Consider the following 61,775-nt stretch of genomic DNA (forward strand, 5'->3'; position numbering starts at 1 on the left):
GAGAGGGAGCTGGGTGTGGGGAGAGGGGAGCTGGGTGTGGGGAGAGGGGAGAGAGAGCTGGGTGTGGGGAGAGCTCGGTGTGGGGAGAGGGGAGGGGAGACCTGGGTGTGGGGAGAGAGAGCTCGGTGTGGGGAGAGGGGAGAGCTCCGTGTGGGGAGCGGGGAGAGAAGAGAGCTCCGTGTGGGGATTGCTCCGGGCGGGGAGGGCACGGACCGAGCCCCGGGCACCGGGACAGCCCTCCCAGCCGGGCTCTGCACGTCCGAACACTGTCCTCAACTGCCCCTCTTGTTTCACGGTCACAAAATCAGTGAGGTCGGAAAAGACCTCGTTGAGGCCAACCTGAGCAGACGCCGCGCTGAGCACCGTGCCCAGTCTCGAAGCACCTCCGGGGACGGTGACTCCACCACCTCCCTGGGCAGCGCATTCCAATGTATAATCACCCCTTCTGTGAGGAAATTCCTGCTGATGTCCAACGCAAACCACCCCTGGCACAGCTTGAGGCCATGTCCTCTCCTCCTGTCACTTGTTGCCTGGGAGAAGAGCCTGACTTTCAGCTGGCTACACCCTCCTTCAGGGAATTGTAGAGTGATAAAGTCAACCCTGAGCCTCCTCCAGGCTGAGCCCCCCCAGCTCCCACAGGATTTGTGCTCCAGACCCTTCCCCAGCTCTGTTCCCTTCTCTGGACCAGCTGCAGCCCCTCAATGCCCCTCCTGACCTGAGGGGCTCAGAACTGGGCTCAGCACTCAAGGTGTGGCCTCACCAGTGCCCAGCACAGGGGGACCGTCCCTGCCCTGGTGCTGCTGCCACAGGCCAGGGTGGCATTGGCCTCCTTGGCCACCTGGGCACACGCTGGTTAATGCCCACCAACAGCCCCAGGTCCTTCTCCCCCAGGCAGCTTTCCAGCTGCTCTGCCCTCAGCCTGTGGAGCTGCATGGGGTTGTTGGGGCCAAAGTTTAGGACTCAGCACTTGGTCTTGTTGAAGCTTCTTCAGAGACATGTTGCTAAGTAGTTATAAATAGCATTGGTACCCATCTGCTCCCTTTCCATGCTTTGCTGCCCTGCGGGGATCTGAGGCACCCGTTGCTGTGCTGGGCTCATAGTGACTCACAAAGTACCAGCCCCGAGGCCCCAGCTGGGCATCACTTTTAGCAGGCAAATAAAAAGCCAGGTTGTGTTTAATTAGAGGTCTGTTTCTTAATGCCTGGCTAGGAGAGCACTCCTGAGCCTTTCCCCAGGTGTAGCCTCTTGGTCATTAGCCCCTTGGTAGGCAGGGGCAGCTGGAAGGCTCTAAAATCTGTGGCAGGTGGGTGGCTGAGGATCATGGAATGGGGTCTTTGCAAGAGCAGGAAACAAAAAACCAGTTTCTTGACTTCTGTCTGGGTACACTCAGGTTGTACTTTGTAGAAGGTCCTCCCTGAGCAAGAGGTGAGTAAAGCTGAGCCTTGAGGAGTCTCCTGAGAACAGATTGCTGGCCTGGCATGTGAAGGAGAGTAGAAAAGGCCCTTTGAAATGATTCATAGGCTTGTGGTGTAGAAATTTCAGTAGGTCCCTTTGCCAAAGGAGAACAGATCTGAGTGCTTGAAGGCTTTTACCCTCATTGTCTGTTGGGCTGCTCTTCATCTTTGGTTCTTTGACGTAGCTTGTGGTTGTAGTGGCTGGGTGGAGAAGTGCAGTCTGATGGTGGTTTCTGCTCCTTCTTAGGCAGGTGTTTATGGGGCCCAAAATTCCATCAATGTGTTTATTCAGCCTGCAATAATCTGAGTCAGTAGATGATGGTAATATCTGCCTCTGGTTTTGTGGGTGTGGCAGCAGTCAAGAGCTTCAAAGGGAAGCAGAGACTAGTTCTGGAAGGAGAAAAATAGTGCCAAGGCAGAGAATGGCCACTGGAAAGAGACCTGTGGACTGTAATTATTAGTCTGGTTCAGAGATGTGCAGAAAGAAAGAAATCCTCATAAGGAGAGGCATGTTTTTTGGTGTTTTTGGAGGCTGTGTGTACAGCGTTTGGGAATTGCATGGTTTAACGTATGTGGCTAAAACAAATAATGCCTCATATTTTGGTTTATCTGTATATTACTCTACTTGGCTTCATCCTTTATTATGGTAATACTAAATTCAGCTAAGCTAAGAAAGGTCTGGCATGGCTACCTGTCTTGATTATTTTGGGTTGTGCTCACTTACAGATTGATATATTTGTAGAAAAGATGGGGTTTATGCATTTTTATTATACAGGATTTTCTTTTTAGTGGGCAGTCAGGTAGGAAGAAAAGGCAGGAATGTGTGAAGGAGCACTCCCTTGTGCCCTCCAGGGCAGACTTGCAATTTCAGGAGTTAAGCAGGACCGGCAGGACTGATAGAGGCAATATTTAACATACTATAGGATAGCACTTATACGTTTCTTTCCACCTCTAGGAAGGTGAGTTTGCTCAAGCCAGTGGTGTGCCATTCTTACCTGTGCCTGTAGTTCACCAAGCACGATGCAGTGCAGCCTTACCTGTCCTGTGAGCCCAGTGGCCACTGATGCCCCTTGGCACCCTGAGGCCATGCTGGCAGCAGGCCCTGAGCCAGCAGGGACGGGTGCAGGGCTGAGGGGTGAGCTCGGTGTGGCAGCTGAGCACAGCCCAGGAGCCGGTCTGGCAGCACTGCTGGCACATGTCCCTCTGCCCTGCCTAACAGCTGTGCTGCTACACGCCTGGTTTATCCCTTGCACGATCAAACCATGTCAAAAATAATAAGAGAACATCTCAGGGATGAAACTTTACATTTCATTTTCAAGTGGAGCTAGGGGATCACAGGCTTGGATGATTACCTTTGGATTAAATTAAAATGTAGATGAAGAACAAGGTGAAGTTTCCTCTTCCTGCATTACTGCTTTTACCACTGCAAGTTGTACTGACAGAACACGTTAGGCTCACAGCTGAAATGTTGTGTCCTCCCCCACCTTTTTTTGGTAACACTTGCACATTGTCTTTATTTTGTTTGTATGTCTGTTTCTTTTCTTTTTTAAAAAATTATTTTACTCTATTTCCAGATAAGAGTTCATTCATTTAGTTTCTAATGTTATTATTATCACACAATGTGATGCAAAGCAGTTGCTATAGGAAGGTTTGTTTGTTTGTTTCTACAGAGACTGTGCCATTCTCAGCTCTTTGAGGTATCGTTTTGGCCTTACACAGGCACCAGAAGGTACCATTCAAATTTGATTATTTTTTCAGACCTTTTATTTCATTCTTTTGGTGAAAAAAAATTTTTTTTTTAGATTAAGCATTTTATAGTGCTTCATTAGAAATTAAATAGTATTGGTTATGTTTATGCCTAGAAAATTAGAAAGAGGTGAGTTTCATGTAACTACAAATGAAATAAACCTCCTTCAGGTTCATTTTATGTGTTCAACATGTTTTTAACATGAAAATATGACCCGGCATCACCAACCCCTGCTTTAATATTATACAATCAAACTTAAATTTAAAAAAGTATTCTATTTAAATACTGCTGAAGAAGTTGGTTAGATTGGAAAAAACAAAAAGAAATTGAAACTGGTATATTGCTTTGAAACCTTTTTTTGGTATCAGCTTTCATCAGATAAAACAATTGGTGTATTGTACACGCTCTGATTTCTAGAGCTTTTCAGCTAAGTAAAGAAAGCAAACCAATAAAGAACAAAGAAAAAACCTGAAACTTGTAGGGAATTTTAGGACTCCCAACTGCAGAACCTGTTGGCAAGTGTAGGCAGCTGTGGGGGGCACAGCAACCAGGCCTGGAGTGCCAGCCAGTTGTTCCCTTGCTGGGAGTGCCCTGCCTGCCTCTCCCTGAGTTCTGACCAGGGAAGCAGGTTCCAGTTTTTGATACAGTCAGAACAACAGGTTTGGTTTATTGTCCTGCCAAGGCGTGGTGATGAAACCCAGGGCTGCCTGACAGGTCCCTCTGTGCAGGTCATGTGTGCAATGACTTGTAACCCTCATTCCTTTGGCCCTTTCCTGGCCCTTGTTTTTGCTGTCCTTACACCTCTGTTTTTCCATCTCATTCTCCTCCCAAATAAACAACCCGCCCCTAGTTGCTTGTTCCCCATTGGCCCTGGTTTTGCTCCATCTGCACTCAGATTTGGGTTACTCAGATAATCTCAGCCTTATCTGCTATTACTGACATTGTTACTGAGGTGCTGGTGGCCTTACGTGACTTTACTCCCTGGAAGGTCCCCAATAGTTCCATTTCTCTCCATCTGCCATTTTCTCTTCTGACTCCTCCTTAAGCACTCAAAGCAGAATAAAAAGGACATTTTCATGTCCCATAAACATAAAGATACTGTTACTATACCTTTAGGTCTGTTTACATCTTTCCTGAATGTGTTGCAGCTGTTACAAGCAGAGCAGGCCCTCTCAATGCAGGTGTGAGAGGGGCAGCAGGATGGTGCTGAACAGACCGTGCAAAGGTTTAAGCCAGAATGAAAGAAACCACTGGAGAAGGTAACTAGGGATAAACAGCAGTTGTTTAATGTTTACTTAAGAATGATTTTTTCCCTGAAGCAGTCTGGCTTCTTGAGATAATAAGCTGCCACTGAAGGTGTTCATCTGTAGCAGTGCATTCCTTAATTGAAGAAAGGAGGCAGCAAAGGTGCATAACATTCTAAGGCATGTATAAAATGCCATGAAAGTATTCTGTGAAACAATCAGCTACTCACTCAATAACTTTTTATTCTAGAGAGTGCAAAGACTGCTGAACAAATAACGATGTTTCATCTTAAGTTATGAAGGTGTCTACATGTCCTTTCTTCTTTTATATAGCCAAAATTCTGATGTTTAAAGTGATGTGTTATTTTACTGAGAGTTCAACTGATAAAAGTTTTATGTTCAAGATAGATCTTTGTGTTTAGATAAATGCAAAGGGTTGTGACATTTGCAGCCTTCCAAAATGAACCAATTTTACAAGTTGGAGCACTATTTTCTGACCAATTCAAAAGTGCTGTTTCAGACCTGTATACTAAAGGGCACATCTATCCTTATATAGGGGTTTTTATGACTTTGTTTAACCATGCACCAATACCTATTGCATTATTTGTTTTGGTTCTAAAGGTTACTTCATAACTTCAGCTTCTGTGTTGCTCCAGTTCATCTCAGTTTTACTGTTGGTTTCACCATAAGTGCATGTCTGGAGCTTTACCCAATATCTTGTCTAAGCTTTGCCAATTTGAAATGTTTTTGAATAACAAGTTACAGTGGGAATAGTTTTATGTCTGTCCCTGAACTAATAACACGGACAGAGTATCTCAAAGTGTGAGATGTCTGCCTTTCAGCTCCCTACAAACTTTAGCCTTCAGGAATAATATGGGACTTAGTAGAGAGAAATACTATAATTGTCTTGCAGATCCTCTCTAGTACTAAAAGCAGAAATTGTTTATTCATGTATCTTTTACCTTTGTACTCTGTGAAAATGTGAAAAATAACTGTTAGCTTGTCATCATATTCCTTCATTTGAATAATGACTCATTTCTGACCTCTTATGAGAGATTTGGGAAGAGGGAAAGGTGAGAAAGTAGAATCTCTTTCTGTGTTATTTAAGGACTATTTGCAGGTTTTTTGTTGTGTTTTTTAATTTCAAAGTGTGGGAAGAAAGCCTGAAAGAACTAATGAAAGGGTTTTTGAGAAACAGTAATACTTCAGATACTCAGACTTACAGTCCCCAGAGATGACACTCACAATTTAGACACAGGGTTTACACAGAAAATTGGGGGATTTAAGATCATCTAATCAAACTTCCCCCAAAGGGAAGGCTGGTTTCCCTCACTCTCATCTAAGACTATTTGCAGTATTAAACTGTTTTTCTAAAGAATTTGCCCCAATTATGCATTTTGGTTAGCGGTTTGATAGAGCACAGTAGCTTTCCCTTTCATGAGGTAACTGCAGTGTCACTGGTTAAAATGTGGTTTGCAAATTAAATGGGAAAGGGGAGGAGTCAAAAAAAGGGGGACTTCCAAGGGCATCTAAGTCTTATGTGTGCAATTTTCCTGTCTGTTAAATAATATGTATTATGTTGGACAAGCAACTTAATGTATCAGCCAGGAGCCAGGAAATGGAGATTTCTTTTTTTTTAATATATTTTTCTCCTTTCTTATCTCATCTTTATAAGGAATAAGGGAATTTGGCATCTGATCCCTGTGGAAAAAAATGCCAAATGCAACTACAGAAATGCTTAGCTCCACTTTATCTCTGCAAATGGGCAACCATTGCAATCCCCTGCGAGTTTCCACCTACATCCCACTGGTTTCCTGTGGCACTGCTGTGTCCAGGCAAGTGCCTGCAGCCAGGCTGTTTGTGTCCCAGCCCTGTGGAGCTGCAAGTCACTGACAAATACCCCTTCCCTGAGAAAGGCAGACTTTTCTCAAGGCCGGGACTCTCCCTGGAATGCTTTCCAACCATCTCTGATTGAAGCTGAGAACGGTTAAGATCATGTGGCAAAGGGCCTCAGTCAGCAGGTGCTGTGCTTTGTGTTACGTCCTATGTTAGCAGCTCCCTTTATGAAGTCTGTACTAAAGGACTTAAACTCATCTCTTGTTGCTTATTTGCTTTTTTTCTGCATCTCAGAAATTTCCAAGTGCCAGTTAAGCAGAGGCAGACTGGCTCTGTGATAAGGAATGAGGATATTCTCAGTGCTATGTTGGAAGCTGAGGAAATGCTATGCTGAAAATAGTGTAGGGTGGCCGTGCTGTCTTGCTGGAGTCTTCCTGCTGTGCCTTGATGAGTCTTACAGGAAAAGAACAATTATTGTGGTTCATCTTGGATGCCTTCAGATAAACTTTTGACCCTTGAAATCTTTTCTGTCACTAAAGAAATTAGTCACCCTCAAGCAAGTTGAAATGGGCATACTTCATTTCTGAGTAAGGCTGAAGCCTGCAATTCAAAGAACATACTTGTTCCTTTCTCGGTTTTATCAGCAGATCTTGGGGGATAAAATAGGAGGACAAAAGTCTGGCATTTAAAATGTGGCACTTTTCCAAATGAAAGTAATTTTGTTGTTGTTGTTGACTCTTTTTAAAAGATACTTTGTGTGTTGTGACAGTTTGGAATGCAGCTGGCCTGAGCTGAACTCAGTTACCTCACGGTTACGAACTCTCTTATCTTCTGGGAGTTATTTTGCCCCTCTTAGTTGTTTCCTTCCATGACAGCAATGGTTGTTTCCTGTGTTTGCAGTGGCACAGGGTGGGATGGGACGGCCCATGTGTGCTGGAGCATCCTGTGCCCGCCCCGGAGCGCCGGGGCCGCCGCTGGAGGGAGCTCTGGCTCGGGAAATGGGGCTGGTCCCGCCCGTACCTGTCCCTGCCGTGCCACCCCTGAAAAACTGCTTAAAACCCCCCAAAATTCGCTCTGTCACACTCTTCATTAAAATTATTCATCTTAGATTTTCAGTTATGACAGAAGTATTAGGATTTGTTTCCATGGTAACTAGAAAATAATGCTTAGAAACACAATTTACTAAACTGACAGTAAATTAAATTCAGAATAATGTTAACAATGGGACTTTTGTGAGTTCAATAAGCTGTCATTCTCAGCAAAATCTGCTTCCTACTGCCCAGTCAGACACCTCTGGCAGTTGGTTGTATTGTATTATGCAGGAAACCAGTTTGAATACAACCCAGTGCTTCCAGTTTGGACCTGGCAACAGAAATAACAGGGAGATGAATAAGGTCATGCTTTCACAAAAGGGAAAATAATACATTTTGAAATCTACAGGTAACAGCTGAAAAAGGAGGGGAAAAGAAAGCAGAAGATGGCTTATATTTGCCACACATCTTGCAGCAGCAGGAAGGTTTAGGTGAGTGCTGTGTCCTGGAGAGTGGCAGCCACAGCTGCTTCTCTCTTTCATTTAATGTGAAGTGTAATGATCTCTCACGAACACAGCCAGGACTTGTAACACCCAACCTTATCTTTCAGTAGAGATCACAGCTTTGTGTGTTAAGCGGATTCTTCACTTCCTGATCTATCTTTTACTTCTGAGGAAACAAGGGAATAGTTCACTCCTTTGAGAAGTTTAGAGAGCATCTCCTAGGGAACAAGAAATGAAGTTATGAAGAGGCCTGTATCTCCGTGCCCTCTGTCATGTTACTGGGGTGAATTTTATGTGAAATAGTTAATCAGAAAATAATTTTGAACTTGAACAGTCAGGTTAACATTTTCTGTTTTCCTACTGACTGCATTGCTAAGAGTTAATGAAGACACAACCTAATCCTTTTTGAAAGGCTGTAAACTGTGAATAAATAGTTTGTGGAGCCTTCAGTTTAAGTCAGAAAATGGAACTAAAGAACTAAATGGAAGACAGGAAGCCTTAGCCTGGTATCCAAGAAACACAAATTTGGCAGTAATCCTGGGACTTCTGATTACAAGCTGAAAGGGAAAACTTCATTATTTAAAGTACAGAAGAGACCGAAAGAAGCTTTTTCTGTAGTATTCTTGGTTGTAGGAATGTAGTCTCATTGAACAGAGAGAAAGAATTCTGCTGACAAATCACTGGGTAGGGGAAAGCAGGAATTGTAGACTAAAATGTCTGGGGACTAAACAGGATGATGCAGATTTTTAAATTCTAGAGGTTGGGTTTTTTTTAATGGACAGATTATTGATTTCAATAATATTTTAAAATACTTTGTAGAAACCACATTGCTTGTTTCTGACCGTTAATGTCAACAGATGTTTAAGGCAGGATCCTGAGCGAGTTATGGTTATATAGTTCACTGTGTAATATACACATAGTGTTATGATACGTGATTGGCTGTGAGAATTTTTCTTTTTAGGTAGGTTAGCATCACCTCAGGTATCATTTCAAGACACTTCAGGTTCTGTGGACAGACTTTTAAAAATCTATCCTTTTAAGAGAGTCAGCTTTACTCTTTCATCATTTATAACCCATATGAAAATGAAGCTTTTTGCCTTTCCATTTTGCTATTCCAGCCCAGAACTAGTGCAGTGGTGGCTGTAGACTGGCTTCCTAACTGCACTCACTGAATCGTGGAGCAGCTTTTTGACCAGCATATGGGAACACAGGCTGTGTGTTGCTAAGTGGTTGTTACCTTATTAAGCTTTAAAGCAGTTTGGCTTTTTATACAGGGGGAAAAAATCTGAAATCTTGGGGTCTTTAATTCACTCAGTTCTGTTAGCTGAAACCAGAAGCAATCACAATTAATCAAACAAGCTGATTTGGCTCAGTTAATACAATTATAGTATGTGGCTTTGGCATGCTCACAATTAAGGGAGGAGCTGAATTACACTGAGTATATTGATAATCTCCAAGTTAAGATGCCCTGATGGGGGAAGGTCTCCAACAATGAGTGCTGTCTCCAGATGGAGAAGTGAGTAATGAGCCCAGCTGCCCTCCAGCTCACAAACACCACCTCCAGCACTGCCCTTTCCTGTCAGCTCTGGGAACATCTGGGCCAGAGCAGTCAGTGCTTCTGACAGGAAGCATCTCTGCCAATGCTGTGTGACAAAGGGGACATCCAAGCACTGCCACAACACGTCGGAGAAGGAGAGTTCAGTGCCAGTTCTGGGCTGACGGAGAGCAAGGAGCCTGGCTACAACACAACAGCAAGATGAGCTAAATCAAATAATTGTTTCCTTCTACTGCTGGCAGAACTGCACCAAAAGAAGGGTGGCATGGCTAGAGAGATCAATAGACAAGGGAGGCATCTCAGAAAATGGTTTAGATGTTCTTTGGAAACAAAATATGCTTGATTAGTCCTGAGAGATAAGTATTAGGTATTAAAATAGAAATAACTAATAACTACATAAATATTAAAAGGTATTTTTTCTGTTCTACAGGATGCATGAAGTCTTGCAGAGTTAGAGTATGCTCAGAGCATGCCTGTAGCTGATTTTTTTGTGGGTTTTTTTCCCTCCTCCCTGCTAGTTGGCCAGCAGTGCTGAGCAGAGATGAAATTCCTCAGCTGAACTGAATGTTGAGTAAGTCGGCTGCCTCTTGCTCGTGAGGTAAACCATGAGAACCTTGGCCTGGGACTAATGTATTGGCCGACTGCTCAAAGCACAGAGTGGTGAGGTGGGTTGTAGGGAGCTTTAAAAGCAACTGAATATTTAGGGGTTTCTACACATTAAGTAAACACTTCTCTCAGGTCTGTGGTGTCCTGAAGAGCTGAGAATTCATAGCAGACTGGTTTGGTTTTTTATCCCCGCTCTGAACTGGAATTTTAAACCTACTGTCTGCTGCTATCCTGAACAGTTACAGAAAGCTCCTTAGATTTGTGCACTAAGATTCCCAACACTTCTACCCAAGTAGCAAATAATTTATTTTTCAGAACAGCCACCTTCATTCTCCACTCTGAACCAATATCACCATGAGTAGTAATAGCAAGACTTACATCATGTGTATTTGTTCTGTCTTACTTTACTCCAGTTTTCCTTCCAGTAAAAATACATCTAATAATTTGAATTCTCTAACCTATACATGGCTGATATAAATTCTTGCTAGCACTGTTCAGATTAAAATTTTGCTGGAGATAATAATGGGGAAGGGAGGATTGAGCTATTTTACATTTTTACATGAAGTATGATAAGGATTCAACAGCTAAATGATACTTCCACTCTTGATTTCAAAGATGACAGCCTAGTTTCCCTCTACTAAAGCAAAATTCTAGTTTGCAGTTAAGACATTTTGTATGTACGTACCAAAAAGCAAAAATTTGCACCTAAACATCTTATTAATTGGTAAAATATTGTCGTGGCTTAGGCAATAAGTAATATTTCTTGTTTTATGCATGATAAGATACAGGAAGTCTTTGTAGGAGAAATGAACCTGGTGAGTATTTCTTGGGTTCAGTCCTGCTACTCCAAGCACTGGCCCGTGCTGTCATTTGTCCTTGCTCATAGGAATATGTACCTGTGTTGAAGTGTTCCCTCTTGGCTGCTTCAAGGAAAATGAATAAATTTGATATATGTGCTGTTTAGATTACACAAAGAGAATTGACCTGTTCCTTCCAACAGGTTCTGAATTAATCAAACCTACACTGAAAATAGTGCCTAGAACTTGCCAGTTCTTCTCAGTCTTGAGGTTGTGATGGGTATGAATTGGACTGTAAACCTAAGAAGAATTTATGCTAAAATTTTGGGGCAAGTAAAGTATCCCTAACTGCAAAATTAGGGGATCAAAAGCCAAAAAGAGGGCTGCCACCTTTTGTGGGGTTGTGTAGCTGCAGGAATCAAGGGGCGATGGCTCAGTGTCCCCAGGAAATGGTGGGGAACAGCAGGAGCAGGTGAATGACAAGGCAAGAGGCAGCTCTGGCCACCAACTGCCCCTCCTGACCTTTGCCTTTTATTGCTCTGTTGCAGGGCTGAATTTTGCCTGCACTTGTGCAAAGCACTCAGCTGGTTTGGTGCCCAGGAATTTAGTAGGTTCCATATGCAATTTGTCAGTCAAACTAGACATCCATAAAAATGAGAAAAGGAAAATCAAAAACGTGCCAGGTATTTTGCAGTATGTAATTTAGCTTCGGATAAATGTACGCATTAATGCACATCAACTTGTTTTAAAATGCACTGAAAAGGGTTTAAAAACCAGGAAACATGAGGAATAGCACAGAGAGGAAGGCAAATGTGCTGAAAATTTTAAATGAAAAATCCAAATCTGTAGAGCTACTGGTGTTGTATATTAAAACCAATAAGCAAAATATTTATAATATGCAAATGTCCCAGAAATTAGCTTGAGATTATATTATTAACTATAGATGCTTATTGGGGGAAGAAGTACCTTCATTTTTAAGAGAGATTTAAACATAGTGCCAGACTGATATAGCAGCTCTCCTTTTCTTGAAAATACTTCTGAATGTGGTGTTTGTCTAGTTTATTAGTAGACTTTAAATTCTGTGCTGAATCTTAAGCTTTGAATTATGTTTTAGCATTGAAATAAAGCTTGCTAATCTTTTAAAAGCAGAATTTTTAACAACAGATCAGGTACTGCATCAAGTGTGGTGCAGGAAAGCTGGTAATTGTCACAGTTACACAGCAAAACAGGTACAAATGTAATAAAATCTAAACATCTTCCCCTTTACATAAATCTAAGGCATAATTTTATATAATCTTTTTCTACATGTAGTACAAAACCTTGCTTGTGTCAACCCAATAATGTGTTTCATGTAGTTTAAAGTAACTCATTATCTGGTGATTCTTTGCCTTCATTTTCATGTGGTTAGTCTGAAAAATGGAAAAATGCCCAAAGTCTTAAGGTCATTTCTGGCATCTGTAGATCCTTGGTGTCTCTGGGAGGAAGATTGTTCTAGAATACTTTTTTTTTCTTTTTTTTTTTCTGTATGCAACAAAGAAATATGTGATCTGGGATTGTATGTAGAACTTCATTACGCAGAAAATTTGGATTTCACATGCAAATAAGTGTAATTGTGTACCTGTTACATGTATTATGCAAACTCCACTGAACTGACAGCTCTCCTACCCATTTTCAGCTTAGTGAGGAGGTGAATACTATAGAGATTATGATGATATTTACCCTTTTCTGAATGTCATTTTTCCTTTTAAATAGTGTGTGATAACCTTTCTTTCACTGGAGTTTGCTTTGTACATTAAAGCAAAATTGATTCCTGAGCAGGAAGTTGACGCAGGACTCCTGTGCCTCTTAAATTCTGTGTAAACTCCACCTGTGCCTGGGATTTGCACTGATATTTTGTGGAGCTGAACTTCACCTGTAAGACCTGGTTAAGGCATTGTTAACTTGGTATCAGGAGGCTACTTGTGAGGAGAGGTGCTGCTTAATAAGAGGTCACTCAAGCTTTGCTTTTTTTCATGCTGAATTTCTAGAAGCTTTCAATAATGGTTGTTTTGTATAACATTTGGGGACTTAATTAAAATTTGCAGCTTAAATTGTTAGACACTTTACTACCCACTTAGATTGATGAATATTTTGCTTTCAGTCAAACACTCTTGATGTGCTCAACTCTTGGCCTTAAGTAAGTTCCAGGGCTGAACGATCATATTTCTGATGAATATGGGTCAATTCCTGAACTGTTTAAGGAGCTTCTCAGTTTTCATGTGTCCTTCTACAGTGATGAATCAGGGCATGTGTTTCTGCTGTTGCACTTGCTTCTATTTATTAAGCTGGCAATCTTTGGTTTCATTTTTGTGTTAGTTCTTGTACTCAGGGACCAGAATTTAGGCCAACACTGTATTAGTGTTAATTCCAGTTAAAAATATTCTGGAACAAAGTCATGCTCTAGTTGACTTAAGGACTCCAAGTTGCACAATAATATCTCTTATTTTATTGTACTGTCATTATTCAGTGCAGGCCTTTAAATTTTGTATTATCCTTTAAATAGGTAGCACAAGAAATCCTACCAAGTGGAGGAATTGTAGCTGGCATGGTCTTGGAGTCTTCAAAAGCATACAAGAATTTCTTATTAATTTCTTTGTTCTGCACTCATCAACCAGTATAAACACTGGAAGAAAGGAGTGTGTTTCTTTCATCCTCCTTGTAAGCCCCAGGAAACAACAAAGAAAGGAAACTGGTGGCTAAAATGGATCGAAGGGCACTGAGATCTGGGGACGAGTGCAGAGGTAGAGCACATAGAGTAGTTTTGCAGGCAAGAAATTTAATTAAGGCTGGGTTTCAGGAGTTTAGACGTGTGCCTGTGCACATGTAAGCTCGCATGTCTCATTCTAATAAAAATTGCCTTTCATAGATTTGATAAAAGGCAAACCAGCAGTGATGATTAGTGCTTTTGTAAATTTGAACAAATGCATGAGGATTTATGAGCATTTGGAAAAATAACTGAAATGTTGGTTTCGATTATACTTTTAAAATTTAAAAAGCATTTCTCTAAGGCAGTACTGTCTGTTTTAACATTGTCTAAATTACAGTCAATCTTACAGTCTTCCTTGCTCAACAGTTTCAGGGCAAACTTATTACTGCTTTTCTGACCTTTGTCTGTGACTTGGTTCTGAGATAACATCCTGGATGACTTCAAGGCTAATACATCTTTCTGATTTAACAGGATTCCCTTGGTGTTCCAAGCTTTTTGTTTTTTTTTTTTCATTCCAAGCTATCCCAGTGACAGGTGTGTGCAACACAGCACCACATTCATTAGTGCTGAAGGTGTCCTGCTGATCTGATAGCTGAGTGACTGAAGTAAAAATTATTAAAAAGGACCAAACATCCTCTCTAACTTTCTATTAAAAACTAGCATGGAAGGTGACTCAGTGGTTGCATCTGTATCCTTTTAGGATTGTGTGGCAGCACAGAACAAGGGCTGTTTTTCTAACAAAAATTATGTTGGTGATTATAGAAATAGCTTCAGACTATAAATCAAATATATTCAGAAACCCATTAATGCTTTATTAGTCCCTATTGTCTTGACAACTTTATACGCTGAAAGGCAATTCCTGTTTGTGGAAATATTTGTGTTTTTTAATTCAAACTTGTAGAAGTGATTTCTTCAGAGGAACAGCAAGATCAGTTGTGTAGTAGAGGGCTTTTACGTTATCAGAGGTTAAAACAAGCCACTGTACTGAAAACTACTCATAGGATTGCATCATCAAAGTCTGAGATATCCATAGATAAATGCTACAATTACCTTCTCATATATTTATTTTCTGCCTCTTCCAAATCTGAGTGCATATCCCATAGGAGGAAAGGAGCTTGACCCCCAAAATGGTGATGTTTTATTTTCTGTAGTGCTGTCAGTCACTGCTACACCAGCTGGGAAAGCTGGGCCAGCAGGGTCTGCTGTGAGCTGACTCTGCAGCCCTGTCTCCTCTCGTTGCCTATTCTGAGTACCTTTCTCCAGCTGACTTGCACAGATAATGATCATATCTTTCTGCCCTGTGTGGACTTTGGCAACTGTCATGTTCTTCCTGTGTCTGTTTGAAATCTCCAAAGTGTTTTTGCCAGCATCCTATAAATTTTAGATCTACTTTAACTTGGCTGAGGCAGGGAGGGAGAGGGTACAGTTCTTGGTGATAAGCTGTTTACTGTCATGTGCTTTGTTAGTTCAGCTTTCTTTTTATTGCCTCTCTATTGTTTGTAGCTTATCTGTAAATAATGCTGACTCAAGAGAAGAAAACACAGACAAATAGCAAAAGGTCTGGTTTCATCCACTTTTGCTTTAAAACATCAGATATGTATTTTGGGGTTGCAGTGCTTAGGATATATTGTTCACAGTGCCCAACTTGCACAGATGTGATATATGGTGCTTTTCCAAAACAAAGGCTGTGATATTCAGCTATCACCTCCAAACCTTATGTTTTAAGGTTGGTTAAAGTAGCACTGAGACAGACTTGTTCTGTTAGGGTTGTCTGCAATTAAAATTTTCAAAGTAACAGTGATGGGAAATGCTCTATTATAACTATTAGAGCAGCATTGGTAACATTTGCTAGAAATGGCTTGCAGCAGTCACAGTATTTTCATTTAATAGAGTATAATCTAGAGGCATTCTTTTCACAGGAAAAAGAATGCAAACTGTGACACAAATACATGAGCAAAGCATCACTGATGCACCTCAGCAAGAAGTAGTCTCGTGGCCTCGTGCTTGGTGGTGCACGTGTGAGTAGAATGGGGCAATGTGGGCCCTGCTGTCAAGAGAAGACAGCTCTGTCCTGTGCCAGTCTTCCTTCTGCTCTCTGTAGAACCTCCTCCTGCTGGGTTCTCAAAAGCAGAAAGATGTGGGTGAGAAGTCTGTTTGGGTTTTTTGTTTGGTTGGTTTGTTTGTTTTCGTAATACACTTTTACTTCCAGGAGCCACATTATTCCATGATCCTGTGGAAAGAGACAGCAGGTTTTTAGAGCTTACTTTCCATATGGAAGTGGAGGTATCCTATAGAATGACTGCTTAGAGTCTCTAAGGCTTGAGACCCTGAAAGAGTGAAGAACCTCTGAGCAATAAAAAACCCCCAAACTCACCAGTCAGGGTCTCTGTGGAGTTCACCACATGCAGATACAGGAGGTGGCAGCTCCATTGCAGGTTTGCTGCCTCCAACAGCTGCCACAGCAGGCAACACCTTCTTTGTCCACACCTGGACCTCCTTCTTCTCTTTGGTTAGAACAAGGAGTTTTTATTAAAAAAATGAAAGTTTCATTTATCATAAATACTACTTGTTTCTACACAGTTGTTATTGATGTGACCAGATTCAAAGATTGATTGCACAAGTAACTGCTCAGCTGCGTAAGTCATGACATATCCCTTATCTCTTGTCAAGCATTCCTTTTCTGCAACTGAAAGAAACTTAATTACTGTAATTAATCCAAACTTTAATTATTACACTGTCTTGTATTTGAATGTCATATCACCAGCAACAAATGTAGAAGGGCTTGAAAATTATGTATACTAAATTTTATGTGCCTCTTAAGTTGCTCTTAAAAGAGTAACAATCCTCGAATGTTTCCAACACTAGAGCAGTTTAAAATCTGTTATATATTTAGCTTGTTCATCTGTCCTCTTGGTATTTACTTAAGAAAAACAAAAAAAATCTGTCACTGAGCCATGTTTTGAAAGAGTAGGAATTGTCTGTGGAGTTTAGTTTCTATTCTAGTCCTCTCTTCCCCTGCGAGAGCAAAAATGTGTGCGTAGCCTTTTGAGCCTGTTGTGGCTCAGGATATGCGGCAGTGGAACTTGCAGCCTTTCATCTTCTTTTCTTAATCTGCTTTCATAGCCACAGGTATAAATGAAGTATTTGTTTCCATTTTCTCTAATTTTCTGCTTAGTTTCTACCAAAGCAGACTCTTCTTGGAGGCTTTAAATAATCCATTACTAAGATGCTTTTTTCTTGCAATGTTACCAGCTTTTTTTCATCAGGGAATGGACTGTGTGTTTTGTTCAGCATTGTAACCTAAAACTTACCCTCTTGCTGGAACTGCTGCTTTTACTTTCTGCCTAAGAGATGACTTGGCATAGATTTAGAGAAGAGCTGAGCATAAGTTTAAAAACAATAGATTTTAAAAAATCAATTAATAGATCTAAGCCAGCAAAGTGAGACATTTCAGTTTAATTTCAAGTATAGTCACTACCTCTTGCTACCATTTTCTGTGGCCATTCCAACCTGTACAGAATTGTTGATTTAAATTGAATCAAAATTCCAAGTTGCTACAAAGTGGGAAATTTTGCTGACACTATAAAGAAAATAAGTTTGTTCTCTTTCCCCACCCTCTTTGTTTTTTGTTGAGTTTCTTTCTGCTTCTGAAAGACCAATGAAACAAAATTCACCAAGCTTTGTTAGCCATGTCTGCTCCAAACAGTTTTGTCACTCCTTTCTGCATCAGAACAGTTTCACCTATTTTGTGGCTCTTTTTTTCTTTCCCATTTCTGGTATCATCTGCATTCGAAGTGGGAGGAACTGTGCCCAAACCCAGATGTCACGAGTGAGCTCTTGGCCAGGGAACGGCAGTTTAAGCAGTAATTTGTTTACAGTTGTTTACTCTGGAAGAACAAGGCCTGAGCAGTGACCATCACCTGTTCACAGGCTGCCAAAAGCTGCTGTCAGCACAATCCCTGCTGCAGCAAGTGCCAGGTTCTGCCTGCACCCAAACTGAAAACACCTCTCACTAATGGACTGGCTGTATTAGCAGTTTTGTGAGGATAGTGACTTCTAATTTTTTTTAATCTAAATATAATTTACTCATTAATAAATATACTCCACCGTCTCATATTTCAGGATCTGGATAAAAGAAAAAGTAGCCAAGATGTGATACCTGCGTGGTCAGGATCCTGCCAATGTCTTCAGATACCTTAACTTTGTGGCAGAAAGTTATATTTCCTTACTTGCTGTTTTAGTTGTTTATTTTGGATGGTTTTAAATATAATTTTAAAGGTATATTGTGTTAATTACTTTACCCCTAGACCTGTCTTTTTGTTTCTTGTAGTTGTAGATTCCCAACCTGTGACTGAGACTTGTTAGAAGCACCATGCCCTGCACCATGAAGGGGGCATTGTGGTCACATTTTGTTCTGCCTCTTGTTCCTTATATGCCACAAAACAATTTTATTTTTTCAGCACAAATGAGAGCAGTGCACTTTGCCCAGAGACAGCAGGAGGTAATCCTATGTATCAAAGTGGAAGATGGTCTTTGGGGAACTTCTGTGTGCTCCTGGTTTTTATTGCCTCTCCCTCTAGCCTGGATAAAGTACTTATTCATATGTGGGTTTTTAATACTCCTCTTTCTTCATTGTTTTGAGGGTTTTTTTCCTGTGCTGGGAAAGTAGCTCTGGCAAATTGCCACAATCTTGTTTTGTGGCAAATATAACGAGGAGAATGCAGATTCCTTTCAGGGATTGTGCGTGTCTTGTTTCAGAAACACAACAGTCTGAAGCTGAAAAGCCCAAGGTGAATAGTTCAATCTGCTGTAACATTTGGAAACAAAACTGAATTTTATAGGCAACTAGCATTGGTAACACTATTGGTAATATTTGGGGCAGACAGTTCCATTTTATTACTGCATCCATTAAATTAGTAGACAAACTGGATCCCTTGATCTCAGATGACTCAACCAAGAAAACACAGTTGACAGTGGCCGAATTTGGAGGAAAGCCCATGACTGCTGAGGGAAAAGTTATTGTTCTGTCTTTTGGAACTTGACTACATCTTATCCCCATCTAATCTGCATTATTTTTTTATGATTTTAGTAGTTGTGTGCTTCAAATTCCAGCCCACATTTGCAGACAAAAGTAATCTTGAAACCGTTGCAATAGTTGATGTAGAAAGGCACAAACATAGATGCCCCTTTACTCCTGACCTTCACTAATTGATTTCTGAGCCTGCAGGTGTAATGGGTGTAGGAATTGGGTATTTGACTGATGAGACCCTCCTTCCATGGTAATGTTATGACTTAGTTTTTTCTGTCTGTTTTTTGCTTATTGGTTTTGCCCTCGGGGTGCTTTGTCTGGCCTTCATGGAGACACAGGAGCCTTTCATTTGTGTGCTTATCAGGATGTAAAGAGGGTTTTGCTCTTCCTTTAACCACTGTAAGTCGTGACAGTTCTAATGAAATAAGTGAGATATACAACTTCTGTAAATGAAATAAGTATTTATCTTGTCTCCCCACTCTGTCTTGTTAGCAAAGTGAGAAACCTGGAGACAGTAAATAACCTTTCCACAGAGATGGGAGAAATCATTAATGTAATTGTAAAGGGGGCATGGCATGCCTTTTTTCTTGCTTCATTTCTGCTTTGGCCCCCTGACTTCAAAGCCTGAAATGTGCACTAATGTAGCAATTCAGTGAACTGCTGTCTAGTGAAAGAATTTTCTAAAAGCCTCTGTTTGGTAGGGGTGTAATTGAGGCATCATTCCTTCTCCCAGAGTAAGTCAGAATTTAGAGAAATATTTTTTTTATGTTCTCTTTCTCTCTGTATGAGTTCTGTATCCAGCTTAAAGGATTTATTAAAAAACCTTTTCACTTTTTTGTGTTCGGTGGGGGTGGGGGAAGTTATTTCTTTGATGTTCCCAAAGTTTTCCACATAACTGGATTAAAACCTGAAACTATGTCAAGCAAAAGCTGTGACAGTAATGTACCCTAATTTGTTTCTCTGAAGATTGATGGGATGGGTTGTTCAAACTTTACTCTCTCTTCAGTTGTTTGAACATCCAGTTTCTAGATAGCCATACATTATTCATCTTTAATGCTGATAGCAAGCTGTTAATAAAACAAGAAATAACTAACTCCTTTGTTATATTTTCCATGGTATCCTTGTTTCCCTTCTGTACACATAATTTTTTTTTAATTTAGGTTGTCCAAGATGAAAATATACGTATTTTCAATTACATATGTGCATTCTTACAGAGCTGCTGGATGAGTGTTTAGCAGATTGTCTCCCCTATTTGCCACAGGTATTAATGGGTCAGTATTTAAAATAACTGCTCTAGGAACATAACATGGCACTTTCTTATGTTTGAGTGGGAATATGAATTATTATCTGCATGCAGAGAGCAGTAGTCACTGAGCTGTTGGTCAAGGATAGAAAGTAATGTCATAATCAGCAGCTTTAATGGATGGTAATGCTGTAGGAAAGAGCAGAGCTGGCAGGCTTTGGCAGCATGTTCAGTCCCAGGGTGCTGCTGTTATTTGAGCTCAAACTGATGTGAAACTAATGAAGATCCATTTGTTGAGAGGTGCTGTGCACGGACATTGCTGGACACATGGCCCCATCTGATGAGAAAATAGGCTTAGCTGGTTTTTTAAATGTTTGCTGCTGGAGCAGGCTAAAGAGGACAATATTCTTGAATAATCAGATTTGCTGTGCTTAAGAGGGTATTTTGCACTAGAAATGAAGAACTTGGCATTTGATCTACTTTATGCACCATCAGGATCATGAGTGATGCATCTCTGCATCACTGTTACAGCATAAAACCTTCAGTGGTGTTGGGGAAATGAGACCCGTGGATGGGTGATAAACTTCACTGGTAATAAATGAGACAAATGGTGCACTCGAAGACTGTGGTGTTTCAATAATGCTGTGGTGTTTCTGAGCTCTAGAAAAGCAAACCCATTTTCAATTTTCAGCTTTATGTTGGTGTTAGAGAGGCATGTGAGTTATGCCTTGGGTTACATACACAATTCAATTTTTCAGCCCTTTGTAGGCTGTGATTGTGTAGCATCAGTTCTAGTAATTTTGTAACTTAACCTTTCTTTCATATTTTCCTACCTAGCTTTTGCTTTCTGTAAGATCTTATGACAAAGATTTTCTTCCAAAATCCTTTGAAAAATAGCAGAAATAAGAATTAGATCAGATGTGGCATTTTGCTTATGCAGCTTTGCTGCTGAGAACAGAGAATCTGGTTTAATTTAATTTGCTATGTCGACTTTCAGTTCTTCAATTTTAGGCATTGCCCATTAATATTCATACAAAGTCTTCTTTAAAAGGAAAAGAAATCAATACCCACATCTGACCTTAATAACAAGGGTTTGCTGTTAATCAATAGAATCACTAACCTAATGAATTACCCTTCAAAATAGCACTCTAGATGTTTGGATCTGTCTTGAAGTCTTTCAACTTGAGTGTGGTTCAGTGCTGCAGAGTATTTCAGTTATGTTCAATGGAGCTGATGTCTGCTGTTCCCAGGGTGTCCAGACCCTGCTCCTTAGGAGGCTGTCAGATGTTTGGGATGTTTATTCACCCAGTCTGGTGGACTTTATATTTGACCCTGGGATTTGACTCCTGTCTGAAGGGAGTCAAAGCCATATCCTTTTTCCCCTGGATCTATTGTACTGGTATTTCTGCTAATGCTGGCCTGGGGCCCAGGGAGAGGATTGTCACTCATTTCAGGTGCTGTCCCATCAGTGCTGAAAGTGCTTCCCTGGTGAAAGGAGAGAGGGGTAGCCCATGGTTGGCATGCAGAGGGCTGGTTACTCCATCCTCAAACACACAGACAAGTTGTTCTGCTTTGAGACTGGCCTGGCTTTCTGCCACTTCCTTCAGTCGTTGTCAGTGCTCTTTGTAACTCAACAAGGCAACCAAGCAAACTGCATTTTTTTGTAGTTTTCCAGAAATAATTTTTCATTATACTGTAAATGTGAAGTGACTGTTCCTTACCTTGTAGGGTTTTTTTCAAGATTTGTTTCTGTGTAGTCCTGTGGTAAAGATAAGCCTTGACCTCCAGTTCTGAATCACATAAAACTAAATTCAATTACATGTATTTCCCTTAGTAGTTCCTTGTTTGGTCACCTTGTGTATTTTTGTTTGGTTTTAAATGATGCCTATCAGAAAATAATGTAGAAACACCTATTTTCTACTTCTTGTTAATGTTCCCCTAACCCTTGAGGGCTACTTTAGCTTGAGCTGCATGTTTAGTACTGTTGCTAAAGAACAGTTGGTAGCCTTTATTTGTGTTCCTAAGGGGCAGAGTCCTGAAAAAGAAGTGGGTTTGTGTTTTTCTCTTGCTGAGCATTAGTGTTTGGGAGCTGCAGCAATGTCACAGGTGGTGCTGAAATGTCATTAAATCCTGATTTTACACATCTGGTGACTTGTAACTTAAACTGTTCCATGAATGTATGAAATGCAGCTTTTTTGCTTTAATAAATGAAACCCAGGTATTTTATAATTAGTATGCAATATTTAAATCTACTTACTTTAGGTCTCTGTGGGCAAAAATTCCACATTTGCTTTAGAGAATGGTCTATCTTATGGTGCTAGTAATTAAAGCAAAGTTGGAACCATAATTAAAAAACAACCAGATGAAGTAACAAGCACCCAAAATGTGTGTTGGAACAATTAGTAAGTCATGGCTGGATTCTGATAGTTCAAGTAAAGGATGTCTTTTCCTTATACTAATGTCTGTTATTGTGTTTACTCTGCTGAGGAAAGTACAGTACAGTGAAGTTTTCCAGGCCTGCAGCTTTATTAGTTCTGGATCTTAAAGGCAAAGGACTTAGTTTGCCTTCATTACTATTTCTCTTGCACAGATTTGAGAGCTTGAATTCAAATCTGTCAAAACCGACAAAATGCAGAGAAGTGTCTGGGAGAATGTGATAACCTTAAGAGCCATAGAGAGCTCTAAAAATACCTACTATGTGAGATTATTTTAAGTATCTGTTCTGTTTGATTTCCTTGCTATACAATTGAGTTGTACACAGATGTTTTGTGCTGTTCTTTTATATTCCAGAACTCCATTTACTGTTAAAGGTAACACCTAATGATGACAGAAGATTAAATGGCCTGTGCAGAATCTTTTGCCTCTGGTAAGTGCAAAACAAACATCTTCACTCTACTAGAGCTCTTTGTTTTTCATTACTACAGAAAGATTAAAATTATTTGACTTGGCCTCAGGCCTTCAATTGCTCTGTTGGGTTATTAAACATACAGAGCCAGTAATGAGTGGTATTCCTTATGTACCTTGGCTGTTTGTTCCTTACAAATAGAAGATTGATTACAATGGTTAAGAGACTTGGGATTTATTGACTTGTCTTTCTAAGAATCTTTTATCTCATAATTGCTTTCAAGTGTATTTTCCGCTTTTTTCCACCTCCATTAATCACTGGATCATCTTTTCCTATCAAAATGAATAGTCACTGAGAATGTTAGCCAGTACACTCGGTACTAAGAGCTGCCTTTTCCAAATTATTAGGAGTATCAGGGTCTTTACTGGAAAGAGAGAACCTAAAATGTAGGTAGAATTGTGGGCTTTATTACCTGGAGAGCAACTTGACTGCATTGAAGGGTTAGTTACACACTATCAGAAATGTCTGGTGGTTAATATTGTATTGTTTCCTGTTTGGCACTTTAAACAAAGAATTCTTTTATTCTTAACTCATTTTCTGTCTCTGCAAACCCCTCAAGCCCTGGATTCCTGTGTTACTCACAGGTGAATGGAATAGCTATTAAAGACAAGTGTTATAAGCAAACCAGGGCGAACTAAATCCTCTCACAACACAGGCCCTTTGAACTCTGATATTACTTCCCTATAAAATACTAAATCTTGAGTTTTAGAGCATTGATGTACTCTGTTCCAGTTTAGCCACATTCATTTTAGGGCAAGGAGATAATCTTGTGAGCTTAGAGTTGTCTTTGCAGTTTCTTACTTCCCCAGTGAAAAATAAGCTGCAGTCTAGTCTCAGATTTAACATAGTGCTTAAAGTCAGAAATGCTGTGGTTGAAGCAGAAATATGCAATGTAATTACTGCTCCTAAATACATTTGGAAGGAAGACAGAAGGGAAGGAAGACAGAAGCAACTTCATGTAGGTGATAATGAACTGTGAGGCTAATATAGGATGTAATATGCATATATTTGTACATAAATTGATAAAATAGTGAAATAAATTTGAACACTTTATAAAGATGTCTCAGAAATCCATGTTTGGGATGGGAAGTATTTGTTCAGAGAGGATGGTGTGATGTGCATCTTTTAAGTGCACTGACAGCTCATACCCTTCAGATTCCAAAACAGCAAATTATTTTGAATTTTGAAGTGTGTTTGTCTCAGGTACATATTATTTGGTTTATTTCAAGACTTTATTTTTTCTTGAACACAACTTGGTATGAAGTTTTGTGTGTTTCTCCACTATGCAAGTCATTACCATAAATTATGGGATGGCAGTGGAAGGATATACAAAGGCATCAAGTTCTAACTTTGTTTCTCCTGAGGCTGGCTCTGTAAGAACAGACTTATAAAAACTAAGCTGTTTTATCTGGTATATGGTAGATTATCTTCAAGAGCAAGATAAGAAGGAACAAGTTGACTATTCAGAAATTACTGTTGTTGATCTATGAAACAGATGGAAAAAGATTTTTGTTAAGCTGATTGTGTAAAATGGAGTGTAGCAAAGGAATCCAAAAGTGGAAATAAATTTGCAGTTCCCTGGTGATACAGAACCACATATTACAGCATATTGGCATGTGATTTGTGTATTTATAGGGCAGATTTATGCTGTACAGAGATGGGTATTAGACACCACAGGAACAGAAGCCTTAAAAGATATTGGCTTTTATATTGTTAGATTGAGATACATGCTGTAAATACAAATTTTCAAAGAAGGAATTAACTCATTCAGGTTTTTCCTTTTACAATCCTTTCTCCCATGATAATTAATATTCAGTTTTAGCAGTGTGATCTCAATGTAAAATCAGCTTATCTTTCAGGAGTTAGGATTAGGAATCTTGTTTTGATAAACAGTCTACAGACCTTCTGAGAAATCATGAGGCTTATGCATAAACTCTGAAATAAGGACATGTAAAAGTAAATGGATTTGACTGAGTTTTACTGTGAACAGATATAGAGCCTGACCATACAGAAAGGTCAAACTGTAGATGTGCTTTGGTATAGCCACATGAATGAAGCTGTTCCGTTTCAAGCAGCACTTTACTCTTGGCTACCCAGGTATAGGTGCCAAGATTTTTTTTTTTACTGCTGATGCTGTTCTTAAAAAGTTTGGAAACTTCAGTGTCATGATTAATGATATGAGAACCTTATTTAAGGACTAATTTTTTTGTAAATAAGGCAAGCCTTTTTTCATGTAGCATCTTTGCTGATAATGCACAGAATTCTTTGTATGAAACAAAGAAAAGGGTATTTTAAAGGCTTAAAATTCTGTGGGGTGTTCATGTGACAAGCACCTTTTCTTGTAAATCAATGACAGTTCTTTTCACAACCTTTCTTTGTATTGATTTAGTAAAAAGGAGTAATTCTTATAATGTGGCATTGTAATTTGTATGTACTATGAGAATCATCTTGTCTATAGGAGACAAGGGAGTCTCATGCATTTGAAGTACAAAGTGGCATTTCTGTGATCACTGATGTAGTTCAGAGTCAGGACAGTGTTAAGCCTGAGTTTCCTGTACCACTGTTGTCATGGCTGTCAATGCACACACCTCCTCCCAGAGCTCCAACAGTCATGTTCACAGTCACTTTTATTCTCATGTTGGCTTTGGGTTTATTGATACAATTTTATCACAGTTCCTCTTTCACATCATAGAATCATAGAATCAAGTGGGTTGGAAAAGACCTCCAAGATCATCAAGTCCAACCCTTGGTTCAACTCCAGTCCCTTTACCAGATCATGGCACTCAGTGCCACGGCCAATCTCACTTTAAAAACCTCCAGGGATGGGGAATCCACCCCCTCTCTGGGCAGCCCATTCCAATGCCTGAGCACTCTCTCTGGAAAGAATTTTTTTCTGATTTCCAACTTCAATTTCCCCTGGCAGAGCTTGAGCCTGTGCCCCCTTGTCCTATTGCTGAGTGCCTGGGAGAAGAGACCAACCCCCACCTGGCTAGAACTTCCCTTCAGGTAGTTCTAGACAGTGCTGAGGTCACCTCTGAGCCTCCTCTTCTCTTAGCTAGCTTGCTGTCTAAGCTACTACGATAAAAGGTAAAAATTAATTATAAATACCAAAAAGTAGTTCCTTCTGTTGGTCTTTTCCTGGTCAGTATGTGTGTTGTGAGCTGGTCTTTGTTAATGAGCATTCAGTGTTAACAGAGGGATTGCAGATATGGGTACAATTGAGTGCAAAATCAGGATGCTGCTGGAAATGTATACACTTGAGATGGAGGAAAAGGAAAAAGGCTAACAGTGCTTAGATACTTCACGAATAACAACAGTGGCATTTTTCACTAATGCAAAAGAAGTTTGAAGGCCACAACATCAGCTTCAATCAGAGACTGCAAAACCAACACTAGATTCTTTTGCTGAAAGTGTCAGCTTTCTGTACTCTGAGTGATGCCAAGCAGTCCACTCAGGTTTTTTTCTGTAGTAAAGGGAATTTGATTAGAGTGGAGTAGAATTACAGTTTTGATAGTTACCCCTCATTTCTTAGAGCCCAGCTAAGTAACTGAACCCAACACTGCCACAGGTGGGTGGGCATTATGATTTTTTAAACATACTGTGCACAGGTTTTCGTTTCAGAATTTTAGGTTCAATGTTAATCTCACTTTGCACCAATACTTCATTTTCTTGCCATTACTATTTCTAGAGGCCCGGAGAAATCATTATTCCTCTGGGGTTGTGTACAGCTATTGCCACAGTAAGGGCTGGGTTTGCAGCTGCAGTAACACAGGAAAGGTCCCTCCAGGGGAGTTTTGCTGTGCTGGGAATCTGGAGCTGGTGTTACCTGGGCAGGAGTGTTGTGACTTATATCCTAAAGACAAGAAGCCGGGACAGAGAGCAGAGAAGGGGGGAAAGCAAAGCTCATGGAGCTGCACTTGGGGAGAGCGGGAGAAATGAAGCTCGAAAGACATGCCTGGCTTTGGGACCTCCCCCGTGTGCTCTGGGGTAGCCAAAAAGCACCTCTATCTGCCCATGGGGTTGGGAAGTCAGGACACACTGAAAGCCATCCAAGCACTTGGGAACTCCGTCAGCAGAGCTTTTCCCTTTTCCCCACAGACCTGGGCTCGGCAGGCTCGCTGTTGGTTTTGTGAGTACAGGTTTGCTGTTCAGAGACAACAGAACTTAGGGAAGAGTAGGGATCATGTTCTTTTTATCACATGGATAAATACTGCATATAAAGACATTTTAATGACACAAACCTAGCACTTGCAAAAGTTATATGGATAAAAATGATCTGTGTAAAACTACATACTAGTAGAAAGAATCTGGAACTAACACTTTCACAAGGAACAATTCCGGGTCTTACAGATTATGTTGAGGTATTTATTACTGAAAGTAAAGAGAACTAATGAAATATGTCTAATGTTTTAATATTCAAAACTTTTCAAGTCAAACTTTACTAGATTTTTTTAACACATCATCTGCATGAAGAGCATTTAAAAATAATGCCCATTTTCATTCCTTCAAATTGAAATACATTCTGGGACCAGCACAAAAACTGACACCAGGATACAGCCTTGCATGTCTGGTATATGAGGTTTTGATTAAGCTCTTTCTAGGCATCAGATAGGGTTAATTTTGAAATTGGGAAGTGTTGAAGAAACTCAATCCCTGCTTTTTTTTTTCCTGAAATGTCATACATTCTAAGCATTTGTAAAAAAAGAACCCAAAAATTCTTTGTCATTCTAATGAAAAATCTTTGAAGCTGTTGTTCATCTTTTAAAGAAAAGATTTTTCAATTGCTAGTTGTATACTAAGATGATTTTTTTTGTTTGTACTACAGTCAGCACAACAAACACTACACTTTGACATCTGTAAAAACAGGCTATGCCCAGCGTAAGCTGCAGATCAACTTCAGTGAGAGGTTTCTGTAAACAAAATAGTGAAATAAATTCAAACCAACCAGGGAATAAAAAGTAGGGTAATGTGGAAGTCCTGACAAGTATCCTTGGCAAACTGATGTGTGCAGCAGTGACTGTGTGTTACTCAGAGCTGCTGAGGTGGCCAATGAAACAAGCCTGCTGTGCACGTGCTGGATTTTGAGTTAATAAATAGTCTGTACAGTATCACACTATATAAAAACTTTAAAAACCACAATGAGAATATATTTTAAAAAATTTTTTATATTGTAAAAATTTTAAAATTAGGTTCAAACCACCATTAAAAAAGGTATGAAATGTGCAATTTGCAAGTGGAAACAAGGGGCACAGGAAGGGTTCCATAAGGGTTAATAGGAGTCGCTTTGTGACTTCCCTTTGATTCCAGTATCTTCACAGAGTGGTGATCACAGACCTCAGAGCAGTTCTCTTCAGGCAAGTAGGACACGAGCTAAAAGTATCATCACTGATTTCAGCAGGGAACATTGGCTGCAACAAGGAGTAAAAGGCTATTTTAAGAGACAACTGTACAGTACAGTCTATTTATGTAAATACTTGGAAAACGCAGGCACAAAATTGTTTCCTAAGTACAGAGCTGTGAAATCAGTGTGCCATATGGAGCTGTAATATATGGCAGAATATTTTAGAACCCTAAACCTTCTTGAAAGAAAACTGTTTTAAAAGTCTGCATCTAGAATAACACAACTACTCACTTGTGTTTTAACCAAAAAGCTGCAAAGATTATATACTTCCAAATGTACTAAAATATAACCCGGTATTTTTAAAAGGCAGTAACCCTTTTCACTTATTTCTCACAAAGCACAGTGAGGAACTGATTGTTAAAAGGCAATATAAATGGTAGGCAAGTGAAACAGATGGCTGTAACATAATTCTTGAGTCTCAACTGGCACTTAACACTAACTCTACTTTCAACTTGACAAATACAATAAGACACCTATGTTGACATACATGTGGTGCACTTAACTACTTTTATTTATGCAAGTGAGGTATTAAAATTGTCTTGAAAAGCAGACGTCTAAAGAAGAGAAAAATGGTATGAGAAGAGAATAGTAACCATTGTTTCCAGTGTTCAATGATTAGTAGTTGTAGGGTTTTTTCTTCCAATATCCTATCTTATAATTTCCATGCAAAGTCTCTGTCTTACTCCTCCACTAGATAGGTAGCTTGGGAAGATGGGAGGAAATCCACCATTTTTCAGCAAGAATTAGTTATGATGATGTTTGTTTGTTTGGATGAAGTATAATAAGCTAAAAGTGTGTGCATCTCACACGCTGCATATGGTACACTTTCAATATATACACTGTCATTGTACACAAGCATCTTGTCTATACACTGACACCACCTTCACCAAGAAGTCAAAAGTCAATAGATAATGAACCTTGTGCTGTGTCTTCCCTTCCTCTAACATAAATTTCACATGGAATCTCCTCCATCACCCTGTCTTCTATGACCTGCTCAGGGCAGTCATGGGCTTGTTTGAAGGTGTAAGTGCTTTTCTTGAATGTGCTGTTGAAGGTTTTCATGGGCTGGGGCTGCGCGAAGTCGTTGTGGAAGGGCAGTTCCATGGAGCTGAGGTTGGTCCTGCTCTGCTTCATGGTGGAGGCCTGGGAGCCACAGTGGTGGTCGTGAATGCACCTGGAAGCCGTCGAGGGGCGGCGCATTTTCTGGTAGTTCTCCAGTTCTTCTGATAAATCTGCCAAATCTGCAGAAATTTCTTTGTCCCTTAGTGAAAAGAGTTCATAGTGTGGAGGGTCAAATACTTCCTGGAAACCAGTTTTGTTGAAGGCAGTCTTGCAAGCCATAACCTTTTTGCGAGGTTGCTTTACTTGCACTAGAATTGAAATGATGAGAAGAACTAGAACTATCCCTGATGTGATGCCAATGATTGTCCCATGAGTTCTGGTGATTTGTTCAAACAATCCAGTTTTCTTCTTTTCTGTAAAGAAAAAAATGAGAGTCATGATGAGACTTACTATTTTCCACATTTTTGATAATGTATTTCAAGAAAGCAAACCATTGTAATTGCCATGCAAGTGCCATATTAATAAAACAAATTAATGGCACTGGAGCCTAGACCTGTATGTCAATGGGATTTGTCTAATTCCCTGTCATTAGTGGCTGCCATAAGATAATTCAGTGGCAGGTGGAACTCTGACCAGTGCATGCTGACTCAGCTGGGGGGTGACTTCCATCCTCAGCCTTTACTGATCAGTTGGTATTCCAAAATCCATGAGTTAAATAGGCTTAAACTAACCTTAGAGGTTAAATCCAGCTACAGATGATGCTTCTTTTACCATGGTTTGTTCCTGTGGGCAACATTCCCACTGATGTCAGTAGAAGGAAACCTAGATTTAAAATTAGCTAGTTCTTTGAAAGTGAAATTCTATTGTAGTGATTTCAGATACAAGAATGACTGCACTGTTTGCTTTCACATCTCTTGGAAATGTAAAGGCTGTGTCTATTGTGTAAGTCTGCCATACCCAATTCAACACAGGGAGCTTTAGCACAGATCTAGTCCAGTTTTAGGAGTCCAGAAATCAAGTCAGTTGGGGGGGGGAAAAGAAAAGGGGTAGGGGGACCAACCAAGCCAAATCATATGGCAATTTTGGCTGGTACTTCATATGAAAACACACAAGATGGCAGCATCAGAACAAGATGGTTTTCCATATTTAAAATTCTTATTTGAAGATTAAAATTTTCCAGTTGGATTTCCATTCTGTAAACGTTCTTGTCCTAGGGGACTGAAAGATTTCTACACTGAGGCTCTGCAACATCTGCTAGTGGGGGAGAAAAGCATTTAAGACTACATAGAAGCAAATGTAGTAGTCTAAATATTGCATAATACTTTCAGCTATCTCGCTCCTGGCATCTAAATGTGTGTGTTCTGTACCTGAGTCCCACACACAGTGCATGGAGAGAGTTACAGACCATCACGTGTTATTTGAAACAATCCATGCACTGAACAGACTCCCAAGGAATTGGCTAATAAGGTTGGTTTCTGCTTCAGGGCTTGGACTGTTGGAGGTGTGGACTCCAGTGCTATGGAAGTTCTCTTGTCTGCATCTAGGTTTCCTAATTCTTGGAAGATATCTTAATCAAAAAGTTGTTATGCAAAAGGTGATGTCTTCTCCAGTCCCTTAAAATAAATTGCACACAACTGACTTTGCTAACAATTTTAGTGTTACAGGGCTTAGGCATAAGTAGGTCACAATATGCTCAGATTTGTGTAGCTATTGATACACACTAAATGAGAACTCTGGGTGCCTGCAGGAACTGAGCACAATTGTGAGCAGCTTTCCTTTTAAGGCTAAATATTGCTTACTTGGTTGCATCAGTCTCCCTGGGCTGGCAATATGGGTCTAGTCTTCAGCTATCTCCAAATTATCTGCTGTAAGTATTACAGTATTGTGAATTCAACATAAAACGTGACAGGATGTTCAGCACCAGGCGCAGCAATTTACAGAGATTGGGACAGACACTTTCTCCGTATTACAATATGGTTTTTGTGGAATTAATTTTTTAAATGCTGCAGTACATGAGTGAAGTGTGGATTCTAGGTGAGATTCTAGAGAGCACTTGGTAAAGATGGCAAAGAGATCTAGAAATTGCACTAAGAGGGAATATTGAATATTATCAAAGCTAAGGATTGTTTAGAGGCAGCTCAGTGTTTCATTGAGAACTTGGGTGTTATGGATCAGTTTCGTTAACTGGAAAGCTTCCATAATATACTCTGCATTAAGTACTCATTAGTGGTGTGAATTTTTTTGTTTACTCAAAAGGCAATTAAAAGTAGGGAGTTTTAGTATTTATTTATTTTTAAAAAATAGGCAGGATTTGTGTATTGAAGAGACATTTTTAAGTTTTTGACCCTTTCTGCAGGGACAATTTATCTTTGAAATGGAGTACATATTTAAATCTTTCTAGAGTTGTGTTCAGACCTACTGATGCCATTCTATTTGTCAAGAAAAAAAAAAGTTCAAGTGGGTTTTTTTCTGTTATCTTTAGCAAGAAGAACTGTTGACCTTAGACTGGTTTTGCTCTGACAAGTCAGCTATTGTTGAAGCACAAGTGAACATGTTTGTGCTTTAACAGAATAGCAATTTCTCAAAGCATAAGAATTTTTCCCACAAAACCTGATATTGAAGCACGTCTTTACTGCAGTTGTGATGGTTCAAATAATACCTCTGCCTCACATTCCAGAGGCAGTGATTTAAATGTGTCTGTTTTCCATGAGTGATTATTTCATGGTTCCTGAGGATTCCTTCTTCCTCCCATCCTTTCTCACACCACGTACAGCAGTTGAATTTACCCTGAAACAGCCTGTGATTTGTAACTCAAAACAAATGTGTTAGAATTGTATTTGTCTTTGAGGAATGTTGCTTCTATTTCAGCCCTGAGAAAGGCTTTTTGTAATGAAAGCTTGTCTGATTTTCCAGCTCTTTTTTTCTCTAAAAGGCATTACCTGTCCCTACAGTCCAGGTAAAGTTCAGAAATTGATGGGATGCTGCCTAGAAAATACTAAACTCTCTTATCAAGCTGATCTTCTTTTAAAATGCGAATATATGCTGAAGAAGAAGAAATTTAGTTATGAAGCAGTAAGATCAGTATTCAGAATGCTTACATGTCTCCTGAGTTTAAATAAAAAATTTGGAACACCTTCCTGAGATTAGCAGAACAGTTGCCTTCAGCATATTTCCAGGAAAAAGACATTTCATGACCTTCTTGAAAGGCAAACTGACCAGCCTAACTCACAAAGGCTCTGCTTTGCACCATATTCACCTCTGCAGTGATTCTCATCCCAGGGGTATGCACAGTTCTGAATGCCATTGCAGACTAAAGAATTATTGATGCACATGTTGCTATGGCAGAAGTAAGTGTTGCCTGAGCAGGGAGCTGCAGGAGAGAAGAGAAAGAAAACACTCAGAATTTTCAGTAACTGATGCATTACTATAAAATTAGTAAGTTCATGTTTGTTTTTTCAACATGTAAACCCATTTTCTATCACTTTTCTTACATGTCACTAATTATTGGATGACTTCCTGTCTCTTCATGTGGCTGCCTTCAGGTGTGTTGTCTGTGCTACAAAACCAATTTCTGCTCCAGGTGGGCGGGATAGACAGTCACAAAACACACATTATGGGAGGAGGCTTTAATTCATGTCTTTAAAAACTTAATGCTTAAAAATCTCATGCTCACCATCAATTATATATTTATTCTGATGTGCATCTGCTGTGTAGATGTTGTGAAGCAGTCCCTGAACATCTGCATTTTAGAGCCCATTAATATCTTAAGGCAAATCAGATTTTGGCTTGTGGAGGACTGTTTCAGTAATTGCAAGAGATTTCAATAACTGGAGGCATCTAAGTCATTCCTGCTTGTGAATCAAAAGCTCTTGGATCCTCCTATTAGAGCTAATGCAGAGATTGAGGGAGTACAGTTTAGCTTTTTATCTGTCTATATATAGTTAGAAATTTGAAGAAAGAAATTAACTAGAAAGCTGCCCTGAAGATTTTATGTGTTTGTGAATATTTGTTATAGCTCCTCAACTTTAGGAAAAAAGATATTAAAATATAGTTCCTCTCAGGGTGTTGTATAATATACATAGGGAATTATTTCTGAATTCAGGGCACTGGACAATTGGCTTTCCCTTTCTCTGTTTCAGTAATGTGGTATTTTCATGATGGGAATGTTTATTATTAGTGGATTCAGTTATATATTAAACAGCAAAGAGCGTGATAGACATTCTACTATTTGTTTTCATATAAAGAATTTATTCTTGAGCAGTCTGGGTTCTCTGAAACGTAAGGGAAAATCCAAAGGGTAGAGCAGAGGGGAGTAACTACTCCTGAATACTGTTCCTCACTTATTCCTTCTGTTGGACTTCAGAGTCTCAGGGATAAAAGGAGGAGTTATGCCTAAGAAAAAAAGAAAATTCCAACCTTTAATTCTGAATTTTTGAACTCGAATTTGATATGCATTGTGTTCCATTTCTTATTCACTCATTCTGGTAACCTACACTCATTGGTTTTAAGCTTCTGTATTAGCTTGCTGTTACTGCTTAACCCTGGCAATCTGGCAAGAAGTTCCATATAGGAAGTTTGTGCTTTAATTGTAGTGCAAGTGTAATACAGAATGTATTTAGTGTGTTTTGGGAGAGCTTATCTGTGTAATTTCAGAGCTTAAAAATGTCATGGTTACTATCACATGTCTTCCTTGCTGAAGTGAGCTGAGAATTTAATTGTATGGAAAGTAGACTTAGCCTGAAAAACACCTGTTTCTCCTACTAAGGATTGCTTTATAAAGGATAAACAGGATCATCATTTACACAGAACAGTTTAAAATTGGTATGTAATGGGCTACAGTACCTACTAAAATATTTTTGACAGTGAGATAAAGGAGGATCTATCATGTTTGGGTCCAAAGTGTTTGTTGTGGATCTCTGTGTACACTGGTGTTTCAGTATGGAGCTGTAGTTCTGGAGACACAGAGCAATAAGTATAATTACACATACCCTTCCTTATTTCCCTGAACAGGGACTTCTGTATTTTTGGTTCATCCTTTCTGCTGCTGCTTCTCCATCTGCCAGCATAGTCTCTGTGTATTTAGCTTTTTGTGGGGATAGGGATGTTCCCAGTTTGTAAAGATGGGACAAATGCACCCGATTTCCCTTTTGTTATTTGAGGAGTATAAAGACTGAAAGTCAGTGACTGATCAATTCCAGTCCAAGGGCATGGCTGGACTCTTCTCCCAGCAGCTGCCTGAGACTGGTGCAATGTTCACAGGTCCTTTGTATCCAGCATTATTCACGTATTGAATCAAGCCAGAAATCAAATACATTGATTTTTGACACTGCTCTTAGCTGAATTACTTAATCAAATCTGCAAGCAGCACTAGGTGTGTGTTGGGTGACTGTCATGCACAATTAGTTCATTTATGTAAATATTTTAAGAAATATTGATCGTTTTCATGGTTGGCTTCATATAATTACAAATCATTAGCAAGGTAGAAGAGAAAGATAGCTTAACAATCTGAAAATAAGGCCAGTGTGGATTCAGTTAGAAAAATTGCTTATGACTAGATTAATTAAAAACATAGAATACATTTTTCAGCCACATACTCTTCAGTGGCCCTATCCAAGAGAGGCACTACCCAAGTAAATAACAACAACCACAGACCTTTGCTGACTTTCTTCTGCCAGAGACTTTTGAGTTGCTTTAAAGTTGTAAGTTTGGAAAGTTATCTATCTTCAGGAGTACTTACTGTCTCAACCCCTTGCATTTGAAAAAACAAAACACAAAAAAACCCCCAAAACCACAAACTCGACAAAAAAACCCCACTCCAATATTTATAATATAAATAGACAATTTCCCTGGCAAAGCTCATAGTATTTTCTAGATTGAAAGCTGGAATAACTTGCCCTATCACAAATACTAATAATTGAATTGAAGTAAAAGCTACTGGAAAAGCAGTTATCAATATTTGCAAGTTTTACATAAAACTGATACTCACTTGAATTCACAGAATCTAAATGGCTCTGGTAGGTTAAACAACAGACAAGCTTGAAATATGCAATTGTTCACTACTCCCATGTATTCAAAATAGGCAAGAAGCTATTTCCTTTATAAGTCTCCAGTACTTTACTTTAGAAAGATTGTTGTGTTCTACAGAAAGTAACTTTTCTCCTGTGTTAAAATTCGCTGTTTTATGGGATTGAGGATAAAATCTACTTGTTACCTGTAACCTGAACTTTTCTGCAAGGTGGTGACCCTGAGATCATCTCAGTTGGTTAAAACTTGGTTATAATAATGCCAAGGTCATGGGTTCAAACCCCTCTGTGGGCCACTGACTTAAGAGCTGGACTCGATGATCCTTGTGGGTCCCTTCCAACTCAGAATAGTCTGTGATTCTGACTGGGATTTCTTTTAGGAATGGCTACAAACATGTTAGTTCTGTCAGAAAAGTTACTTGTCAGCAAACTGTACTATTTGTTCTTTTTGTAACACCTTTAGCACAGGCATAGGCTTCACTTTCTCAAATGGGGACATTTGATTCAACTTCCCTCATGGATCTCAGATCTGCTCTGTAGTTCTGAACTTATGTTTACTTTAGTGTTGAAGATGCCCTTTATTTCCAGATTCTACAATGTGGACAGTGTTGTCCTTTGTGAATATGTAAGGCAACAAAATTCCATTAAGTTCAGAAAGAAAGCATTTAGAAGAACGTCTCACAAAAAAACTGCTTTCAAAAAAATCTTAATTTACAGTGAGGATAAAGACAATCTCTAACCCAGGCTCTGAGATCCAAACAAAAATGCAGATGGCATTTACCACTCTGCTTTAACTACAGCCTTCTTGACTAAACTTGAATTTAACTGCTTATCCGTGGCTGTGCCCACAGCCAGGCTTTGGCAGGGGTCCTGTGTGGGGTCACTTAGGGCCACCTGGAGCTGAGGGTGAGGGAGCAGCTCAGGGGGAGTGGGTGGCGTTCCATATCCAAAATTGAAGGCAGAGCTGTGGATAGGAAGGAGATCAACACTTCACAGGATTGAGCACATTTTCCAGCCCTCTGAACACCCAGTGTAGGCTTGAGAAGTGCTTGGTGTGGTGTCTGGCAGGGAACTGGAAGGTGGGGGCTAACAGGAGAGCTCACTTCAGTGCCACTGGTGTCTTTTTTAACTCAGTCTGTGCTCATTTGTAGAACTCCTCATGGGATGGACATAGCTTGGGGTGGTACTATTGCTGAACTCAACTGAAAAATAAACCTTTTGTGAGTGGAGGAAAGCTTTTCTTCAGGAGCCACCTTACCACTGTAATAAAGCAATTATCTAATTTACCAGCTAGAATGTGCAAGAAACAGAAACACCCTTTTTCCTGTGCTCCTGCTGCATAATATATAGTTAATGCTTTTGCTATCAGGAAGCACCCTGATAGCAGGAGAACAGGCACTTTAAACTCTACTTACGATCCACAAAGGAAGTGAAGAGCATCCTGAACCTGCTGAGCCTGCTGCCTTCATCTGCCCACATCCTCACCACGCCCGTGCCCGTCTGCAGCATCACGTCGTTGGCCACGGTGCTGCAGAACTTGGCCTTCAGGTTCTCGATGGAGCTGCTCCCATCATACACGGCCACAAAGTTCCTCTTGCACTCGTTTGAATGCTCCATTTGATAGTCAAGAAACCGCATGTAGATCTGTTAGAAAAGACAAATTCATGTCTCCAGGGAAAGCACAGAGAAGACAGCTTTCTTTCTTAGCAGAGCTTGAATAAGATGTTTTGTTCCCTTAAAGATGAGTAACTCCCAATTCACAACACTTTGGAACTTACATTTTCTCATTAAATGGCCATGTGGAGTATTACCTGAAATTCATCTTAGGTATCACTTTTCCCTGTTCCCCAAAACAATTCTTACTTAACAACTGACTTTGATATATTTCTTTCTCCCTTTGGAGGAAAAGTACAAAGCAACACACTTGCTGAAGAAACCCCCAAGCAGCTCTGCTCAATGTGAAGTCTATTACTCTAGAGGAGATACAAGGAATGCATAAATGTGCTGAAATGATTTTAATGGTGTTTTGACTGTTCTTTTCTTCCTTTTTAATTCATAAAAATAATGTTAAACTATAAGGGGAAGGAGTCTAGTCAGAAAAGCTCTGAAGTGAAATAAGGAAATTAAAATTTATTCCTTCAGAATGAAAGCTAATTACTGAACCATAGCAGTGTTATGGAAGACACAAACTGAAAGTCAGGAGTAATTTGAATAAAAATGGAACCAAGAGAGAAAAGTAAGTTGGCTGTGTAGAAAGAGTTAATAAATATAAGCTAATCTTAATTCTTCTGAAAGGAAAATTCTAACCCAAAAGAAGGCACCATATGTGTTTGAACATGTGCAGCAAGGAAATTAGAAGATTGTGATGGTACTTACAGAGTAAGGAAATAATTTATTTTGCTTGAGCAGAAAACTCCTGCAAGATGGTAATTCAGTTAGAATTACATCAACACATCCTGGGGCTTTTTGATCTCTTAAATGGTTGTATTGGAATTCTCAGAATTCTAGTGAAAGTTACGAGATATGAAACCAAGTCACCTACACACGCTGCAGAGGCCACTTTCAGCTTTAAAATTGATCAGATAGCCTTTGTTCTGACAGAGAACTCTGTCCAGGGAGGGCTCGGTGGGCAAAGAGCTGCTCCCCCTCTGCCCACGAGGTCTGCCTGATGCTGCTCAGACCAGCCTGGTCTGGCCTGTACGTGTTGAGGGCTGTTTCCCATTGCCTCTCTGGTCCATGCTATGGATGCTGAAGAAGCTTTTTGGCACAGTGTGGGTTTTTATGTATCTGCCTAATGAGAAAAATCTCCAAGTCCTGTTGAGGTGGTGAATGATGAAGTCAGGGAGGGTGAATCCCACACCATGCCTGTCTGTTCCCTGCTTTTCTGCCCTGTTTGCATCTCGCTTTAAACCTCAGTGAGTGCCAAAGCCTTTAGAAACTGAACTATAAAGAATCACTAAAGCAGCACCAACCCCCATGTACCCAACAGGCTTCACTGAAAACACGGCAGAGGAGCACAGGGAAGGGCAGGTAACACCAGTACCCTCTGGCTTCTCCTTCCCAGTGCTCAGGGGCAGCGTGCCAGCACTGCCTGCCCTTGCACCTCCTGTCCAAAGGTGCAGTCTCTGCCATGTTATCTCATGCTTCACCTCACTGTTCTGGGATTTCCACTATATGCATTTTTCTTTTTTTCTGTGGTTTTTTTCCCCCCCTGCTGTTTTTGTTAGATTTACTGCTAGAAATTCTCAGCCACATTGAGAGCCTGTCTGCCATTGATGTCTTATCTCACAAACGTGGGCGTGAGCTGCAAGTCCCACTGCTTGGGCTGGTATTTTCTTTTAATGATTGACTTTATATACTACAAAATTACAATGCAAACTAAAAATAATTTAGCACATTTTTAGTAGAGCTATTATTTATACAAAAACAAAGGCATAATTCCATTTAAAGCCCTCACCACTTCACTGGCTCATCTGGGTTAGTGTGTTAGGCAAATATAAATGGCCCTTACACAGAGATTATATTGATTACCTTTGTAATCTTCTGAAATCTGGAGGCAATTTAATATATATATATAATTTATAACAGATACTTCTCTGTTATGCAGATTTTAAAGGTACTTCCATTGCTGCAGTTGTGTCCGTTTTAAAAGTTTATTTTTATTACAAAATCAGATAGAGAAAATTAAAAATGTCTACATTTATTTTTCTCAAGAGACTGAACCATATCAGATCTAATGGATTTTATGACCATAATTCTGCCAGAATTGAAGCTTGAGAAGCCACTGTCAGAATACTAAGAATTATTTTTCTGTAAAGTTTTAAATCAATAATTTAGGATGATGATCTAATCTCAGGGCTCACCCAACTATAACTCTGCTTTCTGGCAACATTCAATAATTTATTAAAATGTTTAACCATAAGACCTGGTGCACTCAAGTGGCAATGTAGGGAGAAAATGGTTTTATTTTTGTTTTTGGAAGAACTGCTACTATTACTTAGACAAGGATAGGGCTCTTGGGAGTTGAGTCACTTCTTCAAAGGCTCAAATATATTAATGGACTTTTAGTTTCTTACTTGTCCTCTCATTATCATCTTTTAGGTTGCTGCTTTAGAATACACTTGGAAGTTGGTTAATAGGGCTGGTTAGTTGACTGTAAGGAGTGTGTAAGAAGGCAGAGAGAAGGTTTGTCATCTTGGCAGCTACTGCTTAGAAATAGTTTTTAATTTTTACATACATGCAAGCAGAAGCAAAATGAAAGATATGTATGCTATAAAAATAAAAATAGGGACTCTTCTGTGCAACTCATAATTAGCAAATACTCTGAAACATGTAGAGTTTTTTTTTAACCAGACTGTAGCTATTGTATTTTGGAACTGTGAGTAGGATTTTGTGCTTCTGTGCCCAACAACAAATCTCGTGTTCTTTTAATGAGCACAAGACAGTGATGTTTTTGTAAGCAGCCTTTAGTGCTGCAGCACAATCATGAACAGCAGGTACCTGAGCACCTAATGCTGATTTCTGGCTCCAGCAGTTGATATGCCCCTTTAGGCTTGGGCAGAAAAGCTCCAGCCAGTTTCTTGAGGCACCTTAAGAGACGGTGATCCTGTAGCTAAGTCAGAGGAGTGATAATTTCTCAGCTGTTTCCAGGTGAAAGCTGAGCCTTTCCTTTTAGCTTAGACTGCTGATGAAAGTGGGTTTTAAGGTGCTGGACTGTGAATGAGATGGGAGAATCAGGCACATATGTTGACTTTGAACAGAACCAAACTCTCCAACAGAACCACTGGAGGCAAAATGTTCACCCATGGCAGTGAGATTTACTGGGAATGAGCAGAGGTGTTAGCCAGCATTTGTGCCTGCAGTCTTCCAATAAAACCAGAGTTCAAGTCAAATGCCCTTGAAAATTGTTGCTTAAACAGTTTTCACAGTTACTTGGTATTTGAAATTTCAAATAATAAGAAGACAGCACTGTGGACTTGTATAATTTCAGAATCAATTATCTATCTGGATTTCCTAAACCACTGATACATAACTCAGTGAAAGTAAGACATTATGCAAATCACAGCTAGTGACCATTACCTGTAACTAATGTCATGGAAACCCATTATATCCTGAATTATAGGAACAAAACCCACCTTAGCATTTGGAGTAGCTTTAATTGTCCATATACAGTCAACTGCTTGTCCTGGCTTTGTTTTTCCTTCTTGTTCTACTTGACTGGAACGTACTATTCCATCAGCTCCTGAGAGCTCAAACTGGCAGTCTAGGGAGAAGATAAACCTTGCTGTCAAATGCAATATGGTACTAACTTAAAATTTCATGTATAAAGAAATTGTTACTGTAATACTAGACCTGGGATGGGATTTAAAATACCTCCTAGGTAAGTGAAGTCAGGATCTGCAATAGAAAGAAGTCATTAATCAGAAGGGCTATCAGTGCTTGAGAATCACTTCAAGGTTTAGTATTATCTGCACATTATGTCCATTTTTTATTACATTGCACAATAAAAATTGCCAGAAAGTTTACTGAATCAATTGGAGAGTAAAGAGGCAAAGTTTTTCTAGATGAGAACATTATTCCACAAAGATTGACCTTATCAGAATAAGGCAATTCTATCCTGAAGCTCACATTTCTAGCATAACACCAAAAATTGCCACTCAGTATTTTGTTCTTACATTATGTTCTGCATTTAACTATTCCCATTTTTGCTGCAATTACTGGAGCTCTGCAAGAGTGCAGAAAGGTTGTTTAGATTTATTTTATCAGACTGTCTGTCTAGTTCTGAACAATCTGAACTAAGTTTAGCAGAATACATCAACACTCTCAAATTGCTAACTGCTCTTAATAAGGAATGTGAGGGAACAGTTCAATCCTGGAGATACTTCTCCCCTGGGTACCTACTGTCTCTTCCATTAGGGCAGGTAGTGCAGTTCTAGGCCTCGTTTATGAAGGCAGAGTTTCCCCTGGACTGCTCCTCCATCTCCTCTCTCCTAAATGTGATGTGGAGGCAGTGCCCACACCTGCAGCAAACCTTTGGTTTGGTTTGTACACTGTGTGCATGATACTAGTGAAGTAAGAACGTACTTTTCATAATGGTTAACTGATGGTACCTGATCTACTGAGACTGGAGCCTGGCTAAAGGTGAGTCTGTAATGGGCTGGGATGTCCAAGGCTTGCATTTCAGTGATCAGGTTAGTGTCTCCTCACAGCTCAGCACAGAAACTCCCAAGTTCACCTATTCACAGCTGTGGCACAGAAACCACGCAAATCATGTGGTGTGCATGTGTGTGAACTGTTAGTCTGTGCAAAGGAAGCACTAGTTCAGGCAAAAGTGCATGTGTTTGGTACACAGTTCTTTTCCAAATAAAGATTCAGAATTTGGCTCTTTCTGTGATCCTCTAAACTTTGTAATTTCTCCTAAAATGCCTCAGTCTTGAGCTTAAGACTCAGAACCATTCAGAAAATGCCTTCTTTGCCCTTCTCTGTTTTAGCTGCTCCTAGTGAAATCTATGATCACTATATGGAAAACTCTGCAAGATGTTCAAGCTTCTTTATAAACTGATTTTTTAAGGAAATGGGGTGTATGTGTGTGTTCCCTTCCATTTTCACAATCCTAAAATATTTTACCATGCTTCATATAAACATGGAGGAAAGAAAAATACCAGTCCTTTAGTTGCAAAAAATATTGTGAAAATAATATACAGTCTAAAAGTGTATTCAAAGTTCCAGCCTGGAACTTTGCTAACTTAGTGATGTTAATGAAATGGCTTTGGAAATGGACTTATCAAATGCTTAAGTATTGTCCGTATGAAAACATTTTAGCATGTTATTCCTGGTGGACTGGTCATCATGTTTGTCTGAAGTTTACAGAGGTAAATTCCTAATCAGTAATATTTAATCATAGGTAGTGTTTTCACCTGCTGCAGGGATAAAGACCAGCTGGGTAAAGGTGACATTAATTATGCCTGTGTATACATTTATAAAAGGAGTAGAACTGACACTTGTATATTGTCTTTCATCCCAAAGGACAATAAAGTGCTGATAACTACACGAGTAGTATCTGTGAAGTGGTCAAGCATTGCACAAGGACATCAGGTCAAATTTTTCCTTTAAGAATAATGCCCTGCCAGTTCCGAGTGGCCCCACAGAGCAGCTGTACCTTCTGTCTGTCTGAAGGCACTGTCAGCACATTATCCTCTCCTTCCTACCTGTAAACTACACGGGACTTTGAGCAAAGAGCAGCTCTGTTGTCTGAGGCAATCAAGTTCTGCTGAGAGCTGGTGCCTGGACTGCATAGAAACTTGCCCTGGCTTTTCAGGATGGAGATTTAAAATGCTTTGCATCTGGCTGGAGTGCTATTGTAGATTTGCTTTGGGTGTCTTTGTCAGTGTCTTATGTTCCTGCAGGTCAGGCTGTTGAAAATGCAGCTGTTTGTGTTCATAAATGCCCTTTCCATTAATAGCACTGGTGAAACTGGCACCAGTTTCAGCATGAACAAGATAAACTGTCTCTTCACTAGCAAATTACAGACCTGTAATTTCTTTCAGTCAGCTTTCCCAAGTGGTTTTAATTAAGTGTCCTGTAGGATAAGCAGGACTGAGACTGTGACTATCACACTGTGCCTTCCTAAGGGCTAATGATGAAATGCAGCTCCAGACTGAGCTCAAACACACCCACACAGTTCAATGAGAGCACATGGTCATTAACTGGGTGAGGATTTTAGACATCTTTACCTGGTATAAACGAGTACTTTGCTTGAAATCCCTTTCCTTCCAGCTCCTCATCAGATGTAAACTTGATCCACATGAATCTCCCTGTTGATCTAATCAGTGCAGGACTTTTCAGGCCACAGTAACGATTGATGAGAGGGGAGAACCCAAAAGGTCCATCTCGAACTTCCAGGTGATCAAACCGACATTCAAATGAGGGTTCTATGTAATAAGGTTCATCAAAGGTCAACTCGATTCTTTGTCGTGGGGCAGCTACACATATAAAAAGTGGAGCAAAAGGTTAAGTGGATATCTAGATAAAAAAACCATAAGGATATGAAATAATGAAGAGACAGGCCTCCAAAACAGCAAGATAAAAAAGAGAGTGGAAACTTCTCAAAATATACCTGGCAGTCTGTTGCAAAAACTCAGATACACTGTGATAAAGATCGTAAAAATTACTTTGGGAAAGAGACTTTTGCACAGAATTTTGCAGAACTTTTTGCTTGCTGATGTTTATTGTTGAAAATTCAGAAATCACATAAATTTGATGCAGCACTTGTAATGTATTAAGATATATGCAAAGGTATTCAAACAAGTTTTAGTATGAAGATATAAATTAAAACCAGTGTTACCAAAAGCAAGATAGGACAAAGCAATATACAGAAAAGTATGGAAAAGACATGAACTGCTCACTGGTGTAAATCTGAAACAGAGAGTCCAAATTTGCAGATCCATTGGCTAAAGACATCTTTTATTAGACTGTTCAGAGAAGTGTAAATGCTTCACATATTTATTAACATGCAGGTGGCTGAAGATGTTGGAGTCTGAATCAGTGGCAGTGTAACATCAGGGCTCGGACCAGACCCCCAGATCCTGTCGAGATGCAGCCATGGCTACTTTGTGACCCGACTTTCACATCCATGGCTTTATATTGTATGAATAACTTTAGTGTTCCTTGTTCTTGGCACCTCTAGAGCTCTGTGAACTTTAGATGCTCACTGGTATCTGAGTGCCAGCACTGAGGAATCACATGCTGTCTCTTTCTCTGAATGCAGAAAGGATTTGCTCACGTCTCTAACACTCCGATCAGACCTTACACCTTCCTCACGCAGGAGTTAAACACATTTGTGGCTGCTTGTGTGCACTGCCAGTGGTCTGCAGAGGGACCAGATCTTGGCTGGAAATCCTGGAGGGCTTGGCCTCCCTCAGGCACCCACCCTGTGTCGGGGCAGGACTGAGGGGAGGGCTGGCAGCTGGCTCTGTCCCCATGTCAGCTGCTCCCTGAGCCCTCACAGCCAGGCAGGACTCAGAGGTTAAAATGTGTATGTGTGCAGGCAAAAAGGAGGTGTCTGTGAACCACTGCTACACTGTACAAACAAAAACTCTCTGAAAGCCATTACTTGAAATATTTCAATTAATTGATATGAATCTGATGATTAAGCTGACTTACACTTTTAGCTGACTTCAGTGGGGTTTGGGTGCATACTATTAAGAGGAAAAATAATTAGTGTCTCAAGTCTTGCAGCCTTTACCCAAGATAATTTCATTGGAATATGGCTTTATTCAAGTTAATGACTTTTTTTGTCATCATATTATTTTAACAATGATCTCAGCAGTGCTAACGAGTCTCTGTATTTTTAGTCCAGTGCTATGGCAGTCAGATGTATCTTTTTTATTAATGAAGGACAGCATAAAGATTTTCTGCTGGTGAGACAGACTTAGAATAGCACAGTATGGTCTGAAAATAGTCATCTTTTGCAGTTTATTACCAGTGATATTAAGATAACAAGCTATAATTTTTATCTTAGTAGTTCTATGTCTTCATAGATTACAGTAAATCTGATGATGCTTTTCCTGGTTGTGAGGATATGTCTTATTCCCTATGGCTAACTTTTTAATGTTTGCATTTCTTATTAATTTGTTATTATTACTTCAGAGAGCAAATTTAGCTTCTTGCTCAAGTAAATGTATGCAGAATTTATTACATTACCACTGTGGCTATGCAATACTTTACAGTTTTGTAAAATGACTGAGTTTTAACCGTTCAGGACTATCCACTTAACAGCAAGATTACACACATGAAAACAGAAATACAGAAGTACCTTCCAAGATGTAGATGCACTCCTGGTTTGGGGGGTACATGTTGGGGTAGTTGGGGGAAGCGAAGTGCCCTCCATTGCTGGTCCGTACCCAGTTGTCACACTGGGTGGGGGGCACACGATTCACTCCAATGTTCTGCCCACCTTGAGTGAAAAACAAACAATCAAATAAATTCCTTCTGCAAGCATGAAGGTTTGATACTGCAAAAGTAAAACAGGGGCGTGACACAGCCTATGAGAGAGGAAAGTAAATTATATTGGTTGAAAACCCTCTTCTAAGGTGCTTGTTAATATCTAACTATATCTCTGCAGCTTTAAGTTGCAGGACTTTGAGAGGATATCCAGTGCTGATACAGGTCTTAGCTGCCTCCACTAAATTACATCACCTTCCACTGGTATCTTGGCAGCTTCTTGATTTATGGGGGTGAAAACTCTCATTCCTGCAGAAATTTTTTCAAGGAAATTCTGTAGGTGTCAGTTCAAGGAATTCTTCTCCTCATTTAAGTGTGGGTTAATCCCACATATGAGAAAATAAGGTTTGTGAAATTGATGCCTTCCCCACTCAGCAGTCTTCAAAAATGCTTGTGGGTGAACTATTTGAAAAGCTTGTTGTCAGATAGAGAAAACATGAATTTCCATGGTGGTTTCTTTCCCACCTCTGTCATCCAAAACCACAGAACTTTAACTGGGTAAGTGAACTGCCATGGCCTTTGTGACTGGATGGCTTTGTTCCTTTGGAAGAAAATGCAGCAAAAGGGGGAAAATAGAAAATACCAGACTTCATACTGGTAATCCAAGAGCTATTAATACCTGAACACAAATACTTTCTTTCCTTTAGATTGCTCAATTAAAAATTACAAAACTGTTACATTTTTTTGAGGAAAAAAATCGTCAGACTAAAATTGTACCTTGTGTCTTCTGTGCAACAGCAATCCCTTCCACTACAAGGATTGTTACCAGCAACACTGGTGAGAGAAATTGGACAGGAAAAACATCAGTAACTCTTCAACATTGCAGACCATTTTCTGCAGCCCTGGTTCATGCAAATCCCAGCATTACTGACCAAAACAAATGAGAACACACAAAAAATGTAATTCCTTTCTGTGTTTTAAAATTTCAACTTTAGGAAACCAGCGTGGTCTAGCACTGATGGTTCTTCTTCCAGGTTCCTTATGAAAGTGTACATGAGAATAGCAGTTAGTCCTTTGAGGGGACTTTGAGAATACAGACAGAAGTTACAGAGATTCCTCCCTCCCTGCCTCCTTTCTTTCCTCCCTCACTTCTCCCTTACCCTTACACTTTCCCTGCACCCAAAAAGCATCACTGTGAGCAGCACGTATTAAAGATCCCATATTTCACTATCCATCAGCAATTTTAAAGCAGGCTTAATGTCCAGATTTTCCTAAAATGCTTTGCCATATCAAATTGTTAGGGATTACCAGGAAGGGAAAAGGGAATGAAATAGAGTATATTAATATGCCACTCTTCAGATCTTTCATTTGCTTCCATCTTGAGTTTCTCTACAATTCTGACACATCTCTTAGAGAAGGAGCTAAGTAGGCCTGGACTGTGCCCTGGACAGCAGCTGGCTGAGGGGAGATAGGATCCGAGTCCTGGAATCACAGCTATCATTGAGACTGTGAACAGACAGCAACTATTTCTTGTCTCTTCCAGTGCAGGAACCAGGGGGTACCAGACAAAGCTAGCAAGTGGCATGTGCAAATTAAGCAAAGATTTCCTTTTTATTTTTTTTCTCCTTTTTTAATGCACATACTTCACAACTCATCCTTGAAATAAATTTTATTTCAGAAACCCCTTAAGGCATAAGTTGTTGAAAGTCTGGGGTAGTATCTGGGGCAAATATAATTTGCTCTATTTTTATACTCTTTCTGCTTTTATATCTCTGTGAAAGAAGATACCAGGCTGGATGGACTTCTGATTTGACCTGGTATGGCCTTTCCCATGTTGTGACTCTAGCTGTCAGACAGGCATGGCCTCACCACGGCAGGAAAAAAAACCAAGAGACTTCGGCAGGAATGTTACTGTCACACTCATTTTATTTTCTCAGTTTTCCTGTCTGGTTGCTCAGGCATTTTAGTGGCTCATGTTGAAAAGGCATTTTCTCCCTCTGTGATTTTCCCTGTGTTGCTGTAAGACTTCGAACCCTTCAGAGAGTTCCAGAGTGAGCATGTACTGACTGTGAACTATGGTGATCTTGACCCAACTCATCTGCAGCCTCCTGTAATGTTGGCATGGATGTATTATCTTGGGAAAAGATAAAAGGAATCCAAGTCTGCTCCTGAAGGTGTCCATCTAGTATTGGTGTTTTATTATGTATGTGTCTGCTGCCCTTGCTTCTCTCTGCCCATGTTGAAACAGGCTGTATTGCATACTGAGAATCTCCTCACCAACAACTGCTTCTTCCTGGGTATGTCAAGTTCATACCTGGGGGTGTTTGCTAAAATACCACATGGGGCTTGCAACAAGTGTTGTGTTTCTAGAAGCTTATCTGATTTTTAGGGGTGCACTATGAGATAGTAGGTGAAGACTTAAGTAGTTTTTCAATTTCCATCTTTGCAATAATTCTGCATTTTCATCAATATTAACATACTGGAAAATGTATTTCCTGTCATTATCCCAATACCAAGTATCTGTCACTACCCATGGCTGACTCACCCTCCTTCAGCACAAACCATCCAGCACCCCACTAATGGTCTTCAGGTTGTGAGGGGTCACTAGTCTTTAAAGCAAATAAACAAATATCTCATCTTTATTAACATGACATATTAGTTTTCAACTATTTGTTAGTTTTTAATATTTCTTATACAGATGCTACTATTTCAAAATTATTTGCAGTTTATTTTTTCAGCTTCTCTGTCTGAACAGTGCACTCGGAGATCTGAGTTTCAATGCATGAACTTACACTGCATTTGTACTCCTGAAATCACTTGTCTCTAAAAGAGACTCTTAACAGTGGTTATAAAGTTGTCAGTCTATTTTTCTCTGGGTTTTTCTACACTGGCTGTGGAGCAACCCTTCAGTGTTGGCTTTTACAGTAACTGGAGTTTCCACAGTCCTGTGTAACTCATGTGTCAGTATGTTCAGTGGAACTCTCCTTTACTGAAGATGTGCTGTGTGCCCACCCTTTGTTTCCCAAGGACACAGCAAGCTCTGGAGAACTTGTGCTGCTTCTCAAAATGCAAAATGAGCTTGGACTTATTTTCTTAGAGCAACCAAAGCAGAACTATGAATGAAATAAATACTTTTGTGACTAACAAAATGAATGCAGATAGTCACCTTCAGGCAACAGTGAAGGATTTGGAGGTTTGCTGGTTTGGCTTTTTTATTTATTTAGTACAGCTCTTTGCTTTGGCTAGCAGAGTTACAGTATGCCTTCTTTAAAAAAATAAATCAGTAAACATCGATGTTTGTGTGATTGTACTGATAGCAACACCATAAGAACAGATGCTCTGCTACACTAACCATTGGTTTCCCCTCTTGCTGGTGTGGATAAAGCAGAAAGCCCCCTAAGAGGACTTCAGAGAATCTGGTTGGTTTTCACTAAAGCCTGTGCCATTTCTATATATAGTCCAGAGCTGTGTGTGTAAATGCAAACAACAGTGCATATTCCTTGCAGAACAGCATGGATATGTGGGCAAGTGCAGAAGATAAATGGGCTGAATATTTGTCTTAATGTCTTCCTTTTGTCATGTTATATGGATGAGCGGAAATACTAAGTATGGGCCACCTTCTCTTTGTTCCTGCCCTTTTCATCCTCTGCAGTTTTAATCTCTTCCACCTCCTTCCTGCCCTTCCCTGGCAGTGCCCATCCTTCTCCTGCTCTCAACAAACCCTTTAGATGTATTCAGAGCAGCGCCACTGTAGGAAACCTTTCAGGGTCTTCCTCTGCCATTACTTTTATCCCGGGTGACAGTATGACAAAGGCAAGAGGTGTCTGACTAACAGTCTGGATGTGTGCTGTCCTTATCTCTGTGACATTGCTCCAAAAGAGGTGCAGAGGACCTGCCTGTTCTTCCTGAGAGAACTGGGCAGGGATGCCTGAGGCAGCACTGCCTTAAACTGTGTGCATTTACATGACACAATATAACCTGGGATAGCAAACAAGAGTTTGGGAGCTGAAAACAAGGCCCATCAATATTCAGGATGAAAGAAACAGAAGGGGAAAAAAATCAGTCAGGATAATTTTAGACCTTTCAGACTGTTTCCATTAACCCATTTTTGTGTGCATTTTAAAAACAACAAAGCAATCACTTGGTGTCCTACATCTATACCACTTCCTGGAAAAATAATTTTGAATCTCAAAGACTAATTGGGACAATACAAGTCTGTAAGAAGGAAGATGTCTAGGGAAGAGGCAAATCCTGCAGGCTGGTGGAGTGCAGAGCTGGTGCTGAACCAGTGTCCTGGTACTGCACACAGGGACAGACACAGCTGTTAGGACAGGCAGGAGAGACCAAACTACTTTCACTAAGAGTCCTGTAGCACTTCCAGAAGGATGAAGAATGATCTTGTAATTTCTGATAAATTGAAATTCAAACCGTTATAATGGACCTGAACTTACAGTGGGACACAGTATTCCTCTGCTTCTTTTTTCCTCTTTTCAAGTCTCTTACACATCTCACTGACAGGACTATTGTTCAGTGAGGATGAAAGACAGGTCTAGACTTGGCTCCACAGCCTCTTATGGGACAGGAGCAGAAGCAGTGAGGCAAAATGCCACTCAGACATGGTTTGCTAATGGAAATAACAGCACACACAATGTAGCACTGAATGGCTGCACTGATGATCAAAGGGATGGAAGGGGAGGTCTGACTGGGTTGTTCTTAATGGAAGAGTAGGCGAGAATTGACTAGAGGACACAGGTATGGGAGACTGACCTTATGAACTTAGAGATACTTGGTAAATACAATACAGGTTGGTGCTTCTGCACCTTATACTGAGCTGCTTCTTCAAGCCAACAACAGCAGACACTGAGACAGACAGACTAAAAGGGGCTTCTCTTATTCATGAATCTGGTATTTGCTACAGGCTTGTATTTCATGAATTATGGTGCGTATTTTTGCACTACCATTTAAAGCTCTCACAGTTTCTATCTGGGAACATGAACTAGGAATAAAGAAAAAGCAGCAAGCTTCTGTCTCTGTCTCCTTTTTAAAGGAATGGATTTTTCCTTTTCTTCGCTTATTTGCATGAAATATTTTAGATCACATAGCCTGCAGACAGCTCTATAAATTTTGAAGAGTGAAGACACTAACCATACATTGCAAGTTCTTACTATTCTGTTGTTGAAGTAGGCTTAGAGAATAATATAAAAGGAGCTCCTGAACTGATGTAATACAGTACACATTGTTTGCAGGAGCCAAGATTTTGTTGGCATTTCTTAAAATTTTCTAAAATAAATCTAAGCTAAAAAAAAAAAAGTCAGTTTGTGTATTGAAGTATATACAGAGAGGTTCACTTATGTGTGGCTTCTATTTCTCTTTAAAAATGGGAATAATATAGTAAATGGGTGCTCAACCCAATATTGAGAAATCAGTGTGCTGCTGAAAAAAAAGTGCTTTAGGTTGCAAATCTGACATATGCTTGTACTTTCTGGCAAGATGCATTCCTCAGATTTCATGGGATACAGTTCTGAGCTCCCTGTGATATGTCTCTCCTCTCTCCTTCTGCATGCTCTAGGGATCTTCACACACACAGAAAACAGACCACATTTGCTGTGTGGCTCTGAGAGCAGTGTCTGTCTCCAGTGATGGCAATGGGGACCTCTGCATGCAGGGCAAGCTGAACCTCAGACTGGGAGCAGCCAGGCACAGCTGGGAAACAGAGGGAAAAATTCCACCTACTTTTTAAACAAAGACTTAATCGTTGAGAGCATTACACGTTCTTAGTGCAGTGGTAGTTAGTCAGAATCCAGGGATAAAGCTGACAGCCTTTGCTTTAAGCAGGATTCCCTGCACCTCTGGGTGGTACTCCCAGGATCAGGCAGCACCTTGTGTACCTAAGTCCAGACAGACAGGAACTGGCAACACACAGGCCATGCCTGTTGGAGAATCCCACCGGGATTGCTGCTTCTTCCTGGCACTTACAGCCCAGAGTAACAAATGCTTGATCTTAATTATATACTGTTTTGCCTTATGGGAATGAATCCTGTTCTGTGTACTGTTCTCAGTCTGAGCTCCTAATTTGCCCCATGTGCTAAAATTAGTGCTACTTCCAGTAACTGCTCATCACAGTACTCCAGTTTTTATACCCATTTTTTTCTTCCTGTGTCTAAACATTTAAAGTTAGCTATTAATGTGCTGGGGACATTTGTGGTATCATATCCTATCTTATTCTCTGGCCAAGATTATATGTACAACATCAATTACTCACATTTTGGTTGCTTTTAAGGACTGATCAATGATTAGCTGCTGCAGAAATTCAAAGTGATTGACTGGCGGGTGGTCTTGTAAAGAACTTGGGTGATTCAGGCAGACAGGAAAGTGTCCAGACACTTTGGGTATTATGTAATCCTATGTGCACGGTCACCTCCTTTTCTTTTAAAAAGCTTATTAACTGCATTTCAGATTCAAGCCATTTTTAGCCCAGAAACACAAACTGTGAATTCCAAGGAACAAGATTGTCTCTCTCTTCCCAGCATTTGTTGATGATTGTTAATCAACAAAAGGAATACTAGATTGTATCTATTTGCTGCCTTCTTTTTATGCAAACAATTCTATTGCTGAGGAAGAGAACCCAGCAGTTCTTGAGGCCCACACGTTTTACAGTAGTTCATAGTCTGTAGATATTCACTAATCTATTGTGGTCTCAACAGGACACTTGCAGATTGGTAAAATAAGTACCAAAGAGCAGTTAAGGTGGATGCCTACAACTTATCCTATTAACAGCTCCACTGATTTCCTCATATTGGAATATACTGCAGGATTGCCACACAATAAAGTAACAGAGATGAAGGTGTGCATCGGGCAAGACAGATTTTAGCTGGTTTAAGTCTCACCCAGGGCATGCAGCAGAGCTGCCAACCCATCTCTAATCCTCCTCACAAAGCTCGATAGCAGGAGTGGGGCTTCACCAGCCATTAACAGTGACTCCAGCTCCTTCTGAGATCCAAATCTTGTTAGCCATTAGCTGCCAGCAGGGTATCTGAATGCACTCAGGTCTATTCTCAGTTATAACAGTTTCATCGCACTCCAGCTGTTTCCAGTAGGGATTCCTCTCTTTAAGATTGCCAGAGAAACAAATTGGGACTCTGTATCTCTGCAGAGAAACCAGGTTAACTGATTCAGGAAGTAACTGCAGTTCTCCCCCATCCCTTTGACAAAAATCATCTCCAGAACAATTCATGCTTGGATGGATCTGTGACAGAGTCCCCTCTAGGTTTGCTCAGAACATTTAACATCTCTGGTCCTGTCCTCCATTAGAAATGTATAAGCAGCTGTGGCTGCTTCATTTTACCAGTTGTTCCATATCCCCTTACTTATAATCCATCCCTGGGTCTGTCTGCCAGCAAAACTTCTGCCAGAATGATAGCTTTCATTTCTAAAATAGAAGCTTTCCTTTCTATATGTAAGATTCTTTTTTTTATCTCCAAGATATGTGCAGTAGGAGACTGATGAGAAGGCTGCATGTGCAAACCATGTTGATGAGGGGTTTAAAAATGTTATTAAAATATATACACAAACTTCAAGTTCAGATGATTTCCCTGTAGCTGACAGAACTGATCCTGCTCTACAAGACTGTTCTGAATATATCCTTCCCAGAAATAACTCATTCCTGGAGTATTTGGATAGTGATACTTTGGGCTTAAAAATTCATCAGATTGTACCAGACTTCTTCTCTCTCTTTCTTTATTATCAATATAGTGTATTTTCAGTGGAAATCTTTTGAGGAATGTCTATTATGAAGTTAATATCAAAAGTTCTGCTGTCTGCTGTCATGTCTGGCAACAATTTATGTACACAGTATAATTAATTTTTTTCTACCTCCTCACTCAGTCCCTTAACAAGAAGCTTCTCTGTGTTGATCAAGTTTATTGTATGCTAAAGAAGGAGGTTTGTGAAATAATTTGATAACATATTGGCTGTTCTTTTCTGCTGCATAGTGGGGTCAGCTTTGTAATAACAGAAAATGGAGTGAAGTACAAAGATAAGCTTAAAGAAATGTGGATTTAAAAGTTACCTGCTGATTTTTTGTTGAAAAATTAACACTCCCCCAGCCCCCTCCTTGCAGTATTTGAGGTGACAGTTGCCAGTCATATATTGAGAGGCAGCAAAGCTACTTAAAGGTAGGAAGCTGTTTAAGTTGTCCCAGACTAAGTGCTTCATTAATTAAAATAACAGATTGGAGTATACAAGGCAGAAAAGCAGCAAGCTTGTTTGCAGTGCTAGAACCCCAACCGGAATCCAGGACACAATAATTAAAATTTTGCTTCAGTCCAGATCGGTTATACATCAAGTGATGGATTTGTTTGGTATGTAAACTCTGTGTACAAGAGTTCGTGCAATTACCAGCTCTCTTCATTCCTGCAGTGAATTACTCTGTGACTTTCTGACACATTCATAAATGATGAATAGCTTATAAAGTTTCACTTCAGGGGTAATTTTTCTGTCTAATCTCTCCCTATGAATTAAACCTTAGGGAAGACACTAAAAATCTTAACTTTTTCATTAGCTGGGGATACATAATTCAGTAGCTCCTTGAGCTTCAGTCCCGTGTTATTCTGTACTCCGGCTACAGCCCAGACCTGATTTATGCACTGAAACTTTCTATTAATATCAATGTAATTATAATGAACTTGTTCTGGACAAATTTTAGCAGTCATGGTCAACTATGTCTTAGGAAAACCAGGGAGTTAATGTTCTGAGGTTATGCTGCTGAGGGGAGCATTTTGGATAGTAAGTTTGTGTGTGTACTGGGAGCGAGGCATAAAACACACCACCAAATACTATCCCTGTTGGTTACACAGCAGCTTTTTGAATCCTATTCTAGAGTTAATTCAGTTACTTCTGCTCAGCTGCTCAGCAGAGCCAGCAGTTTGGTGCTTCACTTTTCAGTGCAGCAGGAAAGGTTGCAAGTAGATACTGTTTATTAAGTAAAAAATGAAATTCTGACTTGCACTTGATACTGCCTTCAGTAGGGTCACTGCAGCCTCTTCAGTCAGTACTCTGCTTTTGGTTTCAATGAACAAATCGTGACATTAACAGATATTTAAATTAGGGGGTGGTTCTCTGCTTGTTTTTAGCTTTTTGGGCCATTATTACACCTTTTGATTTTGGAAATAGGAGGCCATAATTTCTAGCTGTTGTGTGGAAGGAAGCATTACTTCCTAACACTGCTTGTTTGTGAGAAATTAGCTGTTAAAACCATGCCAAAATGCAAATGAGGAGGCTGAGCAGAATGGCAGGAAGTTAATCATAGTAGTCCACATTTTTGCAACCTGCAAGAGTTGGAAATAATTCTGTAGCCCTTGGGAAGGCTGGGAATGTTGACTTTCCATAAGCAGCAGGAATTTGTTCTAGCCCTGGCTGCTTGTTGTATCATTGTGTCAGAAACTACAGAATTCCCTTTTTGGTTTTAATTACTCCAGTGTATTAACTGAGATAGTCCAAAACTAATGTACAGTAAGAATTTAACTTACAGTTCTTAGGGGTTTTTAAACCAAATAATAGCATAGGGAAATGAAAAAGGGAGCATATTTGAAGAATGGGAACAAGTTCTTAGCAAACCCATTTTGGGGGAGTACCAGACTTGAGGAAATCCAAGATGAGTGTATTTACCTCAAAAGTATAACAGGAACATGGCTTTATTAAGAAAGCAGCTGCTTTTCTCTCTTATGAAGCAGAGGGTTTTAGTGCTTTACTGTTGTAGAGCAGATGCATTTTCCAGGGCTCAGGAAACAATTCTAGTGCATTTCAAATCGTATTGAGAACTGAAGACAGGAGGAAAAGGCTTTGTCTTTCAACAGCCCAAATGCAGCAAAGCTCCTTGGCCTCCAAGAAGTTCTAGACACCACTGAGAGATCAGGTGGGCATTGGGTGGGCTCCACCTCAGCCAAACCTGCAGCTCCTGCAGCCTCAGAGCTGCCACCCAGCACTGCTGACTGGGGGGTCTGGATGAGAGGAAACCATGCAGGGAAGAGGAGCGTGACATTCAGGATAAGACTTAAAAGTTTTGCTGAATGCTGTGGACAGAGGCAGTAAGAATTACGTAAAGCTGTTTACTTAAATCAGTCCTTATTATTGATAGCTGAGGAAGAACACAGAGTAGTTCTGAACAAGCTTAATGCAAGAAATTTGAATTGCCACAAAGTGAGTATGATGGTCTCTTTTCTGCCCTGAGGTAATACAGTCCCAAATATAACCTCTGTGGATGACACAAATGTAGATATTCAGTCCGTGTTAAGAACAGATGACTAAACTGTTTCTAAGTATTATTGAAACATGACTTTTCATGATGTATTGAGCTCATGGTACAGAACTCTCCCAGTTCTGCACACAAAGCCATTTGTATGGAGAAAAAAATTACTGCCACTGTAGGTAGAGTTTCCATGAAGAATTTAACATACAACTTGTAAAATAAGGAGGGCTACTTCAATTCTTATTCCCAACAGTTTCCTTTTGGCATTCAATCTGTATGTCTGTCTACAGCAATACATATTTTTTGTTTGTGACAAGATGTAATAATCAGACTATGTGACGACGTCTAGTGAAGCAGAGATAAAAGGCAGGGTATGATGCTAAGTAATGATAGGTTGTTTCTGTAGTCATGGCAAGGGATGCATTTAGAATACTAACAGCTTATTGACTAATGGCTTGCTGCAATTTATAGATTATGAATAACACAAAAAACTTCCTGTAGAGGGACTTTTTACCTGGACACAAGTGTGATTATAAAAAAACATATAGGTCTCTTCAGGAGAAAAGCTGTACAGTCAAATTTGCAGCAATCACACATTTCCAAAATAATTGAACCTGCATATCTAGAAAGTATTTAAGTAGTAGATATGTTATATAGTAGTTTATAGTATTTAAGTATGTTACTTAAAAGAGGCAGTAGAAAAAACATCTAAATGCCTTGTCTTGCCCATGGAAGCCTCATGTGCCTGTGTTGTCTAAACTCAGAGAATGGTTAAAACCTACACAGACAGCCAGACATTCACTGAGAGCAAGTAACTTGTGTCTCTCACTTGTTATGCTAATAAATGAAAAATATTTATTTAAGTGTAAGGACATACATCCTTCAGTTCAGGAACATGGGATTTTATGGGCCATGAAAACATTCTGGATTTAAACCAGACTTCTTTACAACTTTCATACCGAGGGAAGACATCAATGCATAATGAAAACAGTCCTCCACCCTGCAGTAATGCCTTGTTGGCTTCAATAATGCACATGGTTGTGCCAAACATGGCTAACAGAATAATTTAATAATAATCATCACACTAAAAAATAGACTTGAATCACCATCAAGTCTGCTATTGTTCAAGAAGATACCGAATGCTAGAAATAATCCCTGGAGGCATAAGGTTAACTGCCACATCCAGCTTTATTTTCTAACAGAAAACCCTCGCCCATTGTCGAGCTGTATAAATAACAGCACAGACAAAGAAATGCTCGGATGAGGAGCCTTCCTCAGTTGTTTACCTCTGAACCGAAAGAAGTTAGAAACAAGATTTAAAAGCCTCAAGAAGAAAAGCACAGGTAAATACCAGTCAGGCAGCAGCTTGTGACTCAGGTGGTGACCGATTTTGTGAAAACCTTGCTGGAAACAGATCTTGCTCCCGATAACAAGTGTGATTAACTGATCCCTCTTGGGCAGCTCGTTAGGAGAGTTCCGAAAGCAGAAAGAGTATTTTTACAGTGAACAGACTGAAACGCAGGATGCTCCTGGTGCGTCTTGGGAATAATGTACGGGGCACTGGGGCAGGGTCGTTGCCCTTCTGACCCACGTTTCTGCAGGATGGGCCCCCCCACCCCGAGGCACCGAGATGTCCCCAGCGGGGCCGGAACAAGCCCGGGATGGGAGCGGGGATGGCAGCCGCGGTACCCCCCGGCCCGGCCCGGCCCAGCCCCGCGATGGGCTGCCGGCAGCGCCCGCCCCGAGCCCAGGGCCCCCAGCCCCGACCCCTGAGTCCCCAGCCCCGGGCCCCCAGCCCCGAGCCGCAGCGGGGGTCAGAGCGGGGCCGGGACCCGCGGCCGCCCCGCAGGGACGCGGTGCGGGGGGCGGTGCGGGCGCCCGCCCGGGAGGAGCAGCCCCCGCGCCCCTCGCTCGAAAGTTTCCGCGGGCGCTCAGAGCGCGGCGGGGGCGGCCCCGGGGGCAGCGCGGCTGCCGCTCCCGCGGAGGGCGCGCCGAGCCCCCGCGGCTCCTACCTTCGAGCACGGAGCAGAGTTTGTGCAGGGCCATTGTCTCCGGGCGGCGATCCGGGCGCTCAGCGGCGCTCCATGGCCGCGGCGGGGCCCCCCGCGAGGGCGCTGTGCCCGCGGCTCCGGCTCGGTCCCCGCGCCCCCGCGGCCATGCCCCCCGCGCTCAGTGCCATGGAGCTCCGCCGCGCTCCGTCGGGGCGGGCCTGCCGCGGGGCGCGCCCCGCCAGGCGCTGCGAGCGCAGCCCGGCAGCTCCCAGCCCGACTGGAGCGGCTGCTGGTAAATGAAGCTCATTTAAGATGTGAGGGGTGTTTGCAGGGATGAGCCGCTTGTACGCATGTGCCCGCCCCCCGCGGAGCCCCGCAAGCAGCCGCAGCCGGCGGGGCCGCACCGCTCCTCCCGCACGGCCGGGCACAGCGGCGGGGGCGGCAGCGCACGGAGCGCCGGGGCAGGAGCCCGGCTCGCCCCGTCCCCACGGGCAGCCGCTGCTGGCCCCGCCTTGGTGCCCCCGCCCCGGTGCCCGCCGTGCCCTCCGCCCCAGGCCGCCTCCGCCACCATCCGCCGGGATTTTCCCGGTGTTGCGGTGCTGGCCGCGGGCAGGGCGGAGAGGCCGAGCCGTGCGCCCCCTCTCCGGGCACGGGGGCTCGGGCGAGCCTGGATCCCGGCTCCCGGCCTTTGTTTGGGATCTCAGTGGGGTCCCGGTGGACTAAAAGGGACCCGGTTCTTGCCCTGGTCCTCTGTCCCTCCCTCGCCCGTGGCAGGGAGCCCGCAGAGCGGCTCCGGCAGTGCGGCGTGCCCGCTGCCCGCAGTGAGCTGCCTGCGGCTCGGGCTCTGCGAACAGCCCATCGCACGCTGTTGTGCGGCTGTTGTTTGGCAGAACTGACAGCTAAAATGGAGCTATTACTTTACAAGAAGTTAATAAAAAGGCGCACTTAGCCTGCTGCCTGCCCTGGCTCCCGTCCCCTCTGGTTATCCATCACATCGGGTTAGCTCGCGAGGGCTGTTCCTCAGGAACAGGGCGCAGGGTGGAGGCAGGTGGCGACGCATGACTGGAACCCCCGGGCGCAGGGCGGGCAGGGAGAAGCCCCGGCCGGCAGATCCCGCCGCGGGGGTTCCCCGGGCGAGCCGAGCTGGCGATGGAGAGCCGGGAGCTCGGCCCAGAAAGGCTGTAGTGCCCATAGGCTACGTGTAAAATTATAGCGCCACGCGTTAGTGCCTTAGAGGTGTTTTCCAATCCCCCATTGGTAACACGGGCTGAAGTATCGCTGGGTATTTCCATAGGATGTCTCCTCCCTGGAACCGCCGATTAGGCGAAGCTGGGCGCTCTCACGCCCCAGAAGTATTGAAAGGAGAGGGTGTGCGCGGAGCTTTGCGCAGGGGCAGGACCCGTGCGGGTGTCCCGGGCCCGAGAGCTGTTCCGACCCCGCTCCCAGCACACAGAAAAGGGGTTCTTGTTCTTCACTAGAGTCAGGTTTCCCCGTCTCCCCATCGCGGTCCTGCCCAGCGATGCAAATCGGAACCTCCAGGTGCCCCGCACTCGCAGGCACTGTGTGGAAGCAATTTGGAAAGCACTCAATAGACCAAACAGACTTTGCAAACTGTAAATTATGTGCATAATTGCAACTAGCGATCCTGTCTGCTTGAGGAGGAGGGCTGCTCACTACAGTGTCGAACACGATTGTGCGAGGTGAAGCTCAGGTTTCCGTGTGGTTTGGTGCTCTGCGTTTTAATGTTAAATTCTTTCTACAGTGCTCAAAGGTCAGCATATCCTGTTAGAAAAGGTCATTCTCTCGCTCCAGATTACGTGTTAAATATTTCAGGCTCTTCAAGCCGGTGTGATTGTCAGTTAGGACGAGTTAAGCGAGCGCGGAGCGCAGAGCAGCTGGAGGAACCCGGCGCGGGAGGAACAGCTCCCTGCGAGCGCCCCCGCCCAGCACCGCTCCGGACCCCGTGCAGTGAGGGGGGTCCTGAGCCCCTCTGGGTGTTAAGGATCCATTCCAGTGTTCTGAGAAGCTTCATGAAGCTTGATGGTCTGGCAAAACCGCAAGTTACATAATGATATTATTCTACTTACTTGAATTGTCCTTTCAGTTTCAGATAGAGATGGTACAGTCCTCCTCAAACTGTAGTTTTCCCCTGATTTGTTAAATAGCTGCTGCATTCCAGCAGGGGATAAAGCGATTTCTCTGGGTTCACCTCTTAACCATGCATTTATAGTGGTGTGATGAAATGTTAAAATTCTATAGTGAAAACTCCTATAGACAAAGAGAAGTCCTCATTAGGTGTATCTACTGCATTATTTTCTTTACTAACAAAAATCTTTACTGTAGTAACTCAAGAAAATACCAGGCTACTGTATCTGTGCGTCATCCACACAAGTTTTTATTGTCTCTGCAAATACATAATTAAAATCTGACTGCTGTTGTGCAGATTGTTAGGAAACAGGGGGTTGCTTGCTTTTTTTATTTTTTGGAATGCACAGTGTAGCTGATGGCAAAATTTGACTCAGATATTTTTATTACTTGTGATGATATAAGAAATGAGAGAACTGGCCCCATTCTCAGGTTTCAGGTTGAATTTGCATTCAAGAAGACTATTTGTGGCCAGTTGTCTCTCACCACAGAACCAGGAGAAAACCCTCACAATACCTTGTGCTCAGGCCAAGTTTTGGCAGTAATTGCAAAGCCCCAATCTGCTACAGTCGATTTAACTGAAGAGCTGAACTTCTAGTTTGTCCATTAGAAGGTTCAACAGAGCTATTACACACCTGGGGAAGCCAGCAGCTTTTCCATCCAGTTCTCTTCCCAGGGCTGTGTCAAGCTGTCACTGTGGGAGATGCAGGTAGTAGCATCAAGTCATAGATTTGGGGCATATTCTGCCATCATTTACTGCTGCTTTCAGGACATTTCTCCCGGGGACAGCTCCAGCATGTCTTGCTGGAGTTCTTGCTATAGGTGGTGCTTTAAAATACTTTACAATAAACTAGTGACAGGTCTGAAGAAGCTTTCAGTTCCTAATTTCTGAGCCTGCAGAGTGGAAGCTTCCAGGGAGGAAAATACTGTGCCATGGGGTCACGCTGGCAGTAAGCTTGAGTTAATTAAACTGGAGTTTGGAAGTCAGGAAAGGTTGAAGACAGGTTTTGTACAACCAGCTGTGTATTGTTCTGATGCTCTATCAGCATCATGATTATCTGTGAATGGGAGTGGTTGGGGAAGGCCATGGCACTGCTCACCTCCATGCAGGGTAGTTAACAAACCAGGTACAACAGGTGCTCTGCTGCAATTAAAGGCTTATATTTCTATTAACAAAACTGGGTTTGCTCCTCCCAGCAGTTCTTCCTTAAAACTTCCTTTGGCATGCTGTTCTGTGAGAAGTTTTAATTCTAATATTACCAAAGATGTTTTTTATTCTTGACTAGCAGATTGTACATCACAATTAGGCCAACAGCTATTGTTTTTAAAAGAAGTAGCAAAAATGTAGATGTCAACAGTGAATATTTATGAAAGGAAGTCAGGAGTTACATTTTAACTGTTCTGGTACTTGGTTCTGTCAGTAGGATTCAGATGCATTTGTTAAATCTTAATGGTATACAACTTCTACTTAGAAAATGATAGAAGGCTCTTTGTGTGGTAACATAAAATGTAATGATACATAAATATAAACAGTTGGCTGTTATTTACTACCGAGTTACAAACATTGCAAACTTTGGAATAGTCATGACAAATCCTGATAGTCCTGGGAAGGCTCTGTGCACTCCTCTGCTAGGCAAGAGATTAGATCTGACTGTTGGAATATACCTACAGGCTTGGCTGGCTTGAGTTGGAAAATTCATTAACTCCAAAATAAGGTTATAATTGTTATGCATTGTATCGTAGATGGGATCACATTTTTCACTGAGGCCAGGAATTAATTATAAAAATAATGCTGCGTGACTGATTATTTTCAAAGTGATGGTGAGTCTGATATTACCAGTGCCTCAACAAATAGATCCTGCCACCAAAATTGAAAAAAACAACCCAGAATGGGTAACAGGGGGTTACTAAAGCAGCACAGCAATATATCAGATTTATCATCTGTACTGCTCTTGATTTCTTAACATAATTATTTGATAAAAATATTTGCCCATCCCTTTAGAATTAGTACTATTTATTTACAAAGTATGAGGCTATTTTAAGCATAATTTTGTTTTCTGAATTTTTAAAAAGAACTGTTTTGGTTATTCATACCTTATAAACTGACACAACTAATGCTTTTACACTATTGATTATAATATAGTAGGAACATATGGATTGAGTCCTCCTTTTCTGTTTAGGTGTCATTTATTTAAAAGACGTTGTAAATATCAGTTGCAATACATTGGTATCTATACAGTATCAATATCAGGTGTTGGTACTGATCCAG

The 61,775-nt window shown here is 41.0% G+C and overlaps 1 protein-coding gene across 2 annotated transcripts; it reads right to left on the minus strand.

Moving 5' to 3' along the window:
- Nucleotides 1-28,575: 28,575 nt before the first annotated feature.
- NETO2 (neuropilin and tolloid like 2) lies at nucleotides 28,576-57,769 on the minus strand. 2 transcript variants are annotated; one of them, XM_071567687.1, is made up of 9 exons: nucleotides 57,383-57,769; nucleotides 45,902-45,958; nucleotides 44,997-45,137; nucleotides 42,916-43,164; nucleotides 40,556-40,579; nucleotides 40,318-40,445; nucleotides 36,598-36,826; nucleotides 32,416-32,529; nucleotides 28,576-29,572 (listed from the first exon to the last, which is right to left on the minus strand). In XM_071567687.1, exons 1-9 carry the CDS (start codon nucleotides 57,414-57,416, stop codon nucleotides 28,992-28,994), a joined length of 1,557 nt encoding a protein of 518 aa, XP_071423788.1. In that variant the 5' UTR covers nucleotides 57,417-57,769; the 3' UTR covers nucleotides 28,576-28,991. The 2 variants fall into 2 exon arrangements, with proteins under 2 accessions (XP_071423788.1, XP_071423787.1); XM_071567686.1 differs by having other exon boundaries at nucleotides 40,535-40,579; nucleotides 57,383-57,768.
- Between the last annotated feature and the right edge of the window lie 4,006 nt (nucleotides 57,770-61,775).

Source organism: Pithys albifrons, chromosome 12 (assembly GCF_047495875.1).
Source record: "Pithys albifrons albifrons isolate INPA30051 chromosome 12, PitAlb_v1, whole genome shotgun sequence".
NCBI lineage: Eukaryota > Metazoa > Chordata > Aves > Passeriformes > Thamnophilidae > Pithys > Pithys albifrons.

Bases quoted from the DNA above. Each gene is read 5' to 3' on its own strand.
- NETO2 (XM_071567686.1), bottom strand. From the start codon at position 57,416: ATGGCCCTGCACAAACTCTGCTCCGTGCTCGAAG. The intron at 43,165-44,996 runs GTACTTCTGTAT...TTATATGTGTAG, and splicing joins GTGCATCTACATCTTGGAAG to CTGCCCCACGACAAAGAATC. The intron at 40,580-42,915 runs GTAAAGATGTCT...TTTCTATTGCAG, and splicing joins AAAGTACTCGTTTATACCAG to ATCCTGACTTCACTTACCTA.